Source organism: Giraffa tippelskirchi, chromosome 8 (assembly GCF_054371585.1).
Source record: "Giraffa tippelskirchi isolate mGirTip1 chromosome 8, T2T-mGirTip1v1.2.pri, whole genome shotgun sequence".
Lineage (NCBI taxonomy): Eukaryota > Metazoa > Chordata > Mammalia > Artiodactyla > Giraffidae > Giraffa > Giraffa tippelskirchi.
Window position 1 is genome coordinate 155,216,883 of NC_137282.1, and position 72,089 is coordinate 155,288,971.

Here is a 72,089-nt window from a genome sequence, read left to right on the forward strand (position 1 = left end):
ATATTTATTGAATAACTACTATTTTAAGGGGTACTGGCTCAGCACTCTGAGGGATGAATAAAAAAATAGAGGGAAGAGATAATATTAATTATGAATATTATTATTTATTTATTTTGTTTATTAACAAAAACTATGGTAACTGGTTGGATAAGAATTGAAGAAGGGGAGGTAAGCATTCTGTGTCTCAGGTGATTCCAAAGGCAGATAGAACCTACTGATCAATGCCAAAGACATTTGTTCTCCCTCCAGTTAACCCCCACTGTGGTTCTACTTTGCTACTTAGACACTCCAGTTTCACTCATATTTCAGAGAGGCGATCAAAACTGATTCTTTGTGAGGTCCAAAACTGGGAACGTGTATGCTAGTCTAATCCCTTGCTTAGGGAAATGACCTGCTTTTCCCCATGTTAAGGTTGAATATTTCCTATGGTTCCGATGGGTCTATAATTAACACTTCCTGGAAAGTAGAAATCTAAGAGCATGTGTGTGTGTGTGTGTGTATGGGCTGAGGGTAATAAATTTGTTTCTAGGATTAAATGGCTAGATATCTTTTTTAAATGTGCTAATTTTCCACATTTGCTAAATTCTGAGTGAATCCATAAACTAGTTTGTCTCAGAGTTGATTTTCCTGATTGCTATCAATTTTCTGCTCTGGAAGGTTTTAAAGATAAGACGTTTTGAAACTAACACACTAACTAGCAACAAGAATAATCTTTTATTTGGAAAATGGAACAATGAGGAAGCTATTTGCATCAGAAATGACTTCATCATTAAAATATTCCATATCTAATCCATTTGCAGTGGAAGGTCTTTGCACTGCTTTGTTTTATGTGGGGGCATCTCCTACCGTGTGGTTTGGCCATCTGCCTATAGTTATGGAGTCACCATCTCTGAGGATAGCTGAGCTGGTGAAACCTAGGGGAATCACAAGAATCAACTCAACTCCATTTACTTGGATATGTTTCACAGGGAATCCTTTGTATCAACCGAGTCACTCCCATCCAGATATCCATGGGAAGTTCACATAACCTCATTTCCCTCTGTGATTGTTACTGAGTTAAGCACAAGACAGAAATATTCTTAGAAGATATATGGCTTCCTCTTCATCAGAGCTGGCCAGAGTGGAGAAACAGAGCCCCTGGGGACAAAGTAAGACACTCATGAACTCTGGCCACCGTAAGACAAACAATGGGAACCTTATTCTTAGTTTAGTTTCTAAGCAAAGGTTTTCCTGGTGACCTTGTTTTTCTGGAGCAGTCACAACGCTCCCCTGATGGATTAGCAACTTGCCATCATACCGTGAGTTTCCACTTCCCTCTTGCCTCCCATTTTCTTTCAGGAGATCTGGATTTTTTTTTTCTAATTACATATTTCCTCTGTAATTCTGCACAGCAGTAAAAATAAATATAACTTCTATCCTCTTAAAAACCTGGTAATCATTCAGCTGGAAGAAGGGCTACTGTTTGCCATAGATAGTCTCCATGGTGACCTGTCTAGAAATAATTCGAACTTGAATTTATAGTGAGGATGACCCAAGGTCTCTCATGCTTAGGAAACCACCAAGCTGTGATGCTGCCTAGCTGGATGTAGCTACTGTATTGCACTGGGTCTTAGGAGCCCTGAGGGATCCACATGGTTTATCTGGGTTGAGAGATCCCACCCAAAGTTCATGGTACCAACTTTCCCCATCAATGAAACCTTCACTGCATCTCCCCTACTGTCCCATCTTGTGAAGTGAGGACAGCTCTCTGATAAGAGAAATGGAAAAGAGGGAAGAAGGAGGAGTATGTAGGATAGAAAGGGAGGGGAAGGTGGTTTCCATAGAGACCTAGCCTTCCTGGTGCCCCATCCTCTGATGGTCTAGAAGAGCAGCCTCTGAGAGGCACTGGTCTGATTCCCCAGCTGCCTATAGAAGCCCTAGGGGCACTGAGACATCAGCTCTTTTTCCACCGAAGATGAGCTGTTAAATCGCCCATGGAGAAGAGTATGCAAGCTTTGCATATATCACACCTATCTTTCAATGGAGCCAATAGAGCCAGTTTTGTTTTGTTTTTTTCATTATGGAAATGCATCTCTGTTTCTTGAGCATCAGATGAAGTAGTTGGCGTGCCTTTAGGGGCCATGTTAAGTGAGAGCTGCGGTTGCTGTGACTGTTGGCTTTTCCGAAAACATGGTTGAGTGAGTATAAGTTGAACGTGAGTGTGATATGTCTCCACTATGATGCAGAAAGGGGTGAAAGTGAAAAGCATTAGTCTCCCAGTCGTGTCTGGTTCTTTGCAACCCCATGGACTGTAGCTCACCAGGCTCCTCTGTCCGTGGAATTCTCCAGGCAATAATACTGGAGCGGGTTGCCATTCCCTTCTCCAGGGGATCTTCCTGACCCAGGGATCGAACCCAGGTCTTCTGCATTGCAGGCAGATTCTTTACCACAGAAAAGTTTGAGGCTATTCTAAATTTGATATGGTCCTAAGATGAGGCAATAGGCAGAATGACATTTCTGTCCTTCCCCAGGAAATGCCTAATATTCATTCTATGTTAAGTTGTTTGATTCTGAAGATCTACTGGTTTACTCATGGCTCCTCTGTGTTTTTCTTACCCAAATACTGTCCCACACTACTTATTTGCCCAGAAGAGGTCAACATTTGAGGACCTAGTACATCAGGTCAGGCTTGGATTTCTGTTACAACTCTGACGTCTTCTGTGAGCACTTTGTATCACAGAGAAAAAGTCTGGAAGACAGGACACAGAGAGGTTTCCACTGACATTTACTCAGATTTTATGTGAAAATATTCTCCCCAGCTCCCACTTATATCCATTTAGAACACAGATATCCACAGAGGTGAGCACTATTTTGACTGATTGCTGCTACATGCAGAAGGGAGGCAGTAAGGCCAATTTTGGTTTTTTCCTCTTTTTTTCCCCCTATTTTTTGGCCAGACGGTGAGGCATGTGGAATCTTAGTTCCCCAGACAGTAATTGAGCCTGTGCCTTCTGCAGTGGAGGCACAGTGTCTTAACCCCTGGCCTGCCAGGAAACTCCCAGCAAGGCCAGTTTATATCCCACTCCCCACCCAGTTTGAAGTGGCATGGTATAGGAGAGGGGAAAAAATGCATGTGCGCACATGCTAAGTTGTTTCAGTCACGTCTGACTCTGTGCGACCCCATGGACTGCAGCCTACCAGGCTCCTCTGTCCGTGGGATTCTCCAGGCAAGAATACTAGAGTGGGTTGCCATGCTTTCCTGCAGGGGATCTTCCCAACTCAGGGATCAAACCTGCATCTCTTACGTCTCCTGCATTGGCAAGTACAATAGAACTGTGTTTTGCATACTGTGATCTGTCAATACATGTTCATTGAAATGAATTAGATAAAAGTAAATGCCTAAAATATTTGTCTTGTGCTAACATGCTTAGAAGTGGATTTTTATTTCATTTTCCCTGTCATCTTGCAACATCTCCAAATATTAACCAACATTTTGCATAACTCCAGAATATATTTATATTAGTATAAGGTGGTGTTGTAATTGAAAAGATTGTCACAATTTTCTGATCAATTACAAGGCTGATATAATTGTTGAACCTTACTTTTGAATTAAAGATTAAATACAGATGGGTGACAAAATCAAACTTGGAGGTGGAGATTGTTTTGCCCAGTCCAGATCCTGTTTTCAATCAAGATTTGCGATTTTGTTTCAGGGAATTCCCAGCCAAGATAGTACGAAATAAAAGCCAGATGAGTGAAGCAAATAAAGAGCGATGGGAAAGCAAAGGAAGAGATGGTCATGTGAGAAAGTTCTGAGAAAATTTTCACAGAGAAGATAGCATGGGAGCAAAGGGCATGGATCTTACTGGCTTAGTCTTACATGGTACCTAGAGCCAAGCTTCACAATTAGTAGATTCTCAATGAAGAGATTTTAAAGTTATAATAGAAGGAAAGAGGGGGAGATAAGGACAAAAGTTTTAATCTTGGAACAACCACAGTTTTTACTATGGAAAGTGCAAGTTGAATTGAACTTACGTTTAATTTTAAATGAATTAAAATCATACAAAATTAAAAACTTAGCTCCTCAGTTCAGGTAGCCCATTTCAAGTGTTCAACAGCCACATGTTACCTCGTGGCTACTTAGGGCAGTGGAGATGTTGAACATTTCCATCGCTGCAAAAAGTTTTACAGCACTGCTGAGGAAGCGTGGATAGCTTGCAGAAAGCCCACTCATAGTACAAAGTGGTTGTCCCTGGCCTCACTCTAGAGACCAGGAAAGACGATGTCCAGTGACTAAAGGGCTAGTTTAGTTGGTCTTCTTGCCCACTGAAGGAGGAAAGACTGTGATAAGCCAGGAGGCATTTGAGGAAGTGAAGAAATGGCATCCATGTAAGTCATTCCTCTCTTCCATGTGGTGAGGGTGGGGTAAAGACTGAGCTTCTAAACTCCACGGCCCCAGGAGCGAGCTCCTTAGAACATCCTCTCTCGAGGGAGTGTTCTGCCAGCCATGGTTGGCTCCCACTCTCCTTCTGGCCCATGCCCTCCCATTTCTCAGGCAGCCCAACTGCCAAGATGGTTGGCAGTGCCCAGGTGTGATGCCAGGTAGCTGCGCGTCCCCCCTGTGTGCATTCTGCTGGCCTCCTCTCAGTACAGTTTACATCCATCTGCTCCTCTCGCCCTTCCATGTCACGGAGTTAGGTGTTGTTTTGTTCCCTGGAGGAAGCCCATATTGTTCTATTCCTACCAGAGAAGAAACAAATCAAGAGCAACAAGGAAAAATATGGAGTGTAAGCGTGTGTTTCTAGGTCATCAACATGCAAGGAAACGTGCATGAAAATGAGTGTTAATTTTCTGCATGATTCAGTGTTTGCGAGACTATCAAGTCATTTCCCATAGGCAGCCCAACAGCCATCACATGGTAATGAATTTCTATTGCAACCATGTAAGATGGTTGAACCAGAAAACTAATGATCAAAGAAAGGAACAAAATAATAACAAAGGTGATAACAATACTGATGTTTTAATAATTAACTGGCATTTACAATGGGGGTCAATTGGGTATTATAGTTATTTGGGGGCAGTTAATACAGGTCTGATTTTCTCATTTTAACATTTGTGATTTCTGCTGTCTTTATTTTTTTAAAAGTAAAAATTCTCAATGAAAATAGACCTAGCCTAATAATCAAAATAGAAACAAGTTGTATGGTTAAGTAGTTTGTGCTTTTATTTACGTTTTTCTCCTTAGGTTTCAGAAATCTTTTAAAATTACTCTGGACTGTTCTGCAGAAATTAAAGACTCTAGCTTTTTGGAATTTGTGTTCAGTATTAAATTATATTCTTCATTATCAATTTTCTCATTCATACATATGTACCTTTTGATTTGCTTTAGTTATCTGTAAAACTCAGGTCGGACCTGTGCTTTAACATGGACTAAACCATTTGAAAACAAGACCATTTTAAAGATAGATATTTCAAAAATTCATTTTATCCTTTTTGCCTGTGTGCTAGTTGTTCAATCATGTCCAATTCTTTGCGACCCCATGGAGTGCAGGCCACCAGGCTCTTCTGTCCAGGGGATTTTCCAAGCAAGAATAGTGGAGTAGGTTGTCATTTCCTTTTCCAAGGGAAATTTCCAATCCAGGGATCGAACCCATGTCTCCTGCACTGGCAGGTGGATTCTTTACCACTGAGCCACCTGGAAATCCCTTATCCTTTTTTAAAAAATTACTATTATTTCCTTCTCACTTTTTCTTTCTCTTAGTTGTCACCATGTATATTTTAATATCAGATTGGAAGGAAAATTGACCTGGTTTTTACAAGGTAAAAGTGCTTGATGAATTTAAAACATCCAAAAGAGAATTCTGAAAATTGTAAATAGAGTTTAATGTTTGGTTAGCAATTTTTCTTGAAAAGTCGCCTCTGTTCATGCTTATTTTCTTTAATGGAGTGTTGTTAGTTATCTCATTTTAGGTAAATATCCTCTAGCAGGTTTGAGCCAGAACAAATATTTACAGTCAAACCCTCAACACCAGAAAATGGCTTTGTGTGTATGCTGGAGGAGGGGTGGGGATTAAATGGAAAGGCTGACTTTGTCTTGGCTTTAGACAAGCCACCACAATAAATCACTCAAAGACACTCCCACGGATGTGTATTGGAGGAATGCTCACCTCCAGGAAGCTAAGGTAGAGGGTTAAGAGGCTTCACGGGCTGTGATCCCACGTAACTAATGGGCACATGTTTCACAGACAGAAGGGCCATGCCTTCGTCATTGTGGTAAGTCTGTAGTGACAGACGTTTGTTCTATATTTGTGAATGACCTGATTTGGCATGCATGCAGCTCGTTCTACTGACAATAATGGTAACATGGTGTGAGGGAGAGAGGCGAGAAAAGAGGAGGAACTGGGGGAGGTGGTGAGGTTGAGGGAGGAGAGAGACCCAGGCAGAGGGAGGGGGAAAAGGGGAAAGGAACTCTAAGCAGTTGAATATCATGAGCATCTAAACACGACTCTAAGGAAACCTGCCCTTGGTGGACAGTTCTTTAAATAAGGGAGCAAGTCTTACATCCATTGCTAATGGATTTGGGGAGGACCACATTCTCTTCCTCATGCTCCCTCTGTCTTCCCTCACTCCTCTCCCCTCCAGTCTCTGGGGAAGATAGATATTCAGGCAGCTGTCAGACGGTGGCAATGGGATGCTTCTGCCTCCGGGAGTCCCTCATAATTTGCAAAACTTGCCTGGCCCTCCACCCTCTGCTGTAGTCCTCCTACCTCTCCAGGTAGGAAAGAAACCTGCCCCAAGTGATGAAAAGAACGAAGGGCTGCCCGTAGTTGGAATATAATTAGTTGGAGTATAGTTGCTTTCCAACGTTGTGTTAGTTTCTGCTTACAATGAAGTGAACCGGCTATATGAATACATATATCCCCTCCCTCTTGAACCTCCTACCTCGCACCTCCATCCCACCTCTCTAGGTCATCACAGAGCACCAAGCTGACTCTCCTGTGCTTTACAACCGGTCTCCACTAGCTCTCTGTTTTATACATGGTAGTGTATATATGTCAATCCTAATCTCCCAGTTCAGCCCACCCTCCCCTAATCCCTCCCCTGTGTCCACATATACAATGGAATATTACTCAACCATAAAAAGGAATGGAACTAGGTCATTTGTAGAGATGTGGATGGATCTAGAGTCTGTCATACAGAGTGAAGTCAGAAAGAGAAAAACAAATATCACATATTAATGCACATATGTACACTCTAGAAAAATGCCCATCATTATTGACATCTGCCCCAGCCAAGTAACCCAAGTGCTACCTTCTCCCATCATCCTCAAACACAGCACTCACTCTCATCTGAGACCATCTTAGGATTTCTTCATAGCTGTTCAATTCACTGACTAGGACACCAGCTCCATGCAAAGAGGAGCACAGTCTGTCTAATTCACCACTTCTTTAGTGAAGAGTATGATCGTGCTTTATCTTATTTATATTCTCACTGTAAAATAAATGCTTCAGGAGTAGTCAGTGAATCTATCGAGCTATTTTTCTACGTTGAGTCCTTTCAGTTTGCAAACAGTAGAGACGCAGTGGGGTTACTCCAGTGAGTGGGCATTTATAAGCGATACACAAGCAAGCAAGGGCTCTGGCAGCTCTTCTAGAGGTTCCCCTGGGATATGGAGCATGGATCTCACTATTTGGGGTCCAGTCGGAGCTTTATGCTGGAGAAGGACATGGCAACCCACTCCATATTTTTGCCTGGAGAATTCCACGGATAGAGGAGCCTGGCATGCTTCAGTCCATGGGGTCACAAAGAGTCAGACACGACTGGGCTACTGAACAAACAGAGCTCTATGACCTGATAGTAGCCCTGACGACACAGCATTTGTCTGATCACTTCTGCTCAGATCAAGTAGCCCTCGTGCTCTGCTCCAGACCCCTGTTCTGGGCTCTGCAGCATCATCAAGTCTCTGTGAGTTCTAAAGTCAGACTTCCTCCAGAAAGGGTTTGATTGATTTGTCTAATCACTATCCAGTATCAGGAGCCCCTTTGGGGAAAAACTGCCTTGAAACTAGAGCTCAGAGCTTCCTTACTAGGGGAGTACATCAGAAGCAATTGTACAGCTTTTTCAACCTGTGTTTCCTGCATTGGCAGGTGGATTTTTAACCACTGAGCCACCAGGGAAGCCCCATGGGTGGCCCTGGGCAAGTCATAAAAATTTCTTGAACTTCATTTTATTCCTCTGTAAAATAGAAACAATAATAGTTACCTGGATTTTAAATGATACATTTTATGATAAATCTAGGGGTCATCAACAGGGCAGGGGAGGTTAATACAAATTAGCAAGGCTGTGGAATCCCAAGGTGGCTGGCTCCTGTCCGTTGCCTATCAATACAAATGCTGGACGAAGACCATTCTCCCCACCTCTGCCTTGCTGAAGGGGAACTCCTCTGTTTTTTTAAAGCAGGAAGCAGCTCTTGACAGCCCTGGCAAAATATCAAGTACTTTGTAAATTATAAAGAATCATAAAAACACTGAGGATTAAGTACAGATGAAATAGTTCCATCACACAACTTACATAAGATATATTCCTGGGATGAAGGGCTCCAGGTACCCCCATCCAGCCATAAGGAGCAGAGGTGATTGCTTTTTTCAAGCTCTCTCTGGGGTAGTCCTGCCCACCAAGCTTCCTGAACTATGCCTTTTCTTGCCTAAAATAGGTCCTTCCTGTCCCAGAACCCTTCCTTTAGTTATGAGCAAACACAAGACAGGAGTTAGCAGCCTGGGTTGTGGACACTTGCTGGTCAGAAAGCAGCAGGGAGATAAGAATGGAAGGTTATTCCAAAGGCCCACGGCCCTGATGTAATTGAATGGTAAATTCAGGGGCAACAACAGAAGCCCACCCCTGCTCCCTGTGCATCCGAGGTGGTAGCTGGGCTTTCTCAGAAGGAGTCATGAAAGAGACTCTAGCTTGACCCCCTTACTTGCGAAGAAGGGCTTCTCTGTGAGCAACCTCAGTTTTCAGGTTTCTAACAGGCTGGAGTTTTCCAAGCATCAGAGCATCAAGACACAGGTCCACGTGGACTGGTGTCCTGGTTCTGTATGTCTCTCCTTCCTCGCACAATTCAATCAGATCACCTGTTTGCAGATTCGAGTCACCACATGGCTGGCCTCTGTCTGTCATTTCCTCTCCCTGCCACCCGCTCACACCCTCTCACCACTTGGGAGCTAAGTGAATACGGTTTTCCAAATATAGTTTTGCAGCCAGTGTGTTAGGCCTTCTAATGAGCCACGGTAATTGCTTCTGCTATTTTCCAAAATGGAAATCAACCTCGGAAGAGCAGCTGGTTTGTGGTAAAGCTCTCCTCCCTCGATTCCATCCCCCCTTCCTACCAGTCAGTCAAGCTCCAGCCTTGACTGCTTCATCCGTGAGCAGGGCCTGAGGGACCCACGGGAGGAATGTGCTGATGGTGGGGAAACAGAATAAGCGAGCTATTGTGTCTTTATTACATTGGGGAGAGGAGGGGAGGAAGGGGGAGAGCTCGGCTTTTACTTTTGATTTCTAAGATACCCTGTTCTGGGTTGTGCTTTTCGATGTATATGAAAAGATGACCAGGTTCTTCGATGACAGAGCAATGATGTCCCTGGCCTCGGTCTTTTCAGAATTGCTCCAAAACAGCGAAGAGAACGAGAAACAAAAGCACAAGCCCTGTATTCTTCAAGGGCAGGAGACATCTGTAATCTGGAACCACAATATATGGAGATGAGAAACAGATGGAGGAATGGTAAGGTGTTTAGTTGATCTATGGAAAGTCAAACCTGAAACCCTGGTGGGGGTTACCATTGCTAATCAAGCCCGTTCATTCTGCAGAACACAGGGACATCCTGGGGCCCACAGAGGCAGTGACTGGGAGTGAGCATGGCCCTGAAGGCCATCCCTGCAGCAGAAATGTGATAATACTAGTTACCACTGTGGTGTGCTTGTTGGTGTCTGGCTCTTCATATTCTCCCTTGCAATCCTCATGAGAGCAAAAGATATTCATTTTCCCATTTTACAGATGCAAAAACTAAGGCTCAGGAGGGTAAAATCATTTATCCCAGACAACAGAGAGAAAGACATGAAACCAACGTAGTCTTAATTCTAAAGGCTCGCCACCAAATCTCACTGGTCAGAGGCTATCATCAGCCCTGGAAAAGGGAACTGAAGGTACCAGAGTGTGTGGTCAGGAGCTGGGGAAAAGGTTCCCAGTGTTAACGAAGTTGTCCTCGTCGCCTGAGGCTCCTGCTCTTCTATTAAATTGTGAGCTCTTTGAAAGGAGGTGATTTTCCCCCCACCAGGCCATAGCAGTGTGAGGGTAAGCATCTTTTGAATGAATGGATGGATGGATGAATGAAGGAATCCATATGTTCAGAGGAAGGAGGACTGGACTTGTCAGGAAAGATGTCAATGAGGAGGTGAGTCTGCAGCCAGGCTGAAGGTTTGTCATCCAGGGATTCCATGTTACCAATGGAAACTTCCGAAGGACAAGACGGTCCCAGAAAGACACTGACTTGAGAGTAAGCCCAGAAAGCAGGCTGGTGGCAATGAACTTTGGTGAGACAGATGGAGACAAACGCATGCCACGGGGACACCAAAACAGAGCCTTTCTAGGAAACGAGTAAAAAGTCAGCTGTGGGTAAAAGAAGTATCTAGAAACAGATATATGTTCTGATCCAGATGGTTGCCACTGACTGTAAATTCCTATCTTGCAAAGACAAGGTGAGTTTTTTTGTTTTCACTTTACAATATTGTATTGGTTTTACCATACATTGAAATGAATCCGCCATGGGTGTACATGTGTTCCCCATCCAGAACCCTCCTCCCACCACCCTCCCTATCCCATCCCTCTGGGTCATCCCAGTGCACCAGCCCCAAGCACCCTGTATCATGCATCGAACCTGGACTGGCGATTCGTTTCACATATGATAATTTACATACTTCAAGACCATTCTCCCGTATCATCTCGCCCTCGCCCTCTCCCATAGAGTCCAAAAGACTGTTCTATACATCTGTGTCTCTTTTGCTGTCTCGCATACAGAGTTCTAATGAGGTGGATGAAACTGGAGCCTGTTATACAGAGTGAAGTAAGCCAGAAAGAAAAACACCAATACAGTATACTAACGCATATATATGGAATTTAGAAAGATGGTAATGATAACTCTGTATGCGAGACAGCAAAAGAGACAAGGCGAGTTTTACAATGCATTTATTGTTACTCTAGCCAGTCAATCTGCTCATTATTTGTACCCCAGGTGGCTGCAACAGTCTTTACCTACAACCAAAGGCTATTCAGGAAACTATGGAATTCTTGTTGGCACTGAACACATCACAGTCATGGGTTCCTTGCCTCCTTCTCTGACATATCCAGCGATCAGGACCGGTTCAAACTAACTTCTGCCCGTGCTACTCACAGGTAAATTGAATTGATGGCTATCCCTTCATTCAATAAATATTCACGAGCATGCACCGTATAGTTCAGCACAGTCCTAAGTGGCAAACAGAGCACTGGAGGTTGAATGGGGCGGTGAATAGACAGGGTGTCTGCTCCGTGGACTCTGGTTCTGGTATCTGCACAATGTTCACTTCCTTTATTGGCTGATGCTGCTTCCAAGCCCAGCGATCAGGAAACAACCTGGAGGTCAAATGCAGCCCACCACGTGTTTTTGTACAGCCCTTAAGTTGTTGTTGTTGTTGTTGTTTTTTCATTTTTTAAGAGGCTACGAAAAGCCAAAGAAAGATAATATTTTGTGACACATGAAAATGACATGAGATTTAAATTTCAGTGTCCACAACCAAAGTTTACTTGGAGCGCAGCCATGCAGGCTGGTTTATGTTGTCTACAGCTGTGTTCATGTTACAGCTCAGTCATTGCCACAGACCACATGGCCATTAAGCGGAAAGGTCTTCCTATTTGATTTTTTATAGGAAAAGTTTCCTGACCCTTGTTCTAAGCTAACTTTCTCAAAATGCACTCCATAAAACACTATTTCTGAAGATACTGTGTTAGAGTTTTTGAGTTCTATTGTCAACGTATTTAAACACAATGAATTGTAAAAAGTTATAAGTTTCTCTACTCAGTATTTTCTCTACTGTGGATTGTGGCCAGAATACATCGTGACCCTCTAAGACAGAGGATGTGGAGGTCTCCAAACCTGTTCCCTGTTGTTCAGTTGCTAAATCGTCCCAATTTGTTGTGACCTCATGGACTATAGCACGCCTGGCTCCTGTGTCCTTCTCTATCTCCGGGAGTTTGCTCAAATTCATGTCCACTAAGTGGATGATGCTATCTAACTATCTCTTCCTCTGCTGCCCCCATCTCCTTCTGTCTTCAATCTTTCCCAGTATCAGGGTCATACATGTGTCTGTTTCCAGCGAATCTCATAATCCAGGCGGTTGTGCACAGCACTCTTTGGGAAATACTAAACAGAGTTCTTACTCATAGGCTTTGTGTTATTTCTGAAACCAGCTGCCAAAAAAACCAAAGCAGTGTCACGGCTAGTGAAGTAAGACTTCTACCCAGATCTAAAGCCCCTTCCTCTTAAGCATAGCATGATTTTTCTGAAGGTTCCCAGTTTGATCCCAGCTAAACAATACCTACCTCCCCCTATTAATACCTTTGCAATTTCTTTTCTCCCACCCTCTGTGGGTGCCAAGCACTGAACCTCATGGTACTTCCTGAAAGATCCTGTTGTCAACCAGTTAATACTTCCTTATCACACTTAGAGTGTCCATATGCATCCTGAAATAAAAACTTTGCGGGGAAGATCCTAATCCCCTAGCTGTCGGGTTATCTTGACGACGAACTGCTCTTGATTTATTCTGTAACCACACTCTGATTCATACACACGTGTGTATGAACGGTCTCAGGAAGAGCCCAGGATGGCTCAGCTGGAGCTCCGACACCCTGGGACACATCTGGAGAACTGAAGATTATCTGCAGGGTTATCTGGGAGGCCTCTGGGGAGAGCATTAAGGGAGAAACAAGCCAGGCACATGAATTTAACTCAGTTAAAAAAAAAAAAAAGTTTTCATCATTCCGGGGAGGAGCAGTTCTGAGGACCGTGCGATCTCTGCCACTTAGATGCGTCCCCGACTTCAACACCCGCCTGCTTGAGTCCTGTAAAGGGGTGGCAATCGGTAAAGGGTGTAAATAAAAACTGAAAGAGGTTTTTTCGTGAAATTTTTTAAAATCTCAAGGCCTTAGTGGCTCTGTTTCTAAACTGAAGAGGGCATTCTTCCCGCCCTTGCAAGGTGTCAGTCGGGTTAAGAGCTCTCCGCCTTGAGGTTGCAGCTGCCCACAAGAGAGGAGGACGCAGCAGCACGGCCTCCTGGGGGCGCTGTTGGCAAAGGCGCAGCCCTGCGCCCCACCTGCCCTTCGGAGCAGCGATGGGTGGTGTGCAATCAACAACCACAAAGAGATCATCGCGTCTGGCGAACAGTGGCCGTGATGGTCACCAGCGGAAGTTCTGGCGTCCGGTGGGAGGGGAGGCCTGCGGTCCTCCCATCGAGCGGCAGGGGAGAGGCGGCTACATCTCCTAGAGCGCAAAGTGAAAGTCGCTCAGTCGTGTCCGACTCTTTGCAAGCCCATGGTCTATACAGTCCACGGAATTCTCCAGGCCAGAATACTGTAGTGGGTAGCTTATCCCTTCTCCAGCGGATCGACCCGACCCAGGGATCGAACCGGAGTCTCCTGCATTGCAGGCGGACTCTTTACCAACTGAGCAATCGGGAAGCTCCTAGGGCACAAAGGAGACCATCTATTGTCCCTCCCAGGAGAGCAGGTGCCAGGAATCCTTGGGGGTAATGGGCATGGGGCTGCCATTCTGTGGCAGGCTAGTGACCAGTGAGTTTGCAACCTTAGATCTCACTCCTAGTCTCACATAGACGGTGGGTGGGGGAAATTTGGAGTTCTTCAATCTACTCATGGAAGCACGCATAAACTCACACACTTACATGCATTCCTATCGAGACATGTACTATGAGTGTAAATGCTCACACACACCCAAGCTATGCTTGCATATGAAACCATACTTTGTTAAAATGAGGTGGGAATAGGTGAGAGTTGGGTGGGGGGTGGTTAAGTGGGTGAGTCTTGAGGGTCCCACCATCCCGGCTTCAACCAGAGAGCTCTGCTTTTATCTGTTATATGCATTGTGGTGGTGATGATCATTTAGTCATTATGATGACTAAAAGTCAGGTTATGTCTGACTTTTGTGACCCCATGGACTGTAGCCCACCAGGCTCCTCCATCCATATGCATTGTGCTTCTACTCAAAGATTTCTTGTAAGAAAGGGTTCTGCGGGGAAAAAGAAAAAGAACTTTGGAAATCCCACTTGATATAATCAAATTATTTTTATTTCTATTAGGTTATAAATGAGGAAATGGGGACACAGAAGGTTTAAATGACTCAGCTGAGTTCATAAGACAAAAGCATTGGTTTAAGGGCTCCAATCCAATATTTTTGTTTTGTTTTTCCTATAACACCCTGCAGAGAAAGAAGGAATATACACAAAGACGATGAAGCCTGGATGTTTTTCAGAACTTGGTGTGTTTCTCAATTTTAGTGGTCAAAGGTTTGAGAACTGGCTTATTAGATCTTTTAATTTTTCTAACTATGATTTTATAGCTAGAAAAACATTAGCTATGGGGGCAGAAATGTAGATTAAATTAACAGTTATGTATCAAATGACCATGTTAACAAAATTTTCAATTCAACTCTAAAGTTGAATTAGATTCTCCTTAGACATGCTGTACTAATCAGAAATATATAGCAAAAATGAGATCATTGTGTTTTAGGCAGGACCTCAAGAAACATTAGCCCAATTTTCTAAGCCCAAAAGGAGACAAAAAAAGATGACAGGAAAGTTTGTGAAGAAGTTCATGAGTAAATGTTAAGAGAATAGAGTTATTCACTCTGGAGAAGAAAAAACAAAAGAAGCTAACCGTTGCCTGGAGCATAAAGGATCTCTCAACTGAGATACATTTCCTTTCTCATTCACAAGGAGAACAGAATAAGAGTGGACCTTTCGAGAGACCACAGGAGATTCTAGGTGGTGGAGTCTGTAGAACAACGTTGAGGTTCCCCAGGCTGCGCTGAGCTATAAGGACCAGAGGCAGTGCCCGTGAAGTGACCTGTCCAGGGAGGAAATGGTAGCTGGATGACTCAGGGTCTCTGTTATTATTTCAGAAAATATCAAGTGTCACCATATGGCAGAAGCTAAAGGTAATTCACCAACAAGGCATAGAGGTGGGAAGGAGAAGACTGGGGCACCACTTTCCACCTGTGCCCTAAGAATACCCTCCTGCTCTGCACGCTGTCCCAGCTCTGAGTGCTCTCTGTACCCCGCCCTGCCTTCCTGCTGCCGATCAGAGTCCCAGATGCCTGATGGTCCCATGGTTGAAGTTTATGGATGAGCACTGGGAATAAGGCAAAACCCTTTCTGTAGAAACTAAGGTTGCATCTAAAGTTCTCATCTCTTAATATGCTGTCATAAAGGTCTGAAACACGACAGAGTTTGATAACATAAGTTAGATAGATAACACAGATGGTTATCACACATCCCTCCCTCATGTCACCTTTTTCCCCCTTTCTTATCAGAGAAGGCATTTGAAGCTGGTGGAGTGGGATGTATACAGTTGGGAAATGGATGCAGGCACATCTCCCTGGAGGGGTTGTGATAAGACATATACTCACATGAAAAGTGACAGAGATGTGCTCATAGGAATCACTAGCTTAACTCTTAATACCACGAGAGCACCCACATCAGGAGAACATGACTGTCCACTCGTCCATCTCTCAAGTTCCCTTTTTTCAGACCCCAGGTGTAATGTTGCTATATTCTATCTGTAGCTAACCTTACAGCCCCAGGACCCAATTGGTGGTGGATATTTGTAATGGGAAAAAAAAGATTCAGAAATACAATGATTATTCACTTCAGTTTTAAGGGACCCAGAAGATCTATTGGAATCCTATGGTATGAAAGTGTTATTTGTGACTGGGTGGAAGATTTTTGTTCAATTAACTCCAAGTCATCGGCATAATTAGAAAGTGAAATCCAAGATTTCAGAAAGACATATTTGCAAGTTGTTAATTATGAAAGCAAGCAATAAAGCCAACTCAACAATAAAACTCCGACTCACTAGCTTGCCCAGTGCCTTGAGATCCTCGGATGACTTGCGGTCCAGTGACCAGTTCACTTTCAGGAAGAAGGAAATGAGCAGCTGAGACTGTCTCCCCAGGACAGACCTTGACTAATTCTCTTGTTGTTCCTACCTTTCTCAGTCTGGGTAAAGTCATCAGCTGGAAAACTCAGCTTCAGCCAGTGAGACACTGTCTTGCAAATTCCAAGGATTTAGCAGGAGTGGGTATTAATAATTTGCAGTGTCTGGTGGTGACTCAGGTCTCAGCAGACTGGCTGTTTAATTTGCAGCCAAGCTCCGTTTCTCTGACTGTGGCCCTGGTCCCCACACTTCTCTTCCAGCACTCCTCATTTCACAGGAGTCTTTGAGGATATAGACATGCCTCTGTCTTCACGCTTCTAGAAGTATGAGACACCCAGGAGGCAGTGCAGGCCCCTTTGAGCGTAAGTTGTTGAATCAGCCTGCTTTGACTGATTTTCTGTCACGAGTCTGCTGTTGAGAGCAGCTGTGTCCCAGTTATTACTCAAGCTGAGAAAACGTCAGCTTTTACCAATTGACTTGGGGAAGTCATGGGTCTTCCCAGGTGGCGCTAGTGGTAAAGAACCCGCCTGCCAATACAGGAGACATAGGAGACACAGGTTCAATCTCTGGGTCGGGAAGATCCCCTGGAGTAGGAAATGGCAACCCACTCCAGTACTCTTGCCTGGAGGATACCATGGACAGAGCAGCCTGGTAGACTACAATCCGTGGGGTTGCAGAGAGGCAGACACAATTGGAGCAATTTAGCACATTCCCCCATTTTGACCTATGGACAGGGCATGAGAGACATGTTGTATACTACTCAATGTGGAGTGTCTGGTTAATTACATCAATTTTCTATGGATTTTTAAAGACTGATATTTCAAGGACTGATCTGAGCAATTATTTCACTGGTCATCAGTATGAAATGGAAGAGATGAAAACAGCAACAAGATGGCTCGTACATCATGACTATTGAATGAAACAATCATAATAGTTACAAAAATTCTTTTAAGTAAGCTACTAAAATAAGGAAGAATTGTGGCAACTAAAATTTATTTAAAGGCTATTTGATGCGAAAAGATCCCACGTGCCTCGGAGCAATTAAGCCCATGTACCACAATTATTGAACCTTATTTAAAGGCTATTTGAAACTTTACTCCCTTCAAATGGGATTTCATCTCAAGTACTATGCAAACGTCCTTAGAAACTTTCTCTCCCACTGACTGTGCCCCACCCGCAGTCCACATCTCTTCTTTCTTTTTCCAAACTCCTCAAATATCTCAGGTCCACATTATTGCACAGTCCCGGTGCCCTGCTCCACCCTACTTTTCTCACCTCTTGCTGATTTCTGTTCCACCGGGAACACTGGCATCTCCAGCGTGCTTCCCTCTAGCTGATCTTGGCTATTCTCAGTTCTGCCCTACCTCCCGATTCTGCAAACAGCAGCACAGGAGCTGTCTTGTACAGGTGGGAAGAGCAAGAGGCTCTGAATAATTCCTGCTTTTTTTCTGTTAATTACATAGGAAAAGGCCTAAGACCTGGCCATAACAAGGGAAACGATCAACAAATAATTCACTCATATTAACTGATAATTAGCTGGAGGAAATAAAGTGAGGTTAGAAAAGCGAGAGAGAGAAAGAAAGAGAGGGAGAAAGAGAGAGAAAAGAAAGGAAAAAAGAGAAGACAGTAGTTCCTGGCAAAATTTTGCTTGAAGTCTCAAATTTAAAGTTATAACTCTGATCATGGCAATCTAGATGTGGCCTTACTCATAATAAAATTTGTAAATAAAGATGAGGCACTGTGACAAAACTATGCCCAGAATACAGCAAGGGAAGAAATATATATTATTAATAAAATGATAATGGTGGCTGCTGGGGGAAGTAGACATGTTAGAAATGTAATTTTGAAAAAAAAAGATGAACTGATAACACACATAGAATCAAGCTGTAACATCTCCCAAGCTACCCCAGCCTTCAATATCATCATTATTGAAACTCTCTCCATTGACATGAATACTCCTCATTGTCTTTCTTCTTCCTTTCCTTCCTCCTTTTTATCTTCTTCTCACTGTCTTAACCCATTCAGGCTTCTATCACAAACTACATAGACTGAGTGACTTATAAATGACAGACGGTTATTTCTCACAGTTCTGGGGCCTGGAAAGCCCAAGATCATGGCGCCAGCAGGTTTGGTGTCTGATAAGAGCCCACTTCCCAGTTCATGGGCTTCCCTGGTGCTCAGATGGTAAAGAATCTGCTGGCGATGCAAGGGACCTGGGTTTGATCCCTGGGTCGGGAAGATCCCCTCGAGAAGGAAATGGCAACCCACTCCGGTATTCTTGCCTAGAGAATTCCATGGACAGAGAAGCCTGGTGGGCTACAGTCTTTGGGATCACAAAGAGTCAGACACGACTGAGCAAATTTCACTCCCAGTGTGTAGACAGCTGTCATTTCACTGTGTCCTTGCACGACAGGAGAGGTGAGGTTACTCCCCGGGGTTTCTTTTATAAGGGCATTAATCCCATTCCTGGGGGTTCCACACTCATAACCTAATCAGGTCACAAAGGTGTGTGTGTGTGTGTGTGTGTGTGTGTGTGTGTGTGTGTGTTAGTGACTCAGTCATGTCCAACTCTTTGTGGCTCTATGGACCATAGCCCACCAGGCTCCTCTGTCTGTGGAATTCTCCAGGCAAGAGTACTGGAATGGGTAGCCATTTCCTTCTCCAGGGGATCTTCCTGACCCAGGAATCAAACCCAGGTCTCCTGCATTGCAGGCAGGTTCTTCACCATCTGAGCCACCAGGGAAGCTCCCACCTCCTAACACCAACATGCTGGGGGTTAGGACTTCAACATATGAATTTGAGGGGGACACACAAATGTTCAGTGTATAGCAGTCACCTTCAAAATTATTCAAGGATAAAGAGATTGATGGATTTTTTCCAGTCCGCAGGGGTCCTGCCACACTGGTTATACCCAGTTGTCATCTATTCTGAGGACCACACCACATTCCAATGGGCTGGAAATCCATCCCAGTACCCATGCCTTACTGGCTCTTACATGTTTTGAATATCACACTGGCCACATCTCACAATAGTATAGAGGGATCCGTATATGACAAAAGTGAGAGTCTGAGTCATTTTAGAATATTTTTGCACATGGGTAGTTACTGGTATCTGCATTTTCCAGATCGAGGAACTGAGGATGGGATCTGAATGCTCCCAACTCAGCTTCTGTTCATGATGGTTCTCCTGCAGTGCCAAGGAATGCCCATAACCAGCTGCCTCCGTCTTTGCTGTGAATTTAGGGTAACAACTGATGGAATGACCTAGTGAGACCTCAGAGAACAAACAAGGATTTTACTGTCTTCATGTGAAAACATAGGGTGTAGTCACAAGCTGTGTCAGGGCCCAGAGTCACCAATGGCATCAGGACACTTTGGGGCTGCCTGTCTGCCTGGTTCTGATCCATCCTGCAGCTCCCGCTGATTGTGCTGGCCGTGTGGGTGGCCCAAAGCTTCTCTCGCAGGAGGACTTCCTAGAAAGGAGCAAGGCCTCCTGCCATCATGTCCGCTGTCACCCTGGAGGATATTAAAACTGACTCGAGATAGTGTTGAAAAATGTTTTCCTTTCCGGTATGCTAATAAGAACAAGATCATATACAGCCAATGTGTATCGTGGCAGGGCTGTTCCATGGCCGAGGCTTTTAATGAGCTGTTTTGTAATGAGGGCCGTTCTACAAACAGTATCTGGGTGCTAGACAAAGTTTAAAGACCTCTGATTCCCCCCCAACATGCACCCTCATCCAAGCCATGGCTTTAATTCTTTTAAACAGTAACATTAATTGGCTGTTAAGTAAAACAGGAGAGAACACAATAGATTTATGATATTTTGAGAAGCGACACCGGTTCTCAGGCATTCAGAGAAACAGGCTTGGCTTTTATGAGCTAATTATGATTTAGTGGTTTCTCTCGCCCTGTTGAGTCTGTGGGCTGCCTCTAAAATGGATCTGGGATGAATGTCAAAATCAGGATTTACAGTCAAACCTTTTCAACATAGAAAGCGCAGGAGAAGTTTATTGTTTTATTTTTTTCTCCTAAGCAATATTTCCTTCTGCATTTCTACACTCTTAGGTTTTGTAGAATTTCCTCCCCCACCCTAGCTTTGAAATGGTGTCTATAAATTACTTCTCCTGTTAAGGCTGCTGTATCATCAAAAAGTGATTGTTTTTGCAAGCAATCACGAGAGAGCATGTCAATTTAAATAATCTCTTTTTTTTTCCCCTCTCACCCCTTTTCTCCCTCACCCTCTACAGGAAAACTACTATCATCTTGGTTTTTCCACCCTTTCACAAATGAGCAGAAACTGACAAAGCCTGACGAACACGAGGTTTTTCTTCTTCTTCCTACATCTCTCATTTTTTTTTTTGTCTGCTCTCTCTTTGAAATGAGAACTGTGTTCAGCTGTTGCCTTCAGGGACAGAAGACCCTGGGGATCAGGCTCCAAGGGTTTCATCCTTTTCTCCCCTCGAACATGAGGAAATCAGGCAGTTTCTTTTCCACTGGGAGCCTCCCTTCTCTTAATTTATAAAATTACGCAGTGATGATTTCTAAGATCTCTTCCAACTCTTGAAAGTGAAAGTCGCTCAGTTGCGTTCTCCTCTTTGCGACCCCGACCCCATGGACTGTACAATGCAGGGAATTCTCCTGGCCAAACTATTGGAGTGAGTAGACTTTCCATTCTCCAGAGGATCTTCCCAACACAGGAATCGAACTCTGATCTCCCTCATTGCAGGCGGATTTTTTTTTTACCAGCTGAGCCACTAGGGATGTTACCTCTATACGGCCCAACAGTAATTTGGTGTGTGTTGTTGAAGGAGACATGCCAACCCCAAATATGCTGCTTTGGCATAAGAATTATTTTGAGCTAAAGTCAGCTGAGTTCCCGAGTCCCTTATCTGCCAAAAAAAACAGAGTCTCCTCCAAATAAATGAAGTGCTATATCCCCTCCCTGGGAGCCACCGTTACCTCTTCTTCTCGGAGACCTTCTGGTCAGCACCACACCCAGTCGGGCATTGTCACAAAACCATCATACCTCTCTCTGTTCTCCTAGGGGCCCGTTTATTTCTCCTAAAAGTCATTTATTTTCTCATAAGTGCTCTTCTCCTTCCCCTATAAAAAAATGACAGTGAAAGTGAAAGTCACTCAGTCGTGTTCTACTGTTTGCAACCCCGTGGACTATACAGTCCATGGGATTCTCCAGGACAGAACACTGGAGTGGGCAGCCTTTCCCTTCTCCAGGGGATCCTCCCAACCCAGGGATTGAACCCAGATCTCCCACATTGCAGGCGGATTCCTTACCAGCTGAGCCTCAAGGGACAATAACATGTAAGCCCCAAACTCCAACAACCTCCTTTGAATCATTTTTTTTTTTTTTCTGTGAGCTCTCATGTACCTATGTGAATCAAAATCTGTCTTTTCTCTTGCTAATCTGCCTTTTGTCAATTTAATTTGCAGGCTCCTATGAACAAAACATACAGGGTAGTAGAAAGGATTTTTTTTCTCCCTGACATTTGTGTGTGTGTGTGTGCGTGTGGAAGTTATAGAAATGTGGATGGAAAGGATGAGGCTAGGAGTAGTATTTTTCTTTAAACAAAATTTTATGAGGAAAGTGTCATAATATGGGATTCGCCAGGTAAGAATACAGGAGTGGGTTGCCATTTCCTTCTCCAAGGGATCTTCCTGACCCAGGAATCAAACCCAGGTCTCCCTCAGTGCGGGCATGATTTTCCACCATCTGAGCCACCAGGGAAGCTAGGAAGTTTTGTGGTGAAAGTGCTACTCACCATGCTTCTTATCTCTACCAGGAACCTCTCTACAGCGCCCTGGTCGGTACAGTTCTCCCTTCCCTAGTTAAGGGTGTAAGCATGGCATGCACTGGGTGTTTAGTTGTGATTTTTGGAGGTTTTTGTTGGGTGTGGGGAGAGTGAGGAAAAGAGAGAAACAGCAGATGCCAATTCAAGGTCAGCAACTTTTCAAATGGCCTCAGACCCCAGTTATTTCATTGTGAAGTTTTGTGTTTTGTGTTTTTGCTCTGTTATGTTTTGGTTTCTTTCTTATTGGACAATCCTTGGAAGTTGTCCCTGAAAAGTTGGGAGGAGGGAGTTGCACCCCTGGTCTCTTCCCTGATGTCTCCATAGAAGAGACCGTTCAAGGACTTAGACCAGAGTCTAGAAATAGCCTCTGAGCATTTGATTAGATTACATATTATGTGCAACTTATTATGTATTATATATTGCACCATCGACTGTGCGGTACACCCAAGATGCCATCATATAGAATATACAGCTTTATAATATGGCATAGTTTATTGCAGCTACAATTTATTGAATATTAACTATGTGCCAGACATCCTATTAAGCCTTTTTCTTATGTTTTCTCATTTACTTTAGATGATGTAGTTTATATAAATGGTAATTTCAAATGACACTTGGTGTTAGTAATTTCTTCCAAGCATTTCTCCTGTCTCCAGATCTCCAGAATAAAGAAGTTAAGATACCTGGGAAAGGATTCAACAGTAAGGATGTTCTAGCAAACAGATGAGCATAAAAAATAGGAACCATTAGAGTTCCTAACCCTTCCTCTTCCCACCCCTGCCACCCAACGAGACTCTAACGAAACACACACACACACACACACACACACAAACACACACACACACACACAAACACACACACCCTTTAATGTCTAGTACAGAATAATTGAAGGGTCCCATTAGATTCTAAAACCTTCCCAGCTGGGATAATTGGCTTTAGAATCTTCCCTCATCCCCATGACTCTCTCTCACATGCCAATATCTCTAACACATAGATAATTTATGAAAACAGAGTAGACACTTTTTAATAATTAAGTGATAGCTAATAGGAGCTTTTAAAATAAGCTGTAAGAGCTTAGAAAAGGAAGGGGAACCAAGATAGTTTGTCACCCACATATTTATTGGGAATGCCTCCAAAAGGCTCTTCACCTTATACCCCACTATCCACAACTGGAGGCCCCCAAAAGTTTGGTGTGTTTGTTAACCAGGGTCTTCTTCCGGAGGTGTTTAAAGCCGCAGTCATTTCTAGGCAGAACCAGATGCCTGCCCCAGTCTCCATCACCCGGCATCACCCACTTTATTCTCTCCAAATTACAGTGCAAACAATAACACAGGTAAAATTAGGCACGACACTAATTATGCAGCGCAAACGTGTAAAGGATATAGAATGACAAACGGCAGACGCGGACCGAGTCGTGTCGTATCGTGTAATCTCCCCGGCTGCCGAGCCCAGGAACAAAGGGAGACTTGTGCCCTGTTTGTCTAACATGCTCCATATCACAAATTGGAAATCCTTCCTAATTAAGATATTGTTCAATGTCCTTTGTTAGCAGATTTTAACAATGTTAATTAGGAGGTTAGAGTGATCATTGTTCATCTAGCAAACAATTAGGGTGATTTGCACTGTAGCTTTTGAGAAACTTCTGAACAAAACAGAGGAGTTTCCCTTCTGCAGGGAGGGGAGCTGGGAGGGAAGGAGGGGACGGGATGGGGAGAAAGGGCAAGGCTACTCCTAACATTTTTGGGCTTCCGGCCAAGGCAAAGCGTGAGGAAATGTTAGCTGCGGGCCTTGCAGCTGTTAGAAAGCAATGTTGGCCTTGACCTTGTGGAATAACAGTATTTGCAGATGCAAAGTCCATTCCCCCCATGGCTCTCGTCTTGATAATTCAGGAGACTATGGTTACAGAAGGCAGAGTCCGGAGATCTCTTAATCATCTGAGTAAGGGTAAGGATGGAGTGCAGGACCTGCCATCTCAAAATGCAACACTTGGCACATCGAATGTGTTAAGCTAAAGGAGTTTGAAAAAACGAAAGATGTAGGAAGGTCACGCTGACCTTTCCTCTGATTGTCCTCCTTGAAACAAGTCAAAAAGCCCTCCTGTGAGAGGTGCCCTCCCTGGACCAGGAGGAGAGGAGCATGCATGCCTCCAAAGACAAAGGAATGCCACGAAGAATCGGGGCACACAGACCTGGTGAGGTGTCCCCTGGTTTACTCCCCTGACCTCATACCCTTGGTCCTGGGTAGGTATTCCTTCAGGAGTGCCCTCTTCATCAAACCTGGGACAGACACACCCAAATCTCACTTTCTCCAGGTCGTCTCCATTTCGTTATGAAACTCCTGCATCGTATACAGTTTACATTAAATACATTTGTATGCGTATCTCCTGTTAATCTTTGTCAATTTAATGTTCAGACCCAATCAGGCACCCTAAGAGGCTCAAGGAAGACTTTTTCCTCCTCTACAGTTAAGGAAACAAGATCCCCTGGAAGAGGAAATGGCACCCCACTCCAATATTCTTGCCTGGAAAATCTCATGGACAGGGGAGCCTGGTGGGCTACAGTCCACAGGGTCACAAGAGTCGGACATGGCTGAGCACAGCACAGCACAGTTGAAGAAACAAAAGCAATGCTATGCCAGCTGGATTTCAGACTTTTCTCAAATTAGAACTGATTATTTTAGCATCAGATGAGTCTGTGCTCCTCCTTCTATCCCCCCTGCCACCTTTGTGCCCCCAAAAGTGATAAAGCACAGGAGAGAAAGCAGTTGGCACATTTTTTTCCTTTTCTTTTGAAGGGTAGCAGAATATGCCACCCCAAGATATGACTGCAGGGGTTCAGGACTTGACACCCCCAAATATGCCACTTTGGCACGTTGAGAAGCAGCAAATGTAGGGAGAGGCTTTCTCTCAACTCCCCTTATCTTCGTAAGACAAACCCTCCAAAAGGAACTCTATCGTTTAAGTACGCTGCCCACCTTCCCCAGGAGTTTGATCAGCCAGGAGAGACTGACCCTTATTGCAGGAGGCAAGACTAGAAGTTAACACCGTGTGTGCTAAGTCACTTCAGTCATGTCCAGCACCTTGCGACCCTATGGACCATAGCCCACCAGGCTCCTCTGTCCATGGGATTCTCCAGGCAAGAACACTGGAGTGCGTTGCCATGCTCTCCTCTAGGGGATCTTCCTGACCCAGGGATCAAACCTGCGTCTCTTACGTCTCCTGCATTGGCAGGCAGGTCCTTTACCACTAGTGCCACCTGACACCACATCCAAACAAATTGTGTCACAAACGGTCATTCTTCCTGTCTATTCTTCTATGAGCCCATTTGTCTCTCCTAAATACCATTGACTTTCCTCTAAGAGACCTGCATCTCTGCCATTTCCCTGTTAAGATGATATTTAAGCCTGAATTCTAAGCCACCTCTTTGAGTTACTCATTTCCCCCTGGTATCACCCATGTTGATAAACTTCTGTTTGTTTTTCTCTTGTTAATCTTTTATTACAGAAGTCTCAGCTAAGAGCTCAGAAGGGCAGAGGGAAAATTATTTTTTCTTTCCTTCCCACCTTGCCCAATCCCCAACCTGCTACTGGAGGTGACCAGACTAAAAGGAAGGAAGGGATGGAGGGAGGGAGGAAAGCCAAAGTGTTCATCTGCTTTGAAATTGAAAATATAAGAGCAAAATATATTTGGAGAGGAGGCAAGAACTGGCTGTTTCAAAACTACCAGAGCACTTGGGTTTCTTTGAGACTCTCGTTCTCTCTTGGCAAAGGTGCTTGTGGAGGGCAGGCATCCCAGAGAGAGGAAGTATTGACTGAAAATTGAACACAGATTCTGAGTTCTATTTTTAGCTCCATCCATGATTTCTCAATACAAACTCAGGATGAGTCACTGAACTAAGAGTCACACCTACTTGGAGATGGTTTCAGGTATCTCAGGGCAGTGATTTTCTAACTATGCATGCCCAACTCCAGAGGAAAAACATCTCACAGCTATCGAGGAGCAGCTAGTGCCAGGCACTGTGCTGGATACTTTACATAAATTTAATCACAGCTAGCACTTAGCTTCAATCACAAACAGCCCGAGGCCCATTTAAGTGGCTCTTGAGTCTCTTTTATCCTTGGGGGACCCCATCTGCTGGGGAGATAAAAAGCCCTTTTATGTTCTACAACCTCACAGGACCACCCACCCCAACAGTTTGTGCTTTGTCACAAAAACCCTCCATCTAATTAACAGGGCACAATTTTGATGAAACACTGGTGAAATAAATTATTCATACATGTCAGAAATCAAATATAGATCAGATCATCTTGTAAACTGTTTCGAGGTCTGTAATTTGCTTTAAAGTGCTTTAGCATAGATAATGGAATATCATGTATGTGTTCGCTTAATTCACAACCAAAGTGTAGGAGTTACTCTAAAAGGAATTTACCTCTTAGGGGTGGGCAGTCAGAGTTCTCATTGGGAAGTCCAGTTACTACAAAGGCACTTCTGTTATCTTGAGCAATATTGGACAGTTTTTGAAAGAGCATGGTTAGGGTGGGAAATGAGTCTTCATTGGTGAATTTGTGACTTACTAATTAGCATATTGGCTGTTATAAATGGGCTCTCATTGGTGAAGTTTGATCTGAGAGTCACGTAATAGTAATACATAGAGATGAATTCAGTTTTTTCTTTCTTTGCACTGTGCGCTGGGCATAAATACAAATTCATGTGTGCCTTTGTTCTCTTGGCCTGCCATGTCTGTTCTCCCCCAGTACATCTATGCCTGGCGCAGAGCAGGCGCTCCACACACATCCCTTGAATCAGTGATGAAAACTGCTTTGTTACAATTGGGGGAAATTCATCTAAGCGTGCAAGACCCCTCCACCTCATTCAAGACCCAATGGAAAACTTGGCAAGTGCGTATCTTAATCTTCAGATCTCCATATAGGGCTTTCCTGAGTTGATATGTGTGACAGTGTGACCCCTTCAAAAACATCAGTAACCCATGTTGACATAAAAAATAATCGCACGAGGTGAGAGTTGCAAGTTAAGTTTTATTTGGGGCAAAGTGAGGACTGCATCTTGGGAGATAGCACCTCAGATAGCTTTGAGAAACCGCTCCGAAGAGGCAGGGGTAAAGATCAGTAAATGTGTGATTTTGGTGAAAGGGGCATACGTGCAATCAAGCACTTATTTTTCCAGAAGTCTTCTACTGGTCTTGTGAAGCTTTTGTTAGTCATGACAAACAGTCATCACCATGAAGGATTTTAGTGCTTTGATATATATGAGGAGATACAAGAATTGGGCTCATAAAATCAGCTCCTGAAAATATCTAACTATCTGAAGACTCCCCTGACAGTCCCCGTCCCCCTGCCCCACCCCAGCCCAGAGTGCCTTATTTCTGCTCTCCACTCTGAACTCCTTTCAGGAGGTGGCGAAGGTCAGCAGCTGCAGCAACACATGATTTAATCCTTGTAGAGGTGGATGGCAAGTGCCCATGGCAAGTGGCAATTGGCATTTGACAACCATTCCCTTCCACTTAGTACCCTCGGTCCTCTTAAAGCCGGTCAACTTTTACAGTCGTCTTTATCCAGGCAAGGAGACCGTAAACTCACTCACAGATAGGCCCTCAATACACAGGAGTGAGGAGTGGAGAGAATATTCAGGCTATGAAATTCTGATGGCTCATTACCATGACAAAGGTTGTAACAACTTGGACAGGAAGCTGAACAAAAGGCATCCACCATTCTATTTGCAATTCTAGGATTGTATTTGTAATCTCTCTTTGCAGGAGAAAGCGACTGCCAGTAAAAGGCTGAGACACAATAGGAAGAGAGGCCCCGTGATGCAGAGAGAGACCAAAGGGCTCAGTGCCTGCGCTCACACACACGCACGCTGTGTATGTGTACCTTTCCTCTGTGTCTGTACACAGTGGACAAGAGGAAATTATTGTCATGGGTAAGAGTTTAACATTATTGACTTGTAAGATGGCTTTTAAAAAAAAATATATGTGCAACATGGCTGGAATGCCAATTGGAAGTGGAAAAGCATTTAGGGCGGATGAATAGACTGGATGAATAGACTTGGAGCAGAGCGAGTCTCTTTAATTTGTTTGTTACGGAGCGTTGGGGAGTCAGCTAACATTGTAACCTGCTAAGGAAGGCGCCGTGAACGTGATTAATAATGCAGAGGGGGGAAGGATCAAGAGTTATTGTGCTGAATAGGATTTTGGTGTCAGGGAGGCGGTAATTGTTCCAAAAGTCACTGACGATTTTGGTTAACAAGTGATACAAATGGAACGGGTCGCTCTGCTGTTCTTTGGAGCCAGCCCTCGCCCCGCAGCAGCTCGACTCTGCAAATTCTGATTCATTACCATTTGCTCCCCTTTTGTTACCTACCTAGCCAGTGATTGTACTTGGGAAGTGTGCGGTGGCAGGGACCATTCAAGAAAGGCTCATTGTCCCCGGAGCTCAAGGAGCAAAGCCATTGCTTTTGTTCCACTGGAAAAGAATGAAACCCACGTTCAATTCTATTGTCCCACTGCAAACCTAGCTTTTAATTGGCACGTTGGCGGTTCGGATTGTAAAAGGTGTGTGATGACAGTTCAGAGTTTGGCATCGTGGGGGCAGAAGTGACTTCACCTCCAGGTTAATGCTGCCTTGAATGAAATTCGTGTGTGTGCCGACTCACAGGAGTTGTGTGTGGTTGCCGTCAGCGGAGGGCAGACAGGGTTGAGATCACAGGACCACAGTCCAGATGCTGTGCTAACCGTGTGCTAAGGAGCAACGATCTCTTTTCCCCCTCTACCCCTCTGACCCCCTGATGGACGTTAATCAAGTTGGCGCCTAAGCACACTCATCTGGCTTCCCTTGCTTCCCATCTTGTTAGGGACCCATGAATAAAAATCTCAGTCTGTCAATCCCATTTATGCTTAGAAAGTGAACAACACCTAAGGACAAGACAATTAACACTGAGCAATTCAATGCAACAAACATGTATCAAGCCTCAGTCTGTGATTGATCGAAAGTGCTGAGTCATTAACAGAATCCCTTTTGTGACGTTTGAGACAAAGTCAAGGTGATTCTTGCTGTCAGCCACGTGGGTGTGTGTTTACAGTGGCCAGTGGAAACTGGCCAGTGGAAGCTGGGATGTTTGGTGTTGATGATGTCTAGCTGTTAAGAAATGCATTAGTGTCAACTCCTGTGAGTGCTCGCCTGCTATCCTGAACTTACCTCAAGTCTGGCTGCGGTTTCTAGGATGCATCTGAAATGATGGAATGCTATAATACTGATGACTGTGGAAAATCTGTCTCTACTAAAAAAGTATTGAATGTGTGGATTCCAAAAACTGGATACCTAGTTATTCTATCTCTGTATTTCTTCATCCAGCCTGCCAGTGCTCAAACATTAAGCCACAGCATCAGCTCTGTTTATATACATGTGAAAGTGAAAGTCACTCAGTCGTGTCTGACTCTGTGCAACCCCATGGTCTATACAGTCCATGGGATTCTCCAGGCCAGAATACTGGAGTGGGTAGCCGTTCCCTTCTCCAGGGAATCTTCCCAACCCAGGGATCAAACCCAGGTCTCCTGTATTGCAGGCGAGTTCTTTACCGTCTGAACCACTAGGGAAGCCCAAGAATACTGGAGTGGGTAACCTATCCCTTCTCCAGCGGATCTTCCTGACCCAGGAATTGAACTGGGATTCTTCACCAGCTGAGCTACCAGGGAAGCCCTCGTATACATGCAATGGAGGGAAAAAAGTCTTCTTCTCCTTCCCTCCTAGATTCTCCAACTGGGGACTTCTAAATTAGATTCACAAAAGAAAGATTAGTGAGAAAAAAAATTACAAATAAACTTTTACATGATTCAGGAGCCTTCAGAGGGAGAGAAAGACTTGAAGAAATGGTTAAACCAGAATGTTTTGTACTAGGTTTGATGAAGAGTGGATAGTTGGGGAAAAACATAATAGGAGGAAGTAGTATGAGATATGAGGAGTAAACTGAGGGAAATGTAGCAAAGGCTTTCATTTGGGTTCCTCTGGGGCCCCTCCATCTTTGGAGATAAGGATGTTTTGTTCCTCCAGGTATACAGAGAGGCCATCTGCCACGGGAGGGTCTAAGACCTGCATCAGAGACTAAGAGGGAGATTAGAGAATCCTCTCAGGTTTGCCATTTCTATGACCTTCAGCTTAAAATAATCAATATGCCAAGTTGCCACATTTGGGGATAGTATGTTCTGAACCCCAACAACATACATATATTCTTTAAGGAAGCATCTGCTTCTTAAATCTCTTTACTCTTAGGTAATGCTACATCCATTTTACTGTAGACTGGTGCATTGGTGAAAAGAAATACACTTAATTTTTTTTTAAAGTCCATAAAGAGAATTTTCTTTAAAGTCAAAGGGGTTAGGGTTAAGCTGTCTCTTAATTACTCTTATTATCTCAGGATTAACATTTTTCTTCCAAAGTTAATTTTGGAAATAGAGGATTCAGAGGTCTTTAGTAACATATGGAACTAATATAAGCTGATAAACATATGCTATTAAAATAATAGCCCTGGTATCAACTGGTGTATTTTTCTGAAATGCAGTTTATCAATAGGCACAAATGGCCCTTTACGCAGCACACACCTACTGACCTAGTAATTTCCTTCCTAGGAATTTATCAGGGAAATGTTTGGACAAAGGGACAGAGATGTATGACTGAAGACAATCAGTGTAGACTTGTTTATAATTGGGGCGCCTTAGGAAACTCTTTTAATGTCCATCAATAGAGGATTGGTTGGATAAACAATGGTATACTCATGCAACAGAATATGTTATAATAATTAAGGATGCTGTTATGGAGAAATATGTATATATTATGTTGGAATAATTCACACAGTGTGTGATCGAGTGCAAATAGCAAGTTAACAAAATATTATCTACAGTATGCTTCTACTGTTATAAGAAAAACATCAGAAACTGGCACATAAAAAGTTAGCAACAATACTCCTGTATAACCAGCGAGTCAAAGAAGAAATAAAAAAATCTTGAAACAAATGAAAGTGAAAATATAACATGCCAGAATGTGTAGAATATAGCAAAAGCAGTTCTAAGCAGGAAGTTCACAGTGATTGACACTTATATTAAGAAAAATGAGAGATCTCAAATAAACAACCTAACTTGACATCTCAAGGGACTAGAGAAAGAACAAGCTAAACCCTAAGTTATCAGAAGGAAGGGGATAATAAAGATCATAGCAGAAATAAATGAAATCAGGAAATAAAACAATAGAAAAGATCAGTGAGACTAATAATTTATTTTTTGAAAAGATAAACCATATGGACAGAATTAGCTAGACTTATCAAGAAAAAAGAGAGAGGACTCAAACGAAACTATAAATCAAAGAGGAAACATTACAACTGACACCACAGAAATAGAAAGAGTGCATGGGAGCTCTTCAGATTTAGGGGAGTCAGTGCAAACACGGAAGTGGAAACCCAGCTCCAGAGGCTCACCGGTAATGTTGTTCCAGGATACAGGTCCAGCGGCTTTAATTAGCACTTGCCATTTCCTTTCTACCTTCATGTAGCAGGCTGATCCGGTCACATTGTCTTTACCCCATCACTGCATCACTGTATCACCTGGGATGGCGCCGGAATCAACCCATCCAGGTTATTCTCTCTATAAACCACATGTAAAGCAACCGAAGGGGAAAAAATCAACTGTGAAATAGCAGACGTTTCTACAATTCAGACTCAATTTTTGTTAAGAAGCCAGGCAGAGAAATCCATAAAAGTTGGGGAGAAAATTGAAGCAGATGCGAGTAATACTGTTTTTGTGTGTGTTCTTTAGTAAGGTAATTTAAGAGACGGCAATCGGCAAAGGAGAAATATACATTTTCAATGGATTCTCCCATAAGCAAAAGCAAATTGAGATAAACACCAGTGTGTGTTTGTTCCTCTGCTTTCCTGCCTGGTGTCTTCCCAATCTACTGTTTGCAAAAAGCCTTTGGGAGATACTTTATTTAATAAAACATCCAAATCTGACATTGACACATTTTTTTTGGAAAGGCAGTTTCCTTTATGCTTCTCCTAGCTGTGACCCCAAGATTCTCTCGGCCTTTGACCTTCCTTTCATTTCTCCCTTTACACTGTATTTCTTCAATTTCTTTTCCTCCCACTCAAGTGTTATAAGATCCTGTGTCTAATCATGCCCAGCTTTTCTACAATAAAAATGAGGACACAGTCTGGAAAGTGTAAATGAAGCCACAGAACTTGAGTGGTGGTTTCTTCAGGAAGTAGAGGGCCTGATAGAGTTAGAGAGCAAGAGATTTATCCGGGTCACAGCTCAAAAGATAAAGGGGAGGAGGGGGGACAGGAGCAGGTAGGGAGAGCCTTCAGATAGATTACAGGTCTGATGCTTGTGAAAGAGGAGTCAGGACTCTCCAGAGAAACAGATCCAAAAGAAAAGCTATACATGTGTATCTCCTTGGGCTTGCCAGGTGGCTCAGTGGTAAAGAATCTGCCTGCCAATGCAGGAGATGTGGGGTCCATCCTTGGGTTGGTAAGATCCCCTGAAGAAGGAAATGGCAACTCATTCCAGTATTCTTGCCTGGGAAAATCCCATGGACAGAGGAGCCTGGCAGACTGCAGTCCATGGGGTTGCAAAGGAGTTGGACATGACTTAGCTACTAAACAATAACAACAATAATATATCTCCTTTATATATATGTATATATAGAGAGAGAGAGAGATTTATTTTTAAGGCATTGACTCATGTGATTTTGGGTAGGGGGAGCTGACAAGACTGAAATCTGTAGATCTGTAGGACAGGCTGGCGAGTGGGAAACTCTAGGAGGAGTTGATGCTACAGCCTTGAGGCAGAATTCCTTCTTTTCCAGGAAACCTCAGTTTTATTTTTTTATTTTTTTCTGAAGGTGCTCAACCAATTGGATGAGGCCTGAACCATGTTGTGGAAGGCCATCTCTTTCACTGAAAATCAGCTCATTAGAGATTGTTAGCCACTTGTACCAAGTACCTTCACAGCACCACCGAGATTAGTGGGCTAACACAACTGGGGTCTATAGTCTGGCCAAGCTGACATATAAGATAAACCACCATGAAGGGGAAGGAAGGGAGATTGGGTAGGAAGAGTCTCCATGTAAAGGCAGCTCTGAGAAAGCCTTAGCAGCCCAGTGGGGAGCTCTGGGGCAAGGTTCACGTTAGGCAAAAACCCCAGACCCTCGCCCCTGGTTGGGAGCTGCCAGGAAGAGCCTCAGGACCAACACTGTGGCAGGTGCAACATTTCTGCAGCTGGAGGTGTCTCCTGACTGCACCCTTGACTGGGGAAGCGAAAGGGATATGGACCGCACAGTCCTTGTACATCAACATCTTCCATTCTCTTCTCGTACCTTATTCTGACACCCGATTTTCCCCTTTCGTGCCATCCACGAATGTCAAACAGCATTGACAATCATGGCCTTCTTGCCTTCCTCCCTTAATCCTATTCCCATGTTTCTTCCAGTTCCTCCCTCCTTTTCCATGCTCTTCATTTTTCACCGGTTCTCCCCCAGCTTCCCTTTGTCATTTATAAGGTCTGTTCTGCCATCTCCCTTTCCTGAACCTTCAAGAGGAGTGGGTTTACGGGAGCCCTGAACCCGCTGGTGTGTGATGTGGGAGGCTTCTCAGGACCCCTCCCTTGCTGTGGGGAAGGCGGGCAGGCTGGCACCAACCCAAATGCATGCTTAAATAATGGGCACGCCAGTGCCAGAAAATTAAAACCCAGCATGGAAGTGCTGAATTCACAATTTTATTGTCACTGATTGCCTGGTGGCTCTGCATATTGAGAAAATCTTCACAGCTTCTTCCATTTTCCATGGCTTGGTTAATGTGTGGATAATGTTAGTGGTAAACTTTTTATTCCCCCTTTCAACCTATTTATCCTCTCCTCCCCACCAAACCAGGCAGAACAGAGAAAAATTAACTCTCAGTTGTCACTAACGTGCTCTGTATTTCATCTCATTTTAGGAATCATCTTTAATGAGATGATGATATGTCATAACTGAAAGGTCATACGAATGGTCTGCCTGCTTCCCAGAGGGAGAAAGTGACTTGTTAGAGGTCAGCTGGGGAAGTTATGGGGAGGGCAGAGACAGGCGAGTTCCACAGGTCAAGGCGTGCTCACTGACTCCCTCTGGGCTCAGTGGAGAGAGAGGCAAGACAGAGCCGTTGTGCACCATTCACAGATAAGGAAGCTGCGTCTCAGCCCTTTGCAGGGAGGAAAGGGCAGATCCAGGTCTCCTGAGCCATTTATTGCTATTTTTGACACACGATGCTGGCTTTTGCTAAGAACCAGGGTAGTCTGCTTCCTTGATTAGAATTAGAGGTGGAGCCTGACAACTCACACTCAGAAATATAGTGCCCGTGGAATCTTTCTATCATGGAATAATGATAGATATGAAATAACATCTATCGTGTGTCTAGTGCCTCACTATTTTCAGGATCACCTCTTGTTCATTATCTCAGTGGGTCAGCACAATTGCTCTGGGAGGTAGCAAGTTCATGTTTCAATAGCCCCATTTTTATGGCTCAGAAGGTAAATGACTTGCCCAAATCACATATTAAGTGAGGAAACCAGGACTTGACGCCTGGATCTTCTGACATCGGTGCTCTTTATATTCCTGATCTGTCAGCTCGCTTGTAGGTGCTGAGGTTTCTGATGGAACAGTCACCCACGCAAGCCTGAAGTGACATTATCGCCGGCTTCACACCTAGCCACTTCCTTCCATCCTCAGCGCCATTGTCATTCCTACTTCAATCGGCACAACAGCTTCCCAACTAGTTTCTGTGCCTCCACCCTTGCTGCCCTCCAGCCCACGTCCCACGCCGTCATCTGTCGGGCAACCTTTCTAAAGCAGCTGTCCATGAATTCTCAAATATGCGTTTATTTCCAAATGACAGGCACGTACCATGGCTACCACATTAAAGTGAATGTGTAAACCACATAGAGAAAGAGAAAAATTTCAAGTGTGCAATCTTAAACAATATGATTAAAGAATCTAAAATTTTCTTATTATTCCTCTTTGAGAAATCACTCAAAAGTGCAAGCCTGATCCTTCTCTTGCTAAAAATTGACATGGACCCAAGATGAAATCACAACTAAATATGGTTTCTGAGGGACTTCCCAGGTGGCTCAGTGGTAAAGAACCCACCTGCCAATACAGGAGACACAGGTTCGATCTTTGGGTTGGAAAGATCCCCTGGAGGAGGGCATGGAAACACGCTCCGGTATTCTTGCCTGGAGAATCCCGTGGACAGAGGAGCCTGCTGGGCTAGAGTCCATGGGGTCGCTGAGTCAGACATGACTTCGCAACTGAGTGCACACACACAGAAGCCTGCATCCAGTTTTTCAATCCCACAGTCCTCAAGGGGTGTAATACTTTCGACAGCCTTGCTCTTTTAAACCACCCAGTGGGGAAACTTTGCCTTGTCTGAGGATAAACGTGTGGATACTCCATACCCCATGGCTTTTCTATTTACTCTCAGGCAACAGAAAAATCACACTGTCCTTTTACGTCTCAGCCACGTCTCAGCTAATTCCGTAACAGATTGTGTGCAGCCTGGTATACCAAACAACTTCAGTATTCACAGGAAGATGCAGGAGAGGAGAAAGTTTTCCTCAGCCCTCTTAGCATCCCTGTCTGAGTCTGAACATGAAACTAACAAAGACAGAGCAACGGGAGAAAGGCATACACATTTATTTACTGTTAAGTTTCATATGACCCAGAGCCTGCATGAGGAAATGAAAACCTGAAGAAGCAGTCCCGAGTCATGTCTCAGTTTTTCTTTTTTTTGGTGCATGGGCTTAGTTGCTCCATGGCATAAGCATGTGGAATCTTCCCAGATCAGGGATCGAACCCGTGTCCGCTGCATTGGCAGGTGGATTCTTTACTACTGAGCTACCAGGGAAACCGTCTGTCTTAGTGGTGATGAACAGTAGATAGTTGTGGAGAAATAAGACAGGGTTAAAGGGTTGAAAAAAAAAGGTCAGGGGAGTGAACTGGAGGAGACTTGGCCAGGAAACCCTTTGTCTTCAGAGATAAGGACACTCCTCTCCTCCAGGTATGGGAGGTCACTTCTCACCTGAGAGCTTTAAGACCTGTTTCATGGGAGAAGGGTGGGGAAAGATCAGAGTGACCTTCCTGCTACTGCTGTCTTCTCAAACCCCTTCAGCTTAAAATATTCACTCTGCCAAGGCTCCATATTGGGGGTGGCGTGGCGTGAACCCCATGGAGATACTGCGCGTCCTTCTCCAGCAACTGTGCTGCCTTTCTTTCAGGAGAGGATATGGTTGAATTTTCCCCTTTTCTGGTCCACCTTCTCCCCATCCACTGGCTTCAATTTCTACCCTTTGGGGCAGAAAAGAAAGGAAACAGAGATAATAAAGTTCTTAGTTGAATGACACTGCCGTACGATGGCATCGTGACCTCTGGACCATAGATGTCTCACAGTGACTTTCTTAAGGGCACTCATGCATTTTCTGCTCTTGACTCTTAAGTGCTTGCGGATACTGTCTACAACAGCCCAGGCCAACAGTACCAAACTGGGCTGCATCTCTGGTCCCCAGGATACAGGCGGCTTCGCCCTGCCATTGCGGACAATGTAATGACACAACCGTCCTTCTGGTGACCATGGCTCACTGATGCTCCCCCCAGGGATGAATCTGGCATAAATCCTCTGTGAGTTCCCAGCTGCAGAGGATACGTGTCCAGCTTGTTGGTGGTTTATTGAAGCCCCTCTCTCAAATGTGAAGGAAGAACCAGATGTCTAGTTAGAAGCTCTGGTCAGAGTCAGGTGGTCCCCAGAGGGAGGCGTTCATCTAAGGTTGCAGCTTTGACTCTCGAGCTGCTCCACAGATAGCAGACACATTGAGTCCTGGGCTTGCCCACGTGCTGGGGACAGAGCGATGAAACCCAAGATGCCGGGTCCCAGGGCTTCCCATACAGGGCACGGCACGGGTATCTTTAGCCCCTCTTTCTACCCAGTGATTGTATGCAGTTCCATGAGAAGGAAGAGATTACAACAGGACAGCCTAAGTCTGAACTAAAAAAAGAGAAAATTTTTTATTTATTTAGTTTTGGCCATGCTGGGTATTCACTGCTGCGCAGGCTTTTCTCTAGCTGTGACCAGTGCAGGCTACTCTGTGGTTGCAGTGCTCCGGCTTCTCATTGCAGTGGCTTCTCCCGTTGAGGAGCACAGGCTGTAGGCGCTCGGGCTTCAGTAGCTGTGGCCCTGGGCTCAGTAGTTTGGACCCCCAGGCTCTAGAGCACAGGCTCCATAGTTGTGGCGCACAAGCTTAGTGGCTCCGTGGCATGTGGGATCTTCCTGGATCCGGGATCAAACCTATGTCTCCTGCATTGGCAGGCAGATTCTTTACCACTGTGGACCACCAGGGAAGCCCTGAACCTCTTTTCTTGATTGTTGAAAACACTGAGTTAAAAATTTTAGAAAGGCAAATGGAGCCTTGACTACCAAGTCTTCTCTGCAATGGATCTTTCCAAATTGCAGGTATTTCCAACTCAAGGACTGAGGTTCTAAACTTCCGGCTCAAGGACCGCCATAAACAGGCTGTGGGCCTGGGTAATCCACATCCCATTCCTCAACCAAATCTACATCTCTTATTTATTTAAAAGGTGAAATTGTCCTTGGTGATCAGCTTGACTTTTAAAAATTCAGTTACTGAATTTTCAAAATACACTAGCATCTTAAACTGTCTGATCTGTCCCCCGAAATGCCAGCATTTATTACCCCATTCCTCAGAATGTGTTGCAAGATAGCAATTTTTTGTGGACCCCTTCTAAGGCAATGATAGCAAGGTGAGACTTCCTGCAGCCTTTTAGAGGAGAAAAAAAAATTTAGGGGTATTGCTTAATCGGCAGTTTTAAAAAGACCCAAGTGAAGTCATAAAATGCACACGTCTCTGAAAGTATGTTCATGAGACTATCGTAAAAAGACCTGACTAAAGAAATACTTGCAATCTAGAAGAGGGGGAAATGAAGGCATTTTCTTCCTGAGCGTAGCAGAGGATTCTCAATTTAATGGAATTCTAATCGAAAAACACTCAATGATCCATTTAAATAACAATGCCAGGTCTGACACAAAAATTCACAAAAACAAGGAAATCAATACCAACAGCTGAAAACTTAGCACAACCCGGCTGCCCTCAGCTCAGACTATTGAGTCAACAAATTAAAAGAAAGCCTGAGGTACAAGGTACAAGATGCCTCACTACACCTTCTAGACACAAGTATAAAAGTCCTGGCTTTGACAGCAATCTGAATTTTTACTCCTTAAGGAAAGTTGTGGAGCTTGAAAAGCAATTCTTTTGTTTTCTTTGCAGGGAAAAGGTGTGTGTGTGTGTGTGTGTGTGTGTGTAAAACTAAACGGCATTTGAGGGCTAAAGTGTTTGAGTCCATGAAAGTGAACAGACCATATGGTCTATTGTAGAATAAGTAATTACAGACTTATTAAAAATACATGTTAATTTTACTCACTGACACTCCATGATAATGGCTTCCTCAGGATCTAATCCATTCTGCCGATTATACTTATCTATTTCTAGTTCAGGAACCTCTGGTCCTGAACAAATGGCTTGAGCAAGATGTGAGCTGACCCAGTCCTACCACAGAAGATGAAATCACTACTTTTCAGAGATGTCGATAATTTAAGATGACTTTCTCTGTTGAAGTAAATATGTTTCTCATATTTATTTCAAGCCAGAGGCAGATAAAACAGAAAAGAGGCTTCTACTCCCCTCAACCCTTCAATCTGAAGGGAAAAAAAATACAAAAATATGCTAATTTTATAGGAGGCAAGACAGAAATTTCCTTGAGTTGCCTCCTTAAAGAATATAGTACTCATTTACGTTAACAGCTCCAGAGTAAATCATCAATACTTGAAAATGGCTTATAAATTGTATCCCCATCTGGTTTGGGGAAACTAGCTTTGACATTTCTCCCAGCTGTTAATTACCAAGTTACTTATCAATAGTTCTCAAATTTTAATATGCTTATGAATCACCAGGGAATCTTGTGAAATACAGATTCTGATACAGTAGGTGTGGATGGGGCCTGAGAGCCTGCATTTCTAACAAACTCCCTGGCAATGCTGATGCTACTGGTCTGGGGACCATTCTTAAGTCCCCAGCAAGGACTTGGCTGACTGACAAGATGCTCTGGTGCAGGTCCATGCAGACTCAAGCTTGAGACTAGACCAAGTATCTCTATTAGCAGACTATCAGTTGAATATAGATTATAACCCAGGCCTTAATTCAGAATATTAAACTTTATTTTCTTAGACTTTCTTTCTTTAACCACTAAAGTTTCTTTAGAGCTGGTAAATCTGACCAGAAGATCTTGCCCTTCCATGGGGTACCATTCTAAAATATAATTACAGAATACATTTCTCTCTCTTATAATCTACGCCTGCTAGTTGTTAATATGAGGTTAATAAATTCCCAAAGCTTTGTTGCTTATGAGTCTATATAACTCAAATCAGTCATGTGTCTTTTTAAATGGAAATATATTTATTATTTTTGAGGATTATAGATGACATATTCTCCATAATAAAAAATCAAACAAAGAATAATCTAATGTGTATTCATCCCAATTTAAATTGGTACCCCAGCAAAATATGACACACCATGGACATCTGAATAGATGAAGCATCAAATATGAAATCCTGGAATGCCAAATATAGTAATGTGCCATTAAGGTAATTATAGCAATAGGTACCAGGTACTGAGGGTCTGCTTTGCAGCGCACCCGACCGTGTGTTCTGGCTATATTATACACTTCAAGTTTGTAATGGTCAGCATTCCCGGATTCAAGCAAAAAGACACAAGCTGATTAATTCTGAGCAGAAAAGTATTGAACCAGTGTCAGAATGGAAGAAGGAAATGGCAACCCACTCCAGTGTTCTTGCCTGGAGAATCCCAGGGACGGAGGAGCCCGGTGGGCTGCCGTCTATGGGGTCGCACAGAGTCGGACACGACTGAAGCGACTCAGCAGCAGCAGCAGAATGGAAGACTAGAAAACTGAGCTCTGAAAATGAGCGGGAATCAAGGAAGGCTGAGCAGTGGGGACACAGCCTGGATCTTGTCACAGGGTCACTCTGGCCAGGAGCTCACCACTCTCAGACTCTGGGCCCCTCATGCAGCCTCCAGGAGGGACTTTGCTGCTGTCCCCAGAAGACTGAAAGGCTCAGTTTCCCCATGGGGCCAGAATCCTGCCTCCCCACGGGACTCACACCGCGGATTCCCCCAGGGTTGCCATAAAACAAAACAGAGTTCACTGCTTTTCATTGTCTTGTTTGATCCTCACAACTCGGTGACCAGTTTCCTCAAAATATGGTACCTCGGCAGACTGAATACTTGAAGGATTTGGGAAGCGGCACTTGCAGGGGGACTTTCTGACTCTCCCCTGATGTAGGCTGTAAAGCCCTCGTGTGAGAAGTGCCCTCTCTAACCTGGAGGAGAGAAGCATCCTTGTTTCCTAAGACAACGGAACACAGAGAGGGACACATAGGCTTGGCTAAGTCTCCACCCGTCCGCTAGACTTACCTTGCACCCTTCGTCCTATCATAGCTGTCTACTCTTCATCAAGCTTAGCGTAAAGCACCCAGTTCAACAGCTTCTTCCAGTCTTCATTTTCTGGTGAAGCCCCCCTTGTGGTGTAAAATTTACATTGAATAAACGAGAGTTGTTGATGTTACAGGGATCCTAACCAAGAGCCTAGAAAGTCAGAGGGAAAAGATATCCACCCTTCCCTACATGGCAGAAGCTGCTAGGATTGTTGCCATTTTTGAGAGGAGGATCTTGGATCCTAGAGGTGAAGCAATTTACCCAAGAAGCAAAAGTTCTGCCGCTTGAGCCCAGCACTCTCTTACCCTCAAACCATGCTCCCTGCCCCCTGCCCTTTGACTTCATGCCTCACCCTGAGGTGGAGGAAGCTGTATACCTTTCATCTGTTTATCTTTTGGATCAGAATCTTACCAGTGTTCTAAGGTGCAGGAAGAGAAACAAAAGCAAAACAAAAATAAATAAAGGAGTTGATTTTTTTTTTCTCTCCAGTGGTTGTCAGTCTCTTTATCTCTAAGAGAAGCTGGAGCAGAGAATCAAGGCTACAGCAGAACCAGTTCACTTCTTCCTTTGTGTCTTCCTCTGATGCCTCTTAGCACAATATGACACTGCTCATTTCATGCTGAGAATTAGGTTACGGTGTTCTTCTCAGACTCATCTCCAGTAGAGATCTTCCTTCCTTCCCCACCTGTGGATGTTCACACCAGTTTCCCCTGATGAAATATATTCACAAATGAAAGTTCTCACGACCCCAAAAACTGCCATGTGCGGCTACAGAATGGTCATGAAAACCTTTGGGCAGAGGCTACAGCTCTGGAGAAAGAGGCTTAGTGTTCTAAAGGGACTTCTGGCCCAGATGTTACCTGGAGGGTTGGCTTTGTCTTAAGAAGGTCACAAAACAAAGATAGAGGATGATTGTGATAATCTGAAGACCTTTGGCTTAAACTGAAGACTATGGCTCTGGGCCAGCCAGGGCGCTCCATCAAGATGCCTTAGTGAAGTTATAGAAAGAGAAATAGTGTATTTCCTGAAGTCTGGAAATTAAATTTTCCCCCCATTACTTTCAGAATGGTCTAGATTTCACTTCCTCCCCCAGCCGTATTCCCACTTTGGTAGGAAAAAAAAAAAGTGCTTAGATCAGCAGAAAAGATTAATACATCAGCAATTCTGTTATTGTGTGTATTGATTCTCAAGGGGCCAGAGCAGAACTCAAAGGTGAGTGTAAGTGGAAAATACACATAGGCAATATTCTACTAGCTGTATTTATGAGCCATTTGGAGCATCCCAGGAGGGCTGCAGTTTAAAATCTATCAAAGCTTTGGCTTTTTTCTCTTCTTCCCAAGGAGATGCCAACAATTGTTCATTCTGCAAGTTTCTGTAAGATCTCAATGCTCTGGGTACCATGAGTGGTACCCAGAAGGAAAATAGTGATCGTCCTGCCGATAAATGAGAGGTGCTGGGGGTTGAGGTGGAGAAAAAAACCTGCCATGTTCCAGTTTTTCATTTTACACCCATCATTTGAAAGCACAAAATGTGCACATTCTAGCCTGTGACACGGCCAGTTACCTCTTGATTTCATATACTGAGTTTTATAATGATCCATGGGCATGCTCCATTTTAAGAACCAAAATACTGAATCCAATTTCTTTACTTTGTTCTTTTCCTTTTTACTGATTTCCTCATTGTTTAGAATAAATAGTCTCATCTCAAATATGTGTGTTTATGCTCAGCCGCTCATTTGTGTCTGACTCTTGGTGATCTTATGGATTGTAGCCTGCCAGGCTCCTCTGCCCATGGAATTTTCCAGACAAGAATACTGAAGCAAGTTGCCATTTCCTAATCCCAGGGATCTTCCTGACCCAGGAATTGAACCCTCGTCTCTTGCATCTCCTGCATTGGCAGGCAGATTCTTTATCAATGTGTTTCAAGAAATAAGTTTGCTCCATGACGGATGAACCAAATCAGGCTATTAAAGATGTATCCAGGTATTCTCATGGACTCATTGATTCACTCATCCAAAATACATTCATCCCCTCCGTGCCAGATTTTGTTCCAGCGTCTAGGGATAGAGAAATATCCTCTAGAAAAGCTCACAGTCCTGAGGAGATGCCAGATAGGTAACCATGATCAGAGAACAGTGTGGGAAGTGTTGTCAAAATAAAAAGAGTCTCCATTTTTGAGTATTATCTATTCTGGTGCTATGTATGTTAAAGCAAATGATCTCTAAGCCTCCTACTACTCTCCGATAGGGCTTCCCAGGTGGCACAGTGGTAAAGAATCCACCTACAATGCAGGAGATGCAAGTGATGCAGGCTCAGTCCTTGGGTTGTGAAGATCCCCCTGAGAGGGAAATGGCAACCCACTCCAGTAGTCTTGCCTGGAGAATCTCATGGTCAGAGGAGCCTGGTGAGCTACAGTCCATGGAGTGGCAAAGAGTCAAAGACAACTAAACATCTAAACAACAAGAACAAAACCCTCCAGTAAGTTTTATTATCTCCTTTGTTTAAGGAAAGAGACTGAAAGAAACTCAGAGACTTTGCCTAAGGTTACACTACTACAAATATTAGCCCTGGGATCCCAGCTTGGGCTGTGAGGCTCTAAAACTCCTATTCTTTGCATGTTGCTGCTAAGTGCACTAAGAGGGCAAAAACAACTCGTCCAGGCCTGGTAAGGGTCCCAGGAAGGCTTCCCAGAGGAGGTGAGCCAAAGGGGAGATTCTGGTGGTGGGAGAGGCTTTCCATTATGACATCTCCTTATGCCCATACCCACTCCCTTAGATAAAACCTCATCAAAATGTGTCCAGACTCCTGAGCTGTGGGAAAAGGAAGGTGACAATCCCACTTTTTTTGGTTGCTGTAGGAAAACCAGGCCAGGAAATGAACACATGTAATGATCAAGGGGCAGCTATAGTCAGTAGCAAAGATGACGTGACTCTTGGCCATACCCATAGTATGTCCAGAGGAAGAAATGGCATCTAGCAAACAGCACCTAGAAACACGGAACTTCAGCTTTGTCATTCTGAAGCCCCACGTCTCCTCCCCAAGGCTTTGCTAACTTTCTTCTCTCATGGATAAAGAAAGCTGCCAAGGAACTGGAACTAAATAGAGTAAAATCTCTTATTATTTTGAGAAATGGGAGAGTGTGAGCCTCATTTGAATTAATTTTTAAAAAACATTCTTCCTCTAGGATTTGTTTAAAGAAATACTAATAATTATGTTACAGTATTTCTTTCTTCTTTTTTCTTTTTTGCTATAAATTCAGAAATGAATGGGGTACTAATAAGGAAAATTAGCTAAATGAATCTAGGATTTCATTTGTACAAACATTGTGTAATAAGTGTAGATCTCATAAACTTACAGATTTCTAAATTACAGCCCTTCATTCAAACTTCTTATCCAATAAGATCACGTGCCTTAATTAATACAAATTTCAAAATGCTGGGCCCAATTAAGGTAATTTTACTGTACAGCAAATCAGGAGGCAGGATGTTAAAATTCTGTGCTTATATGAAGAAACAGCTCTGAGTAGCAGTATTAAAAAATGTTTGAAGCCACTCAGAACACAGGGAGAGATTTAGTATGTATATGTTGTGTTGTGTCAGAAGCCCTGTAATTACCCTAGAACTGTTGAGCTTTCTGTATACTGGTCACTGAGTACGTCCCACGTGACCAGGTCCCCATAAATATGAACATGATGCTGTCACCAGGGTGCGCACGTGCTGGAGGGGAGAACATGGCTGTCACACTCATAAATATGGGTGTGATAAATCCAATGCACTCACCATTCCTGGCCTCCTCTGGCCTTAATTCCCTGGAGAACGAGTTGAGTCCTTTGGTAGATGAATAAACTTTCTACAGAAAGAAAGTTTAACAGAGTGGCTTAGAACTGTCATCCTATCTCTTAGAAGAGAAACGCCAAGGATGGGAAAATCAGGCTTTTGTAAGCAGATGATCTTGCCCTTGGCTTACAGGATCTTGGCTTGTGGATCCAAAACCAATTTTTGAATTTTCAACTTCACAAAGATGAAATGTGCCTAATTTAATGGAATTTGCTGGCAAACCTAATTTGCTTGTTTTTCCAGAAGTGACAGGAGGGGCCGTGAGTATAGTGAGAGACGTGGCAGGACCTAGTTCTCTGTTTATTTTCCCCAGGCTGTTATTGAAGGGTGTCATGGAGAGTGATCTGGAAGTCAGTTGAAATTCACATGGTGATGTTTACTTTATTCCCATCTAATCTGTCCCTCTCAGAGCCCTCCTGCGGGTGGTTCACCCCTTCCCTGCCACCAACATGGCCAGGCGTGGTGCTCCTCAGAGCCACTGTCCTGTCCCAGACGCCCAGGGGCAGACCTCTCTTCCCCTCTGGTCTGGAACCAGGTCGCCCCTGAGGGCCTGCCCGCTTCCTTCCTGATGGGAGAGGCCCACAGCTCCTGCCTTCACTGTCTGGGGTGCTGGTCCCTTGGCACCTCCTCCTACCGCTCCTTCCACCTGAAGCCTCCTTTTGTGAAGCTCACCTTCCAGTTAAGCCTCAGTCATGACAGATGGGGTTATGGGGCTGATTAATCCACTCGTTGGGTGTGCCCTACAGCAGGGTCCCCAACCTCCAGGACCTAATGCCTGATGATCTGAGGTGGAGTTGATGTGATAATAATAGAAATAAAGGGCACAATAAATGCACTGTGCTTCTCTCTTTCTTTAGTCACTAAGTCGTATCCGACTCTTGTGACCCCATGGACTGTAGCCCGCCAGGCTCCTCTGTCCATGGGATTCTGCAGGCAAGAATACTGGAATGGGTTGCTATTTCCTTCTCCAGGGGATCTTCCCAGACCCAGGAATCGAACCCAGGTCTCCTGCATTGCAGGCAGATTCTTTAGCAACCGAGCTATGACGTCATCCCCAAACCATCCTCGGCCTCACTGGTTCATGGAAAAATGGTCTTCCATGAAACCGGTCCTTGGTGCCAAAAAGGTTGGGGACCTCTGCTCTGCAGCACCCGAGGTACACATTCAGGAAGAAGGGCTCCAGCTTCATCACACACACAAACAGCTCACCTGGACCACAGATGAATTGGAATAAAAGGAATACATGACATGCATAGGGGCATAGGGAGGCGAGAGAAGGAGAGAAGGGAGGAGATGGCAGAGAGAGAGCGAGCGAGCCAATACGCCAATACTCCATATGCTGGCATTTGCTTTTTTAAAAGTATCTTATTTTAATTGTTATATGAATTTTTAAAACCACTCTCAATCCACAGCTTAATGGCAAGGAAAGCTGGAAGATGGAGAAAGAAGGCTTTCACAAAAAAAACAAAAAAAGAAGGCTTTCACATCCGCACGCCCCTGACTACCACTTCTGGCCCAGGTTATTTCTCTGATGATCTTGGACCCAGAGAAGTAGGCAAGAACCTTTGCTAGCAGGGAAGGGAAGGAATAAATTGATGAACTCCCTCTAAAACTAGGGGGTGAGTTTTTCTTGCAGTGGACAGAGCTATGCCCCCATCTCAGCCACCCTTCTCACTGAGTGACTTTGAGGTTTTCGCCACATCCCAATTTGATGGCAAAAGTCACCAATGATTTTCTCCCTCTGATTTATAGGCAGTGCTCCTCGAGCAGACAGATGGACCCACTTCCTCTCAAATTCCATAACTCCTCCCTTCTGCTGCCTCTCCCCACCATCTCTTCACTGTACACACACACACACACACACACACACATACACACATTCTCACAGTTTTCCCTCACATTTGCAACAAGATTCAGGTATTTTTTCCAATGTATAACTTAATTCACCTATTCCTGAAACAAACACTTATGAAATACCTGTTAGTGTCAAGGGGCTTCCCAGGTGGCGCAGGTGGTAAAGAATCCACTTGCCAATACAGGTAGACATAAGAGACATGGTTCAATCCCTGGGTCAGGAAGATCCCCTGGAGGAGAAAATGGCAATCCACTCCAGTGCTTGTTTGCCTGGAGAATCCCATGGACAGAGGTACCTGGGGGGCTACAGTCCATGGGGTCGCAAAGAGTCAGACACAACTGAGCAACTAACACTTTCACACTAATTATCTTAGTCCATGTGATTTTGTTTTCCTTCCTCCTTGGCCTCCTCCATCTCCATCTTTGTATTATTATTATTTATTATTACTATTATTAATTAAAGCCCAAACATCACAGACTGTGCGGAGATATAGATGAGCTAAAAAAAGCAGAGGAGAAGGAGAAACCAAGACACAGCAGACAGTCATAGGCACAAACTATCAGACCGGCAGCCTAGTTGTCAGAAGGGAACACCTCTAAGACTCCTTGAACTTTCGTTGGGACAATTTAGTAACAAGAAGAACCATGTGCTACTTCTGCACTGGCTTTTAGCCCGATCGTTTCTGGCAAGTGTGGTCACACTGTAACTGACTTGGCATCTGGAAATGAAGCTAAACCTCTTCAACCATAAGAAGAGTTGCCCTCTGCCCACTAAACTATTTGCAAAGTAAAATAAAGAGTGAAAAGTATAAATGTTTGGAGATTGTGAGATAAATATGGCCATCCTTTTCTGGTCTCCAGCCATTCCAACATTGTGAGACCCTCCTGGTTACCCTTAGCCCCTCTCTGCTTACTGGTACCCCCCCCCCTTCTCCGTCCATAGGGTAGTGATGTCCAAAGTGTCCCCTAGGCTAGGGTCCTCATACGAGAGTCAGCTCCCCTGCACGCAACAAGCCACTGGCATGTGGGGGTACCCCCCTCCAGGAAGAAGTAGTGGAAGTGTTAGCTGCTTAGTCATGTCTGACTCTTTGCAACCCTATGGGTTGTGCCCATGGGATTCTCTAGGCAAGAATACTGGAGTGGGTAGCCATTCTCTTCTCCAGGAGATTTTCCTGACCCAGGGATGGAACCCAGGTCTCCCCAGTTGCAGGCAGATTCTTTACCATCTGAGCCACCTGGGAGCCAGGAAGGGGTACCTTTTACTAATTCATACAAAGGTGTACTGGGCTGAGACTAGCCTGCTCTTCCTTCTTATTTTGTGGAGAAAGCCTTACAGAAGCCATTCTCTCTTGCTGAATTCTGGTTGTGTTTGAAACCATCTGGACTTTTGTCCACTTCTCTCTGGCTTCCAGGCAGTGACTGTGTATGGATACTCTCCCTTCCATGTAGAGAAAGTGTAACCATTTGGGTTTACACTGAACCAAACTTGAACCCTACATCTCCCACTCCTCATCCAAATGAACTTGCATAGATGACATACCTCCCTGAACTCCAGTATCCCCATCCACAACATGGGCACAGCAATAGCTGTTCTGGAAGGATTGGTGAAGGATTATATCTGTACGATATATAGAGTTGGCATAGAACATATCGCCACTGATAGTCAGAAAATCACCAGGAAGAGAGAAATGAGTTTTTTAGAGTTTCTAGGAAAAAAAAGAAATTGCGTCTGGCCCCTGTCTTAAACAAACTGTACCAACTTGAGTAGACTTTTTAAATTCTGTTCTTGCATCTCACGTGAAAGTAATCTGATTATATAAAATGCAGATCAGGCAAACAAAAATATGTTGCCTCTACTTTTCATTCTGTCTTTATAATAATGCAAGTGGTTCAGTTACATTGAAAGAAGGATTCCATTAGCAGTTTCTTGACTTGTAGGTTGTTTTTCGAGGAAAGCATATAGCTCATAATTAAGTATACTGCTAGATTTAGAGTATGTGCCTCTCTCTTACGGAAGTGAACATTGGTAACCATGACAAAGATAAAGCGTCTGCAAATGACGAATGACTCAGAGGTGCAGAAACAGAAGCAACTGATGAAGCCGTGTGTCACCAGAACCTAAAGCTTAGGGATAAGAAAAAGTTGCCAGCAGCTCACATTTTCAAAACAGGCCTCAGGATTCATTCGCCTGGACAATGGATTGAAGTGGAGAACTTGGTTAAGTTGATGAAATGTTAGAGCTGAGGAGCACATAGTGATCATGTGGCCCAAGCCCCAGTTGGACAAACGGGAGAACAGGCCCAGGGAGTCACACAGCTTCCCTGGGTATAGTGATGCGAGTACCATGACCCAGGTTTCCGGCCACCAAAGAAATCTATATTTCATCTATAGGTTATTTTTCTAAAAAACCCACATGATTCTGATGTATAGGAAAGGAATTTCAGCTGTAAATTTCCTGGCCTGCAGTTGTTCAGATTACATCCTGAAGCCCTACTAGGAGCAGTGATGCAGTACATCAGGAGAAGACATTACCTGTGGAGAAGGGCTTTTTCTGAGGTTCTTGTGTGGCTCACATGTCTTCACGCCAGTGTGCTGCTTGGCATACGTGCATTCTCAGTCGCTAAATCATGTCCACTCTGCGACCCCATGTACTGTAGCCCACCAGGTTCCTCTGTCCATGGGATTCTCCAGGCAAGAATATTGGAGTGGGTTGCCATTTCCTTCTCCAGGGAATCTTCTCCACCCAGGGATCGAACTCATGACTTCTACTTGGCAGGCAGATTCTTTACCACTGAGCCACCGGGGAAACCATGTTGCTTGGCACACAGTAGGAATTCAATTAAGTCTTTACTGAATGAACAAACTCTGAGCGTGCACTTGCAAATCTTAGTTTAAGAAAGACAGTGATGGCCCAGTGGCTAAGACTCTGTGCTCCCAACGCAGGGGGCCCAGGTTCAATCTTTGATCAGAGAACTAGATTCCACATGATGCAATTAAGAGCTCCCAAGCTGCAACCAAAGATCCCGCATGCCGCAAGGAAGATCGAAGATCCCGTGTGACCAAGACCCAGTGCAGGCAAATGAACACATAATATTTGAAAGAATCCTTAAAAAGAAAGAGGAAGTGATGACCAGCACGACCTTTTGCCAATTAGCAGGGAAAGAGAGCAAAGAAAGAGGACAATACACTTAAGTAGAAGGATCAAGAACTCCGGAAAAAGAGTCTCCAATTCCAGCTGTCCCTGCTGCCTGCCCAAGACAGTTACCCTTCCTGACCTTGGTTTTTCTCACCTTTAAAATGGGATAAAAATATCTGTCTCACAAGGTTTTATGAAGGTTTTGGAGAAGGAAACGGCAACCCACTCCACTTTTCCTGCCTGGAGAATTTCACGGACAGAAGAGCCTGGTGGGCTACATACAGTCCACGGGGACGCAAAGAGTCATAAATGACTGAGTGACTAACTTTTTGAAGGGTTACTCTGATAATATTAACTGTTTGGCACTGTATCTGGCACCCACTAGGAGCTCCCTGAATAATCAGTGAGACTAGGAGAGAAGACACTGTGGAAACACATGTCCTGTTGGGTTTAAAAGAAGGGTGTTTCTAAAAGCACGCTGTCTGTCAGCATCACATTCTGACAAAGAGGGGCTATGTCCCCACACCAAAGCAAGTCGTGCCCGCCTGTTCTCAGGCTTCTTTAATATGAACCACCCCGCTCCTCCCAGCTTCTGCGCTTGGCGTTCTTTCCCTTCCTCTTGCTCATTTCCTTTTCCCTCTCACTTTTGTCATGATTTCACTTGTGGTTTCAAGGGCTCCACCTGCCTAGGTCTCAGAACATACACCTTGCTCACCACCAATCTCAAGGGAGCTGAGATAAGGCCCTGGCGTTCCAGAGCTGGCTCCAGTCGTGGGGGGCATGCCTGGCTCCAGGCACGGTCCTGTTCAGTCCTGGTCCAGGAGAGACTCCTCCCCCAGGCTCTCGTGGTCTTGTGTCTCCTCTAGGGCCCCCAGCCAGAAGAGGATCGGGGGAAGGACTGCCATGCGGGGCCCTGCTCCGCGGGCAGGAACCCCGAGCAGCTCGGTTCCCTTTCCCAGTGCGACCAGAGTCACGCCCAAGCCACCAGCCCCAGCTCAACCCATCCCTCCCACACCCCCAAGTTGCCACCTTCTGCAACTGCTTAAATCATTCGCCTGTTCAGGAACGTGGATTTGAAAAGAAAAACCATTTAGAAACAGAGCAGAGGGAGCACTTAGTGGCAGAGAGGGAAGGCGCAGTGAGAGCTGGTCGGAGAGGGCATACTCGCGTAACAGCGTGTGGGCAGAAGCTGGGCACCCCGATGAACATGCTCAGGGACGACGTGACAGGATGCGGAAATCCACACACCTTACTCGAGAACCCGTGATGCCTCCGTGTTCCCTCCTCTGCTGGGCCTTTCACAGTTTACAAAGCACATCCAGAGACCTAGACTCACTCACAGCTTAACAAAGTATGAAATAGAATTCCAGTGCAAGGTGATGACACAGAAGGCCCCAGGTCTCATCTCCTCCCACGGACACACCATATCTATAGCTACACATGGAAAATTCCCAGTGAAGAAACCCAGATACAGCTGAGTGACCCCTACACATGAGGTGAATGAGAAAATCCCCACATCGAAACAGGTGGAAAGGCTCAGACACACTCTTGCCTTAAACCCCACCTTCGGCACTGCAGCATACAATCAATGGGAGTGAGGGGACTCACAACTCCTAGATTCTTTCCAAGGAGCAAAAGACCCAACATCTAGTGCCCCCAGTTTGGAGACTCCAACTTGAAGGTGTGCATGCTAAGTCACTTCAGTCATGTCCAACTCTTTGTGACCCTATGGACTGTAGCCCCCCAGGCTCCTCTGTCCATGGGATTCTCCAGGCAAGAATACTGAAGTGGGTTGCCATTCCTCTTCCAGAGGATCTTCCCAACCCAGGGAATTGAACCTGGGTCTCCTGCATTGCAGGCAAATTCTTCATGATCTGAGCTACCAGGGAAACCCACTTGAGGGATGGGCCCCCAAAGAACCTTGCTCTGAAAGTCAATGAGGCTTTGTGTCTATGAGACTCACAAAATTATACTAGACAAAGAAATAGTTCAACACCACTAGATTGGTCTTACTTGAAATGTTAAAGGGGAGTCTTCAAGCTGAAACAGGTGGATGCTAATTACTAACAGGAAAACATATGAAAGTATAAATCCTACTGGTAAAAAAATGTATGGTTAAATTTGGAATACTCTCATGTTGTAATGGTGATGGCTAAATCACTTATAAATCTAGTATGAAGGTTAAAAGACAAAATTGTTAAAAACAACTGTACAATAATTTGTTAATGGTTACACAACAGCTATTTATTAAAAATAACTATGAAGATGTGTTATGAATAGTGATATCAAAAACATAAAATTGGGAGGGAAGGGTAAAAATGTAGAGCTTTAATATGTATTTGAAGTTAGGTTATCATCGGCCTAAAAGAGACTGTAATAAACATAAGTTGTTTTATGTAAGCTTCATGGTAACCAACTACAAAGCAAAACTTATAGTAGATACACAGACAATAAGGAGAAAGGAATATGAGAAAACCACTACAGAAATTCCTCAATCACAAAAATAGAGAGCAAGAGAAGAAGAAAGGAATGAGGGAATTACAAAGCAACCCAAAAACGATTACCAAAATGGCAACTAGTACATGTCTATCAATAATTACTCTAAGTGTCATTGACATTTTCATAAAAATGAAAATGAAAAAGCGAGGACAGCCAGGCGAATCAGCCAAAGTAGACTTTAAGCCAAGACCATTACAGAGTGATAAAGAAGTCAATCCAACAAGAGGATATAAATATTTGTAAATATTTATGCACCCAACGGGCTTCCCCGGTAGCTCAGTAGTAAAGAATCTGCCTGCAATGCAGGAACCAGAGAAGATGCAGGTTCGATCCCTTGTCAGGAGATCCCCTTTAGGAAGGCATGGCAACCCACTCCAGTATTCTTGCCTAGAGAGTTCTATGGACAGAGGAGCCTGGAGGGCTACAGTCCATGGGGTCTCAAAGAGTCAGACATAACTGAAGCAACTTAGTGCACACACACACACACGCATGCATCCAACATTGCTGTTGTTGTTGTTGTTTAGTCGCTAAGTTGTGTCTGACTCTTTTGTGACTCCATGGACTGTAGCCCACCCGGCTCCTCTGTCCATGGGATTTTCCAGGCAAGAGCACTGGAGGGGGTCGCCATTTCCTTCTCCAATGCACCCAACATAAGGGCAGCTAAGTGTATAAAGAATATATTAATAGATCTGGAGTAGATCTATTAATAGATCTACTAATAGATTGGAGTAGTGAAACAGACAATAATACAGTAACTGAAAAGTGGGAGCAAGGGTGTTTAATGCTCTTCCCTGAGCAGCTGGGGGCTAGAACCCCCACTTTCAACAGAACAGCCACAGCAGGACTTGTCACAGTGGCTCCTATGGAGAAGGTGCAGGGGAGGGGTCTAGGGGTTTCTGCAGGCACACAGTCAGAGTTCTCAAGGCTGGAAAGAGTCTTAGATGTCAGTGGGCTCAGCTCTCTCGTCTTGTGGTTGTGGTACCTGGAGAGATGAAAGGACTTACCCAAGGTCACAGCGAACGCTCACATTTCCCCTAATTTAAGGGGAGCCTCCTTATACACGTGCCATAGGGGGCTGATACGGGCTGCAACGCAGGGACCACTGGAGGGCTCTCTTTGTATAGAAAAATGGAAGAGACAGAAGAGGAAAAGGCACAAAGATGGGCAGAGAGTAGGAGAAGGATGGTCCAGGCACCCAAGGCTGTAGAGACCTCTCTCCAGTCAGGGAAGGCTTGGGGTTGTCACTGGTGACGCTGCCTGGGGACGAGGCTCTCTCTGCACTAGGGCTGGCAAGTGCGGGGTGACCCATCCACGGACGGGGCCCAGGGCGGCTCTGTGCGGCTGAGACCAGACAGACCTGCACCGTCCACAGTCGCACAGGCTCCTCGGGGCACGCTGACCAAGGAAACGAGAAGCAGAGAGCATAGGACTGTGAGCAAAACCCTTCTGGGTCCTTCTCAGGGATCACAGAGCTCTTCCCCTCCTGGGGTTGGCACCCCAGGTGGGCCCTCGCCTCTGTTGCATGGCGGGGAGTTCACAGCAGCAAAGTGGAATTCTTCCTCCGGCAGGACAACATCTCTGGAACCAGGGGGTGCTGCCTAGGGTACTGATGGCATCCTTGCTGGGAGGATCCACAGCTCCAGACAGAGAAGCAGTGCGGGAAGGTGGTCCCTTAAAGCCACACAAGGCAGCCCACAAAGGAACCCCATTTCTAGTCGTGGGGCTCAAGTGTGGGATGCAGCCTAGCGAGACCCAGTTCCTCTCTGTCATGTGAGCACCCTACACGACTGTTCGTCCTAAGCTTTTCTGTGCATTGATGAGCAGAAGCACCCCCTCCTGTGTCTGGGCTCATCTTTCCCTTTTAAAACTCTCCCCTTAGCCTCGCGTGCTCCTCATTCAGCCTCACAATAGCCCTGGCAATAACAAGGTGCCAGCGGGGAAGAGCTACGGTTTAATAAAGCCGAGGCCCAGCAGCTTCTGCTACCCACACTTAGTGCTCTAATAAAGCCCTTTCACCATTCCAGACTGCAGTTGCTACCCCAGCGTCTGAAACAGAAAGGGTGCTTTCTTTACAATCAGGACGCGGTTGAGAGCAGGCATGGATTTCAACCACCCTGGGTGGGGAAGGGAATCAGGTGTGGGTAGCCCCCAACCTAATCAGGTGACAGGACTTTCCGGGAATCGTGAAGCTTCTAGAAGTTTCTAGCGTGGCTCCCATCCACTCTAGATACAGTGGGATGCATCACTACCTTTACACACGCAGCTAACTTGTTTCCTTGACTTTCTTTTTACTTAGAGAAACGATCTTTTCACTCTCCCCTGTGAAATCATGTAGTGGACTAGAAAAGAGCCCCCTCAGAGGCAGTTCTTTCTGCAAATCCCACCCTTTCATGGCACTTTATAGAACACGAGCCAAGGGCTTTCATCACCCTTGCATATTTACTCAGTGAGTCGCTTGTGCTATTACTGTGTGTTTTTATAAAGTGTTTTTGTGCTGTTTTTATAAAGTGTTACTTTTTTTAATTACAAAGTCATTCAAGACATTGGCTAAAAATGCAAGCATTCATGAAACATGTGAGTTAGAGACCGAAAGACCTCTATTAATTGTACCCTCTGGAGATCTGGGTGATGTGAAGGGATTTTTATTTGAATTTTCCACCTTCCTTATGGGGAAAACAAAAGGATGGCTGGTCGGATGGGAAACTAGATGGGAGCTCACAACAGAATCAGGAAAGTCTCCTTAGTATGCCAGGCTGAGCCTCTTTCCCTGCAGGTGGGGGTGCTCTAACTTCTGTAACTACTTTCTCCCCCCAGATCATACCTGCCTTCAGCTGGCAGGGCTCCTCTAGTCTTGGCTAGTGTGAAGGAAGACAGATAATCAGTGTAGGGTCAGGTATGTGCTGAAATGGAAGTGCTATGGGCTGGACTGGGCTGTTCAGAGGGCTGGGCTCAGTCATTCAGTTGCGTCCGACTCTTTGTGGCACCCACTCCAGGATTCTTGCTGCAAAAATCCCATGGATGGAGGAGCCTGGTAGGCTGCAGTGCACGGGGTTGCAAAGAGTTGGAACACGACTGAGCGCGCACCCACAGGTTAGCATGTGCAAGGATGCAGAGAAGAATCGGTGTTTACATTTTAGGGACATACTTTGGTTAGAGGGAACACAGCAGTGTACTTCAGACCCATGTCTTTTGAGTCAGAGGCGCCTCTGAGTTCAAGTCTCAGCTTTGCCCTTTGAGCAGCTGCACAGGCTCGGATGGGTTCTCTAATAACATCTGTGTGCCACGTGGACAATGAGACTTGGCTCACAAGGTTCTCATGAGAGTTTTGAAAGATGAAGGGCTTAGTCCAGTTCCCCCAAGAAAGTCTACTCCCAATGAAAGAAGTATTGTTATTAATGGGCAAGCACCTTGTCATGTGCTTACCCTGGAGGCTCTGAGCCCTGCTCCTCCTGCTTCTGCTGGAAGCCAGTCAGCCCTGGACTGGGCTGGGCAGTCAAGTCTGCCTCTGGGATTGCGGGCAGGGGGATGTTTATTAACAATAGTAAATGAAGCATCATTCATCGCAGCTGCTAAGCATGGCCATCCAAAACGCTCGTTTGCAACGTAGGTCTTAAACCCCAACTGCTGCTCTGCCACCTTATGTCATTTCCAGCAATACGGTCATGGATACGATCATAGACTGGCCATCGGGTGGCTGAAATCTAATCTTTCTCAGATGCTGATGTATTATATTAACGTATGCCAGGCATTCCGTCTTTCTGAATCGGTTCTTATAATAATGGGAATGATAATACCTGCGCACCATATCTCACATGCAGGTTGAGAGGCGTGAGTACATTTAAAAATGCAGGAAGAGGCTTTGAACCCCTCGCAGACAGGCATATTATCAATACAAAGGTTTTACTATTTATTACGACTGTCTATCTTTCCTGGGTATACCATTGTGAAGATTTGTGGATGGCACTTCATCTTTTTTTTTTTTCTTCTTCTTCCTTTTTAAAGGATAAAATTCATTTCTAACTACCTTTTGAAAGCCAATTTATGCTTTGGCCATTTGATTAATAGGAGTGAGGAAAACCAGCTCCCCTATCAAAGCGCTTTTGAATAATTCAATGTTCGATATTAAAAGAGGATGGCGCTGCCTGACACGGTTTACTTTCTACTTTGTGGGGGAAATACGAGCTTCCCCTCCACCCAGATGCATGCCTGGACCTGGGTCTCTCCCTGGTCTACATAAACATCAGAGCCCAGCCCTGGGTACCCTGAGCCCTGTTTCCTGCCTGGGGTCCCAGTCACAAGCCCCAAGGAAGGGATATCTTTCTCTAACTAGTCCACCCAGGAGGGTGACTTTTGCAAATCTGCACAAGGGTCACTGTATAGACTAGCTGAGGCCTTGCCCCTAAGTGAAAGCCTTTGGGAAGATACAAGGCCAGGCACCGTGCCCACACAGACACGACCACAAGTCCCTGGTAGACACCCAGCTGGAGCTGAGCCTTCGGACCACAGAGCTCCTGCCCGCAGGTGCCGCAGCCCCCAGGGAAAGAGGGCTAAGCCGCTGTCCTCTTTGCCTGAGGTAGGGCAGAGCCGGCAGTGGTTGCAGCTGCGGCCGCAGGTATGCAGCCCACCTGTGTGTGCGTCCCAGGGCACTGGGAAGCTCAGCCTTCAGTGTTCTAGCCCAACGCCTGCTGCGCAGATTAAGTGAGAGATGTGTGTACATTACCGGCCACATGACTGCAGTGCTCAAAAGGCGCTAACCATCACCCCCTCCCCTCTGCTACTCCAGTTCCTCTTTCACCCTTTCTGCGCCAGCCCCTGCGCCCCTCGTCTGCCTTCCTCCTCCTGTTCTTCCTCCCCTCCTCTCCTTTGCACACCACCAGGCTTCTGGACGGTTCACGTAGACCCCCACTGCGTCCCATGTCAGTGATGATCTCCTCGCCTCCGTATTCTAATTTGCTTCACCCTCCCTTAGTTTTCTGGCTTTCTTTCTAGTTTATCAACTTCCTCTGCTTTCAAGGGCATGAGGAATGAAAGTTCACATGGTGGGAGGTTTTTTTTTTTCTCCTTTTATTCCAAGCGCTTTACAGGCAAAGGGCCCTGTGTACTCACTGTCTTCTCCCCACATGACGCTGGCGGTCTCCAAAGCCATACATATGATGATGGAGGTGACGGTGCCGCCAGGCACTGTCTGGCCGGGGGGACCCCGAGTCCAGCTGGGCCATCCTCGAAGCCAGTGGTGAGATTCTGACAGCACTAACCCAACTCAGAAACAGGACAGTTAGTGCTGATATTCAGAACGGTTGAAATCTTCATCTTCAAGATGTAATGTTTTGAGGAATATCTAAAAGTCTACTCTTGTAATTGAGTCCGTCTGTGTTAAACATTGTCATGGAAGTGTCTTATTTTCCAGTTGAAATAATTTATCAGCTTTACTGTGACTTCATTGATCAGACTGTAGCGACTGAGGGAGGGACAGTTCAGTCCAACTAACAGTCACTTGTTTCATTAAGGACAAACCTGTCATCTTTTTCTCAGCTGTCTTACCAGCATCTAGAAGGATGCTGAGCACACGATAGTGTCTCCACAAACGCTGGTAGGATAAGTGAATGAGTGAAGGAGTGAGTAATAACATGCTTAATATGGTGCCAAATACCCTTGCCTACCAAGAGGGGGTGGCCACGTAACACACACCGACCACTGTTATAAGAGCAGTTGTGATTGTGTTTGTGTAGAGTCTTAAGAGAACAACAACTCGGAACAGTAAATTGAGTGGCTGAGTGGAGAGGTGGAGGCGGGCTAAATAGGCCATATTTTCAGGTCACGCATAAAAATTTTAACTGGAAGAAAAACATTTTAATTGGGAGGATCAATTATTTATAACATTATTCTCAAAATACAGTTAAAAGCCGCAGAACTAACCATGTGCCGAGCTGTGTGATGAGAAAGCAGAGGCGGCTCCTTGGATGTTGGCAGCCCACACAGAGGGCAGTCTCCTGGCCAGGAAAAGGCTCCCCTCCTGAACCGGCCACCCCAGAGTGGACACACGGGCCACACCACCCCTCTGCCTTCCTAACTCCTCAATACAAACTGTGAAAAGACTTCAGGCACCAGCTTTGTTAACCCAATGCCTATGGCTGGATTTTCTTTGATTTTTTTTTTTTTCTTGCCCACGGTAATGCAAAGGATCAGAACCCCCTCAGGATAATAAGAAGATAATTATTGGACTTCCCCCCCGTACCTGCTGAATTAGAATCTCTAGAGGTGGGGACTGGGAATCCACATGAGAAAACCCAAGTGCCCTTGATGAGTTTGTTTTTTTTTTTCCTAGAACTGACCTTATATTTTAGATTTTACCAAAAAGTGAACAGAGACTACTAAGTTTCCATAGCACCCTCTGCCCACAGCTTCCTTAGTGCTAACACCGTACATTTGTTGTTGTTACTGTTCAGTCGTTAAGTCAGATCTGACGTTTTGACTCCATGGACTGCAGCATGCCAGGTTCCCTGTCCTTCACTGTCTCCCAGAGTTTGCTCAAATTCACGTCCATTGAGTCAATGATGCCATCCAACCATCCCATCCTCTCCCGCCCCCTTCTCCTTTTGCCTTCAATCTTCCCCAGCAGTAGGGTCTTTTTCAGTGAGTCAGCTCTTCACATCATGTGGCCGAAGTATTGGAGCTTTAGCTTCAGCCTCAGTCCTTCCAATGAATATTCAGGGTTGATTTCCTTTAGGATTGACTGGTTTGATCTCCTTGAAGTCCAAGGGGCTCTTAAGAGTCTTCTCCAGTGAGTTTTTTTTAGAATTGACCTTATATTTTAGATTTTACAGAAAAAGTGAGCAGAGAGTACTGTTTCCATAGCATTCTCTGCCCACGGCTTCTCTTAGTACTAACACCTTACATTACTACGGTGCATTTATTATAATTAATGAACCAATACAGAGACATTATTATTAATTCAAGCTAATAGTTTATTCAGATTTCCTTAGTTTCTACCTAATGTCATGTTTCTGTTCTAGGATGCCACATTACATTCCCTCAATGATTTTTTGTTTTTATTAATTTTTACTACAAAGAAAATTTGTGAATATATTCTCTTATTAAAAGTTAACTATTACTGATGAAAAATCCCTTTAGCCATCCCCAGAGGCAAACAATGTCAAACGTTTAGAGTCTATCCCTCTGGTCATTGTTCTGTGTGTTCATATCCACAGACGAATGTATCGACGGATAGAGTATTCCTTTGCATTTCTCAAACATAAGTTAAATGTTTTTGCTCTGCACATGTCATTCAGCTTATCCCTTTGTTAACTCAGTAATAGTGATTACTGATGGCTTTATGCAATGAAACCTACCAGATGCTTTTACAGTGAGGTTAAATATCCATAGCTCGGATACGCTATATTTTATTCGTAAGGACTTACTGATAAGGGCATTACCCCTTCTGTCTTGGTGCATCCACGCTTGGACTCTGGCCTGACACCATGGGGAGCTCTTTGTGTCCTTGGGCCCTTTAAATACACACAACAAACCTGATGGTTTTATGCAATGAAACCTACCAGATGCTTTTAAACTGAGGTTAAATATCCATAGCCTGAATATGCTATAGTTTATTTGTGAGGACTTACTGATAAACCTTTACATTGTTTAGACTATTCTTTTTCTGCTTCACTACTGTGAATTTGCAAAGAATACATCCCTGTGCATATTTGGGGCTGTTTCTCTCAAACCCTGTATTCATTCTCAGGGGCTGCTGTAACAACAACAAAAAAACCCCAGAAACTGAGTGGCTTAAAAAACTGAACCTTATTGTCCCTGGAGGTTAAAAGTCCAAGATGAAGTTGTTGGCTGTGTTCCCTCTGCCAGTGCCAGGAAAGGCCCTTTCCCAGGCCTCTCTCCTAGACTCCACGTGGCCTTCCCCCTGTGTGTGTCTGTGTCTACACTTCTCTTTTATAAGGACACCAGTCATGTTGGACTGGGGTGTGACCTCATCTTAACTAATCACGTCCACAATCACCCTATTTTCAAAAAAGGTTACATCTGAGGGACTGGGCAGGGGGGTGAGGACTCCATATAAGAATATTAAGTGGACACGCCAACCCTGTTGGTAAAGCATGTCTTTGAGCATGTGCTAAAATATACGTGCATTTAAATATTAGTAAATGATATGCATGTGCTGTTGTACACCTGTGTGCCTTATAGAACCTCCTTAGGCCAGCTCCCCAGGAAACAGACACCCAGGCTCTGAGCTGTGCACGCTGGGATGTTAGTGGGGAGAGGAGATGAGCTCCATGCAATTGCCAGCAAGGGCTCAGCGGGTCCCTGGAGTTCAGGATTGGATGGCCCTTCAGTGCTGCCTAGAACTGAGGCAAGGGGCTGGGCTCTCTACCTCCATGTTGACCAGTCACTGGACACAGGCTGCCCAGGATGGGCAAGGCAGCTCCCCTGGGCCAAGGGCAATCCCCTAGGTGTTGCTCAGCCATGAGTCTTTGGCAGTCACTCTTCCTGCCAGCTGGGGAACCAGCTAGTAAGGGCATCTAGGCTGTGCTCCACAGCACCCTCCTCAAACACAGACTTTCAACAAGACATTTAAAAGGATGGTGTACAGTCGAACTCAAACAGAAGTTATATTTTCCCTGATACTGAATGAAGCTGGCAGCTTCCCCAAGGTACACAGAATCCACCTTCTAGACCACGGCTGGGTCATAGAGAATATGCATTTTATTTATTTATTTATTGTTTAATGTGGACCATTTTTAAGGTCTTCATTGAACTTGTTTCAAAATTATTTCTGTTTTATATTTTGGGTTTTTTTTTGGCCACAAAGCCTGTAGGATCTTAACTCCCCAACCAGGGATCAAACCCACACCTCCTGCACTCAAAGGTGAAGTCTTAACCACTGGACTTACACGGAAGTCCAGAGAACACGCATTTTAAATTTTACTAGAAACTGCCAACGGTCTTTGGCTACACAACGTTATACTCCCATCAGGAGTATTTCATTATCTCATATTCTTATGAGATGAGACGGTACCCATTTCATTATCTCATATTCTTACCAACCCTTGAAATTATCAAACTTCTCAAGTCTTTCACCAATATTGAGTGTAAGAACATCTCATCCCTCTAATTCCCATTTCCCTGATTCCTTAGAAAGGTTGAGAGTCTTTACTGTGAATTACATCTTCCTATCTTCTCTGCTCATTTTTTGAGTTCTGCCTTTTCCTTACTGACTCACAGACATTACTTAGATCTTTGAATATTGAACCATCATTCGTTCTTCAGCACAGTAAAATCTGATAACCACACTCCCGTTCTTTCCCTGAAAGCTCTCTTCTCATCTTCCCTGATGAGTTTGTCCACGAGACTAACTAGACAGCTCTGGTATTGACTACTTGGACCCGGAAGACTTGGGGTCTCAGTCCCAGTCATCACTTACTAGTGACAACACATGCATGTACACTTAGGTGGTTGACACAGTCTCTCCGATCCTCAGTGTTCTCATAAGAAAACATGGGGATCATTCCCCCTCCCAAGATTGTTTTGAGGATTTACCCCCATTGTGTATGTGAAATCTTTATGGTTACAGCTTATTTTTTTGCCTTTATAATAAAAATATAGAAGTCTATATAAGTTCATTCTCTCCCCACTGCCTGGGATTCATTCATCACTCATTTCTTCATTTGTTTATGATTCACTAAAGGGAAATTTATTATTGCTCACCACCTGCTGTGTTAAGCATTGATGGATAATGTGGTTCCCACCCTGAAGGAGGCCAACGGGGAGAGTGGATTTAAAAAAAACTAGAGTCCACTTATTAAAGATAATGGAGAAGCTTTGCATTCTTTCTTGTCATGTTTCAGAGGACTTTTATAAATGAAAGCGGGGACCGGCTGCTCACTGCTCAAAAGCCAATAAAGAGGCCAGGTTGGTGGAAATGGAAGTTTGCTTTATTTTGGATGCTGGCAATCAGGGAGGGAGGGCAGATGTCTGTCCAAAGGCCAACTCTCTCCCCACACCCTGCAATTAGTGGGCAAGAGCTTTTATAGGCTGAGGAAGGGGCTACATGCAGAAACAGCACAGTCAGTTCTGACAGTCTTCGTGGAATTAGTCATCAGTGGTCTGACCAGCATCATCTTGATTAAGCACAGTTAGTGGTCGGTTCCAGGGTCAGTGTGTTCCCATCTCCTTGAGGGTACTTCTTGGAATTGTGACATGGCTACCGTCTAGTCAGCATGTAGTTAGCTTCTCCACCGGGTGGGGGTTCCAGCATCCAGAAGACAGCTCACAGGATATGACTCAGGTATTATCTATAGCCCTTGGGAAAGAACTAAAGGTCCTTGACTGTGCTTAATGACTAAACCTTTTGGTCTCCTCTGACTGTTTTCCTTTGTTTCTCCTTGTTCCCACTTCTCTGATTAAACTTACTCTTTTGCTAAGATTTTTACACAGACAAAAGGCAGGCAGAGGATGTGGGGACAAGGACATGTCCATTAAGGTCCTGCTCCATTTTACTTTCACCCCTTCCAGCCTTGGCCTGGAGGAAGAGAACCATACATGCAAATGCCTCCTGCTTTGTGAAGAATCAGAACCGGACATTCCCTGAGCCAGGCCTTTGCCCTGGGCAGAGTGGCTGGGCTAGGAGAGACATGTAGGAATTTCCTAACTCCTCTCACACATCCAGCCTCCCTGGTCACAGACAGCCTGGCCATCTTCCTAGATGCCTCTTCCCCGCTGTGCCAGCGAGGAGGTAAAGAAGGCCACTAGCTGTGCCCAGGCAGCTGGCCAGCACAGGGGGATCTGACGTCTGCCCTGCAGGTCTGGCCACATCCTTCTGTCCCTCAAGTGCCCCTGAGTATTTAAGCCATCCGTCAGCTATTTGTGATGAAAGGGAGGACAGATTCAATCCTGAAAGGAAACCATGTTTTCCAATCACGCTGTTATCAGAGAACCTTGCCTTTCTAGTAAGCAGGGTTTTGTCCATCTTAATAAAGGATTACTTTCCCATTTTCCTATCGGTCTTGAGTTAGCGCTCTGCTGGTTATAAAAGCATGGTCTGTTCAAGAAGCGGTGAGAAATTCTATGACACTGAAGATTCAATAAGCTTCACTGGGTGAAAGTGCTAGAAAGGTAGGTTCCAACTCAAATCATGAATGCGTTTATACACCCAACGTTGTAGTGGTGGAAATCTGAGTGTTTAAAATAGGAGAATAGGACTTCCCTGGTGGAGGAGTGGATAAGGATCTGCCTGCCGATGCAGGGGACACAGGTTTGATCCCTGCTCTGGAAAGATCCCACATGCCAAGGAGCAGCTAAGCCCGTGCACCACAACTACTTAGCCCGCCTGTGGTCTGCAAGAAGAGAAGCCACCGCAATGAGAAGCCTGCACACGGCAACAACGAGGAGCCCCCACCTGCCGCAACAAGAGAAAAACCCTCCAAGCAACAGAGACCACAGACCCAGCACAGCCGAAAATCAACTAAAATAAATAATTTATTAAAAAAAAATTAAACAGGAGAGAGCATGCTTAGATTTAATTTTTCAGACGATGAGAATAGCATGAGTGTAACAAAGTGACAGACAGCTGGAAGCCTCCGGCGTCAGCAGCATCTTCTCCCCTCCGCTGGGGTCCCCTCTCTAGCCCACCACCACCCTCGCTTTATCCTAGCAATCTCAGGATATCTGAAGTACAGTGCAAATATGTCTTCCAACTCTCCTGCCAGCATTCTGACTGCAAAGTGAGGAGACAGAAATGTACTTAACAGGAAATCTCACAGAACAAACTAGAAAGCAGGAAAACCAGCATAAAAGCTGACTTTGCCTCTGAGCCTAAGCTACACGTTTCAAATGTCTTTTCCCTCCCTGACCGCAGCTGACACAAGGCGGCGTGCCCTCCAGGCGTGTCCCCCTGGCCTGTGTCCCACACTTCTCCAGCTGCACGTTTACACTCTCTCTTCTGAGATTCTAGCGTTTTGTGTTTTCTTCTCCTGGTGGCCTTTTACAATCTTCCATTGACGTATAACTCATGGTTCTAAAATGTAGTTTTAATTATTACTGAGGTGTACCGAGGCCAACAGATCAGGAGATGACTGCCATTGAAAAGGCAGCTTGGGCACTTCACCGGCGGTCCGGTGGTTAAGACCCCGCGCTTCCAATACGGGGGGCGGCGCGGGTTCAATCCCTGCTTGGGGAACTAGGATCCCACATGCCCTGTGGCATGACCGAAAAAATAAAAAAGAAAAGACAGGTTGTTATTCACAGTTCCCAAGGGACAGGGTCTGTCAGGAGGCAAAGAGAGCAAAAGGAAATGCGGGCAAAGCTTTTGCGGCGGTTTGTGTGGGAAGGAATGGGTGAGGCAGGGTAAGCAGGCTTGCTTCTGCTGCTGCTGCTGCTGCTTAGTTGCTAAGTCGTGTCCGACTCTTTGTGACCCCATGGACTGTAGCCCGCCAGTGTCTTCTGTCTGTGGAATTCTCCAGGCAAGAATACTGGAGTGGGTTGCCATTCCCCTCTCCACGGAATCGTCCCAAGCCAGGGATCGACCCCAGGTCTCCTGCTTGGCAGGCGGATTCTTTACTGCTGAGCCAGCTGGGAAGGCTGTAAACAGGCTTAGGACTGGCTAGCTCCAGTGATTTTAGCAGGCTCTGGGGCGCAGGCGAGGGGCTGACCCTAGCTGCCTGGTACCTGGCTGCCTTAGTTCAGACAGCTGTAACAGAATTCTGTTGACTGCCTGGCTTAAACAATGGACATTTTTTTTTTCCCCTCAAAAGGATGATCATTATGATAGTTTATTGGGGTATGTTGATAGTGTTTGGGCCAGAAATTTTTAGACTATGCAGATTTCATCCTTGAGTAGTCTTACCCCTCGACAAGGCCCACAGAATAAATACATGCATAGAAAAATGACATGCAAAGTTAACATTTTGTTTTTAACGGGGATTTCAACGCCTAAACTACAATGTACTTTAATGGCTGGACAGATCCTGTCTCAGTGAGCTCTGCCTAGGATCACAGCAGAGAGAGGCCTGATGTCATCTGTTCTTTTCCCGCAAACATAAGCCTTCACACTGTATCGCTCCAAAGAGAAGAAAGGGCAATGCACATTTCCAGAAAGCCAGAAAGTAAGCAAGAACCCCAGCCAAAATTTGAACAATGCTGGCCTAGGTCTTCAGCCTCAGGCTTTCTTAAGCCGGTCAGGGGTTCACTCCGCAGGGGGAGAAAGAACATCTGAAATTGATAGTAAGAGAGACATTGCTTCAGAGGAGCTGAACAGAGGACAGCCCCATCTTTTAACACAGCCATTACACCCACCACCACATCGGCCAAGGAAAGATCACAAAATGTGACCAAAGACAGCAACACCTCCTTCGGGAGGGTGAAGTTCTCTCCCCGCCATCCCCAACCCAAGGAAATTAAAGGGAGAGCCTTGACTTCTTTTTTCTAGAAGCCAAGGATCCAGGCCTCCTTCTAGCTCACCCCACCCAGCCCCACCACATGGCCTCAAATTACAAGTTTTCATTTCACTTCTGCCATAACTTTACCCTGCACTTGGATCATCATTCTTTGTAATCAGTTCCTTCTGTTGATCAAAACAGGTGACAGCATTAAGGTTTCCATCTCCACAAAGAATGGAAAAGTGTGTGCAGAAAAGCTGATTGTAAAATTAACCGTAATGCATACAACATGGTATTGAAATTCTTACGCAACTACTCATTCTGTTAGGCAGAAAATGGTCTTAGATCTTGAAAAGTAAAGTCTACTCTAGTCTATGTATATGGATCCACACTTTATGTAAAAACACATCTGTCCTTAATTCCTAAAAGCATTGGAAAGATAGATTTGTTTTAATGTAGAGCATCTACTGGTCTTTTTTTTTTCTACACAGCTTTCAGTCATTTCCTTTTACTTTAAAATGCCCTAACCTTCTTCCTTGTGCTCACCCTACTAGCTGCTGTTGGGCTTCCCTGGTGGCTCAGAGGTAAAGAATCTGTCTGCAGTGTAGGAACCACAGGAGATGTGGGTTCCATCCCTGGGTTGGGAAGATGCCCCTGGAGGAGGGCATGGCAACCCACTCCAATATTCTTGCCTGGAGAACTCCATGGTCAGAGGAGTGTGGTGGGCTACAGTCCATAGGGTTGCAATTTCCTTTCACTTTAAAGCCCCCTACCCTTCTTCCTGGTACTTACTCTGCTAGAATTCCCCAGAAAAAATTTTTTACTAACTCCATCAGACTCAATTCACAGAGCTATGATGACTTTCTTTCTTTGTTTTCTCTTCTCTTTTTCTGATTCTTGAGTTTTAACCCTAATGTATATGAATACTTTAATCCCAGTGTAGAAAGGTGAACAGCTGATTCAAACGATCAGTCCTTTGTATTTATGCCTCCACATAATTTGGGTCTTTTCTTTCTTTTTAGAGTAGATGCCTTTTTTTTGGCTATGCCCAGGAACATGTTGCATCTTAGTTACCCAACTAGGGATTGAACCTGTACCCCAAAACTCAGAGTCGTAACCGCTGGACCACCAGAGAAGTCCCTAGAGTAGATGCTTCTTGAGACAGGGGTAATTTCTGGGGCTTTGGTTGGAATCATCTTGTCAAGAGCAGTTCTCTGCATGGAATGAGGATTCAACAAATGTTAACTGACTCATGGTGACAAAGTAAACAAAGATGCCCTCACAGGTGATAGAAAACACCAACATTTTATTCTCTTCTCTACTTTTTCTAGATATTGTAACACTAGTTCTTTAGTTTTTCCAGATTATAACAGTTATTTTCTAGGAATCCTCCCTTAGGCGATGTATTTCACAGCTTAGATCTTTTCTTCAGATGCAGGAAATTAGTGGACATGTGAAAACACATATGACCCCGATCTGGTTTAAAAGCCTATTATAATAAGAAACCATTTATTCTGCCCAATACAACTGCATATTAATTTTGTATTATGTGCAAATATTTAGGTATGGGTCCATGTACACATATATCCATTAAGCAGTCAAATACCTAAATTAAAAATGGCAAGCTGAAAAAAAAATTCAGAGTGCAAAGGTTTGATTGCTTTGAAAATAGCCAATTTAGAAAAGAGTTCAGTCTTTAATTGGCCAAGTTAAATAAGGCACAATTACTACTAACTTGGTCCCCAAAGATTGACTGTAATCGTGTCATGTTTAACTTGGCTGGTTAAACTGCAAATAGTGTTCTCCTATGCCGATTTGGTTCATTTACCTAATATAATGCCTTTCTATGGCTGACTTTTTCTTTCCTGACTTAGCTCTTTCTGTGAATGGAAACTCCATGGATTAGGAAATACTGTACCTATTTTTTTCCCCAGAAGAATAGCAAAAGGTATGTGGTTTTTTAAAGAGTTTCTGATACAACTTTATGAGTATGTAGTTTTACAAACGTCAAAGGTTCATCATATGTGTATGTGTATGTCAAAGCTCTTCCTATACCTGCTATCTCAAAATTCTCTTGCAGATTTTTGTTTTGCTTTATGTTAACAGGTGAGGAAGAAGAATGTTCTTTTATACTCGCTTTATCCTCCTCTGTTTCTGAGAGATGAGTAGTTTAACTTAGACATTTAACGTTCAATTAGCTGGCTCAAGGAATCCACACAGATCCACGAGGGCACAGAGTAGGATGGTTAAATATTTATCTCAATTTCTAAGAGCATCAGAATTCAGAGAAGGCCAATTTCTTTGTTCAGAATGGTCAGTGTCATGCATAGTGGATTAAAAGGGCATCTCATTTCATATGTAACACCATGGAATGCATCAACCTGAAAAAAAAAAAGGAAATCTTTTTCTCTGGTAGAAGAAAATATATATGTGCGTGTTAAACATTCATTCATTCATTTACTTAAAAACAATAAACATTTAACGAGTGATGACAATGTGCTCAGTTCTATATTAAGCACTACGTGCCTGCTAAGTCACTTCAGTTGTGTCCGATTCTTTGCGACCCTATGGACTGTAGCCCACCATGCTCCTCTGTCCATGGGATTCTCCAGGCAAGAATACTGGAGTAGGTTGCCATGTCCTCCTCCAGGGGATCTTCCTGACCCAGGGATCGAACCTGTGTCTCCTGTGCCTCCCAACTTGCAGGCATATTCTTTACTGCTGAGCCACCAGGGAAGCCCATATTAAGCACTAGACATGCAGAAATTGGTAAGACACAATCTTTGCCTTTAAGAAGCCTATACATTTTACTGGGTTATTTGCACATAAGCAAGTCAGGAATGAAATGGCTTCAGATTCCAAATTTGAGTTCTTTGTGTCTCTGTTTAAGGCATAACATTGCTTAGTTTGTCTTCAGCATCTCTCTCACGTAGCATCCAGTTCTGTTTGGCCTCCCTCCTCAGTTACATCCCTCTCCTGCCTTAGCTTCCACTGCTCTCATGGGCACATGAACTCTTAGGAAAGAGTTAGTCTATCTTGTTACAGCAAATCATCTAATAAGACCTCTGTCTCACCTCTCCCATGGTTGTTTGCCTTGTGTGTTTAGTAGCTCAGTCACATCCGACTCTTTGCGACCCCATGGACTGTAAGTCCACCAGGCTCCTCTGTCCATGGGATTCTCCAGGCCAGAATACTGGAGTGGGTTGCCATGTCCTCCTCCAGGGGAATCTTCCTGACCCAGGGATGGAACCCAGATCTCCCACATTGCAGACAAATTCTCTACCATCTGAGCCACCAGAGACAACAAAACCATATGCTTATGACAAAGAGATAATTTTCAGATACCTTCAGGTATATTATATACCAAAGAATAAACTACACACACCAAGGCATTTTTATCTTAATTTGAAGCTTCAATCCTAACACTTTCCACATTCTCTATTCTGCCAAGTCAGGGTGTGCTTCTAGTCCAAAAAGTGTGTTGGGGGTGTGGAAGGATGGAGGGGGGATGCTCACAATCCAGGTCTACAGATGGGCAGAGGGATGGTCCAGTTTCTACATTTGTTATCAAAAGTAATATCCTGACGTGGCTTTATCTGATGTGCTCTTTCTGAAAGATCCAGACTTATAGCCTCAACTAATAAATTCTCTGCATCAACATATCGCTCAGTTGTAAAGTTTGGATTTTCAGTAACACATAAATGATGACATGAATCTGTACATAAAATGTCTGTTAGCCTTGTTGATCATTCAACACACAGGCAAGTGAATGAACAAAGAAAAACTCACCACTACATAATGTAATGGATTCTGTGAACTAAAAGCCCAGCGCTACAGAAGTCTCAGTAATATACACCTTATATCATAAAGGATAATTTAGAATTAAAATAGAATATTTTCTTCTGGGATTCAAGAGAAGGTGTCTATGGATTATGCTGATATGTGTGACAGGAACACCTGACACCACAGACATTGTTGTTGTTTTTTAAACAAAGTCTTACCCATAGGTGAGTAGGCAAAGAAGGAACAGATCTTGTCAAAGTTAGAGGATGTCCCACCCCCATCCACACGTGTGTGCATGAGCAATACACGTGCACAGACGCACATGAACACACCTCTGCAATGTGACCCTTGAAGAGTCTTCACAGAGCATAGTCAGAACATCTCTGCTTACATTTACCCTGACAGAGCCTGAAGCACTAATAGCTGGGCTTGGCTTGGTGCCTAAACTGTAAATTTGTAATTAGTTCCAGGAAAAAAAAATGACACTCAAATCAAGAATGAGCTTGGGAGAGAGAGAGGAATCTGATTTGGAATGTCTGCATATACTTATGAAATCATCTGTGAAATACAGGGAACCTTGAGTCCCAGGTTTTAGCTGTGGCTACTAACTAATCTGATTACCTTGAATAAGTTACTTAAGCTCTCTGTCCTCCAGTTTTCTCCTATTTGTAATGAAGAATTGTAGTAAAATAATTTGTCTACCATCCATCATGCAGATGCTCTGTACTCCCATATGTAGAAAAATACATTCCAAAGACAAATACTAGGGTGCCTAAAAATTCTTTCCCATGAACATTCAGTTTATTGGGCAATAAATAAAAGAAGAAAACAAGATTATTCTGCTAAACACAGCCTGTCATTTCGAATGACCCTGACCCATCTTTCATCAAGCAGTCCCTTCTGATGATGGAACTAATTCTTGGATTTACAAAGAACAGGCAACATGATGCTTCAATACCATCAAATGTCTTAAGTCGCCACGTAGAAAAGGGAGCCAGGAGTGGAACTAACCGCAGTCCAATGCTGCAAGGTTTGGCCCATCATTCTATGCATGGGAACTGATCCTATCCTTTTTCTGGATTTCCAGGTGAGTCAACCATACAGCATGAGCTAAGGTATCGTTGGACAAGAGGAACATACCACTAGGGGGGCCAAAGCCAGGTGGTGATAATTTAGATCTCCCTGTACGTGCTCAAACATTCGTAACACAATGCTGTACAACACTGGGAAGCACAGACTCCTCGGAAAGGCCACAAAACATACTTAGTTACCTTCTATCTGAACTGATTTTGCCTGACTCCTTTTGGAACTCTCCATCTCTCATGCTCCTCTTTGTTTGGCTCCTGCCTTTCTTCCCTTTTTTTCCTCCCCCTCCTCTGCTTTTGGCCATGCAGCATGCTGGATATTAGTTCATCCGGCCGGGGACTGAAACTGCGCCTCCTGCAGTGAAAGCACGGAATCCTAACCACTGCACCACCAGGGAAATCCCAGCTGCTGCCTTTTCACTCACCCTTTATTTTGCCCTAGTAGAAACAAAACGTTCAAAAATTATAATTCTATCATCCCAGAAAATATCGACTCTACATTGCAAATGAAAATGAAGTCCATATTAAAAACACAGTCAACAGGCATGTTGAAACATGCTTCGAGGTGATTTCAAGTTTGTTTATATACAACTGGACTCATTCTCAACTAGACCACCCCTTCTGGGAAAGATCTATTATAACAATTCTGGTCCTATTAACTTCTGGAATTATTTGGAAATCAACCCTTCTTAGTTAGCTTGGCTAATTGAAAAGTTTATATATAAGATTAAGACTATTTCACCTTGACATTAGTTTTTATAGGTTGTGTGGGTTCAAGTGAATAATCAGGGCAGTTCACACAATTCAAGATCATGTTTGATATGAAGAAAGAAGGAAAACATAAGGCTTTCTTTCCTTAAAACAATACTGAGATCAATCATTCATTTATTCAACATTTTATCTAGCAACTATGTGTCAGACAGAGATACCACTTTGCTGATAAAGGTCCGCACAATCAAAGCTATGGTTTTTCCAGTAGTCATGTATGAATGTGACAGGTGGATCATAAAGAAGGCTGAGTGCTCAAGAATTGATGGTTTTGAATTGTGGTGCTGGAAAAGACTCTTGAGAGTTCCTTGGGCTGTAACAGATCAAACCAGTCAATCAATCCTAAAGGAAATCAACCCTGAATGTTCATTGGAAGGACTGATGCTGAAGCTGATACTCCAATACTTTGGCCACCTGATGCGAGGAGCCAACTCATTAGAAAAGACCCTGATCCTGGGAACAATTGAAGGCAAAAGGAGAAGGGGGTGGCAGAGGTTGAAATGGTTAGGAAGAATCACCGAATCAATGGACATGAATTTGAGGAAACTCTGGGAGATAGTGGAGGACAGAGGAGCCTGGTGTTCTGTCCATGGGGTCATAAAGATTCAGCATGACTCAATGACTGAACAATAATGTGTCAGGCATCATTCTAGGCACCGAGTAGGCAGAGAGGAGTACAGCAATCTTACTCCTGTGAATCTTCTTTATAAGGATGCTTTGGGGACCATTAACATATTGTTGAAAAATATAGATTTGTGAAGTTATATTTAGTCATGCTTTCTGTAGGTTTTAGTGCTACTGCAATTGTATGTAATGGAAGCAAGAACTCTTGATACTTTATCAGAAATTAGTAATACAACAAAAACAAACCAAAAATATTAGAGGTGGAAAAAATTGTCTAGATTTAATAAATTCCTATAATAGTAGTTATTTTTACACTGCAAATTTGCTTCTGAACTTACTTTTGTGTGACAAAGAAATGTTATGTAAGCCTCCATTTTTCCTTCAGTAAAACTGAAGAAAGATATTGCTATTCTACCTTGGAATTAAGTAGCATTTATAACTATTGTCTTTTCTTTGTGCTAAGTTGCTTCAT

The 72,089-nt window shown here is 44.3% G+C and overlaps 1 long non-coding RNA gene across 1 annotated transcript; it reads left to right on the forward strand.

The window, feature by feature from the left end:
- Positions 1-9,640: 9,640 nt before the first annotated feature.
- LOC145516725 (uncharacterized) lies at positions 9,641-43,777 on the forward strand. Its single transcript, XR_014061701.1, has 6 exons — positions 9,641-9,757; positions 10,031-10,731; positions 11,265-11,425; positions 42,895-43,051; positions 43,154-43,343; positions 43,505-43,777. It is a non-coding gene; the product is annotated as an uncharacterized LOC145516725 (long non-coding RNA).
- Positions 43,778-72,089: the final 28,312 nt, after the last annotated feature.